This window comes from Mytilus californianus, unplaced genomic scaffold (assembly GCF_021869535.1).
Source record: "Mytilus californianus isolate M0D057914Y unplaced genomic scaffold, xbMytCali1.0.p SCAF_54, whole genome shotgun sequence".
Classification (NCBI taxonomy): Eukaryota; Metazoa; Mollusca; class Bivalvia; order Mytilida; family Mytilidae; genus Mytilus; species Mytilus californianus.
In genome coordinates, this window is record NW_026262706.1 from 388,414 (window position 1) to 460,502 (window position 72,089).

Consider the following 72,089-nt stretch of genomic DNA (forward strand, 5'->3'; position numbering starts at 1 on the left):
TTAAGTACCATTCTACTGGTGTGGGTACAGAACCAACAAGGAGACTGAGCTTAAAGCACACATAAACATTTACAAAACACATTATGACCAGAAGTCAAAGGCTATAGCAACACACCTTTGAGGATGATCAGTTATATTTTTGAAATATTGACAAGTCATACGAAATGGAACCGTACTGCATTTTCGTCTGGTGGACAAGAGAAAGCGGTGCGCTTTGGCAGACCCAATTTGTTTATCATCGGGACCAGCGTCACCTCATCATACCATCATCATCAAATTCGTAGTTGGTTTTCCCTTTAAAATTTGATGGACTGGCAACCATGTAATTTCTTATCTCGATTAGCACACAAAAAGCAATATAGATAGAGTTAAAGTATTAGTTCAATTTTAAGAATCGACACAAATCAAGAGATCTACAAACCTAATCAGTCAAATTAAAAATCTGGTCAAGCCTCTCTGGACAAGGTACAATACCTAGCTTTAATTAGCGAGTCCCTTTCAAGGAGGAGTTGTTGGTGTTCCAGCAGGTCTCGAATGTTTTAAGGGTTTTAGGATGGTCAGTCCTTTGTCTTCTCTTTTTTATAGGGATTCCTTTGAAGTGGACTATCCTAATGTGGCCAACCTTCTTTCCAACTGTCCTGTAGAAATAAGATGTAGTATGATTGCCAATGAGACAACTATCAACCTGAGACCAAATGACATAGAAGTAAACAGCTATAGGTAACGGTATGGCCTTCACATTGAGCAAAACCCATACAACATAGTAATATATAAAGGCAACAGTAGTATAGGGGGCACGGTAGTATTTCCTAGCCCATAAGGGATAATGATAGCCTTTTTAGAATTTTCACCACTTTCTAACACCGCCAAAAATTGTACTTAAACAGTTAACTGAAGTACTTTCATTATACTATTCATCCTGTATGTAAAATTATTTCATATTTTTCTTAACCTGATTCATCCCTCAGTTTGGGAAAGTATGTTCAGTTGGTACTTTATTTTTTGTCCATTCACACTGTTCAGATACATTGACCTAAGTAGGGTACACAAAAGAGCAACCTAAATTCTGGAATGCATATACTACCGTGCTACCTATACCGCTGTTCAAAGGTCATAAATTGATTGAGAGAAAACAAATCCGGGTTACAAAGTAAAACCGAGGGAAACACATTAACTATAAGAGATAAACAAAGGAACAACATGAACACTGACGTGCAACAAAAACAAATGCCAACATACATAGAAACGAACTATTTGATTACAACTGCCATATTCTGACTTGATACAGGACATTTTAAGAACAAATGGTGGGTTGAATCTGGTTTCATGGCAAGCCAAACCTCCCGCTTATATGGCAATGTTAAAAAATATCGCTACAATGACAACACTACGTGTCAGAAATACAGCACAAACACACACAAGAACACTCATCACAGAGAAACGCACACACAAATAATATAATAGTCGATAATACATGCAAACCGCAGAACAACAACGAACATCTTCCATCAACGACAGACAGCACAGGACATCACAAACAGTGACGCACTTATGTAACGAATATGTAATCTTGAACTTCATACAATTATTTTCACAATACCAGTCTTCGAAGGCCTCGAAATGACAAAATGTAAAAGCAATTCAAACGAAAAAATTTACGGCCTAATTCATATACAAATAATAAACGAAAAACAAATATAAAAAAGCAGCAAGAAACGACAACCACTGAATTGCATACTACGGACGACTTGGGACAGACACATTACAGGGAACAAACATGTAACCAAGCACTGTGCAAGCGGTAGCCGCCGTGACCTACAAGAGGTGAAGAAATTTGAAACAGCCAAAAACAATACTAGTAGGATCCGCAACTAATTAAGAAAAAAAGTCCACAATAAACTATTTGGACAATACTTTACTCTACACACTTAATATTTTGGAAGGCAAATAAGGACAGTTATGTAATCATCCTGAAGTACCAATATTGGATTTTAGAAAATAAAAAGTTTATTTTTATTTACATTTATGATATAATAGACTTTTCATCATTTTAATAGTTTCCTAATCTTTATTAATGAAATATGGATCAAATATGCCTAGTTTTTCTAAGCATTATTTCACAATGTAGCAAAAAGGGAAGGTGGGGAAGAAACAGACCCAGAACAAAAAATTAAAGACCCTAAAGTCCGTTTTATGTCGAGAAATGAATTATATACTTTTTGTAAATATACATATATATGTATATGTAAAACCCCTACTTGAAGCATGGTTGCAATAAAAAATGGATTTTCATAAAACTACTTCAAATGATATTACAAGAAGCTTTCATTCCTGCTTTTATTTTTATTTTTTAATGTTTATATGGTTATTCTGTAAAACTCTTTTTTATATGAACCCCGAAGGACTTCATGAATTCTCTGAAAATGTTCCTGATGGACATGGTGTAAATGAAAGTTATGAATAATATTTAGGGAAAAGGAAAGGTCGATGAGTCAGTGTACATTACCTAAGTCAGGAACCTGTTGTTCAGTGGTTGTCGTTTGTTGATGTGGTTCATAAGTGTTTCACGTTTCTCGTTTATTATATAGATTAGACCGTTGGTTTTCCTGTTTGAATGGTTTTATGCTAGTCATTTGGGGGGCCCTTTATAGCTTGCTATAAGGCTCCGTGTTGAAGGCCGTACTTTGACCTATAAGGGTTTATTTTTATACAAATTGTGCTTAGATGGAGAGTTGTCTCATTGGCACTGATACCACATCTTCTTATATCTACGAACAAAGAAAACTAGAAACATAATTATGATCATTATAGAAAAATAAAAAGTTTCCTACAAGCATTTAAGTTTCAGAATGGAAATGGGGAATGTGTCAAAGAGACAACAACCTGACCAAAGAGCAGAAAACAGCCGAGTCTTTAACACAGCGAGTAAATCCCGCACAGCTTCAGCTGGCCCCAAAGCAAAAATGTGTACTAGTTCAGTAAAAGTGGATGTCATACTAAACTCCAAAACATATAAATGAACTAAAATTAAAAATCATACAAGACTAACAAATGCCAGAGGCTCCTGACTTGGGACAGGCGCAAAAATGCGGCGGGGTTAAACATGTTTAGTGAGATCTCAACCCTCCACCTATACCTCGAGCCAATGTAGAAAAAACAAACACACATCAATACGCACAGTAAAACTCAGTTTAAAAAAAGACCAAGTCCGATGTCAGAATAGGTAACAAAAGAAACTAAGCAAAATGACAATGATACATAAATTAACAAAGGACTACTAGCAGTTACTGACATGCCAGCTCCAGACCTCAATTTAACTGATTGAAAGATTATTTCTTCATCGTATGTAAATCAAGCACAATCCCTCCCGTTAGGGGTTTGGTATCATTCCATCATAAAATATGTGAGAAGAACATAACCCGTATCAAGCCAACAACTGGTTTTAGTATGTGGGTAAATAGAAAATACTGTTAGTTTTTTCAATTTATATCAGTTTCAAAATTTAAGGAAAATGTGCGACCATTACTTACCGTATTGTTGGTGGAAAGACGGGGACATGTAAGTCATTTTTTGGCGTGACACTTATCGATAGAAGGGTAACCATAACATGTCATTTTTCATATCAGATGTATTATCAGCCCAAGGTTCAATATCAGCCGAAGGCTAGGCTCTTGGGCTGATATTGAACCTTAGGCTGATAATACATCTGATATGAAAAATGCCCTCGGCTCTTGGGCTGATATTGACCGAGGGCTGATAATACATCTGATATGAAAAATGCCATGTTATAATCTGATATTATCATTTTACCTTTAGTCAAAAGATCATATCATGAAAAAGGTGTAGGAGACATAGTAGAACAGTGATGTACCTACATGTCAAATTAATTTGTTCCCGTAGTTAAGACAACTTAGCCGTCCAAAAAAGGCCATTTAAAAGGTCGACATGGTAAATAAAATAAAGATATGACGGAAAATGGAAACAATAACCATCGAAGATCAGGTGATTTGGATTTAATGGTTTTTGTCAGTATACAACATTCCTAAGTTCAGCGTAAAATGTAACCATTATACTTGTAAACAATGTTGCTCTCTCAACCGTGGCCCAAGATGAACAGAGCATTGCTGCATATCTATATACATCCAATACAGATAATTGGACTACCCAATTGTCAAGGTCTGAGTTTTTGAGCAGTTGCGGTAGCTCTCTACCATGTTAACAGTTAAATAATCGAGTAGATCTATTCCCACAACCCTACCATTTTTTAGGTTACGACCGCAAAGACGAAGTCCTTAACTTTTCTTTTCATATGCTTCTTACTGCTTCACTACCACTTAAAAGCAAACCTGTCCTTAGGTCTGGTCAGGAGCTGACCTATTAAAAAGACTGTTCAAAGGCAGACCTGTCCTAAGGACTGGTCGAAAGCAGCCCTGTCCAAAGGTCTGGTATGTAGCGGACATTTTAATAGGACATAAGTAGTACTAAAATTGACATACGTCTGTTTTACTACTGATAAATCAAACTGGCTTTTCTGCACAAAGTTTCTTAACTTCAAAAGCAGTCAAACAGTTTATAGGTGGTTGCTGTCTCTTGACTAATAATCTATTTTTATGAATATCTTCTATATGACTCTCTGTAGATAAGAATTATGTATATAACATTATTAGAGCCTAAACTGCAGTCATGTACTATTTACGGGTAATGAAAATCGACCCAAACTATAAAAACAGCAACAAAAATACAGAATTACTCGTTTATATACATAACACCTGGAAAAAATTAAATCTGTAGCAATGGTGAAAGAATTATTTAAAACAATAAGTCAAGCACTGAAAATATGGAGCCATTGTCCCAATGGAAATGACACCTGTATTACTGAAAGAAAAGATAAAAAGTATTTAGCCAAAAGTACTGAATTTTGCCTATATAATCGATTTACCTCATTATTAATGCAGCTTTGATTTTGTGAAAAATACTATTATGACGTTGATGAATTGAACCAGACTATTTATAATACTTAACAAAAGATTTGTTAAATTTAGTGCCGAAGATATATGAAGATATGCTGTCACAAAATGATAAAACAAACACAAAATAATAGCAAAATAAACAAAAACTAAAAAATCACTTCTAAGTTAAACATGTTAAATATTAACATATGTTTTATTATAACTACACCTTACATAATTATCATTGATGCTGATTGATCAATAGCTAGTGTTGTTCCATGCATATTCTTTCATTAAATTAATTGTTTTCATTTAATTTCTTTTAACCCTGAGGTTTCTTTTCCCAAACATATATGATATTTTTTACCCTCATGGAGACGTTTAATAATTGTGCGCACTTACTCAAATGCGGCTGTTTTTTCCTAATATCTCAATAGCGAGAGCAACATGGAACTAAATTCCGTATTTAACTGAAAGTGAAAGTATTATCAAAATTGATTCAATCCATGAAAAATATAACAGTGTCTTAGGTACCAATAATGTGAATATATAAAAGTGAATACATAATAAAATAGACAAAATAATCCAAAATTTCAATGTTATTTATTTAAAATATATCTCGTATAGTGATTCAGTCATAATCGAGACTTTCATGTTGCCTTTTTTATTGAACACTTTTATATCCTTCATGTGAATCAGATGGTACTAGTATGTATTGACAGCCAAAAAAACGCGATGATTATGATTGAATATATGGTCGAATTAAATATTATTTTTCATAATTGCTTTAATGAAATACAAATCCACATTATTGTCATTTCTGACAAGCGAAATTTTGACACTTTGTCCCTTTCCGAGTTTCTCCTAAGCATTTCAAACTTAGAAAAAAGCTACTCTAAGTTCATTTTTCTTTCTTTATATAATTGATCCTGAAATGAATGTTTTCTAATAATCTATTTTTATGAATATCTTCTATATGACTCTCTGTAATTATAAGTTAGATGGGTAGATCGGTGGACCACTGTTTTTCCTTCACTTTACTGTTGTAGTAAACTAGTATTTTTGCAAAAGAAATATGGTAACCCTTATTGAAAAAAAAAGTAAAATCACAAAAATACTGAACTCCGAGGAAAATTCAATCGGAAAGTCCCTAATCACATGGCAAAATCAAATGACAAAACACATCAAACGAATGGACAACAACTGTCATATTCCTGACTTGGTACGGGCATTTTAAAATGTAGAAAATGGTGGATTGAACCTGGTTTTATATATCTTTTGTTAAGTATTATAAATAGTCTGGTTCAATTCATCAACGTCATAATAGTATTTTTCACAAATTCAAAGCTGCATTAATAATGAGGTAAATCGATTATATAGGCAAAATTTAGTACTTTTGGCTAAATACTTTTTATCTTTTCTTTCAGTAATACAGGTGTCATTTCCATTGGGACAATGGCTCCATATTTTCAATGCTTGACTTATTGTTTTAAATAATTCTTTCACCATTGCTACAGGTTTAATTTTTTCCAGGTGTTATGTATATAAACGAGTAATTCTGTATTTTTGTTGCTGTTTTTATAGTTTGGGTCGATTTTCATTACCCGTAAATAGTACATGACTGCAGTTTAGGCTCTAATAACGCAAAGGGAAACAATGAATGTGGTTTTTAATTTGATAGATGCTTTTGTTCTTTTTTGTAAATAATTGTTTGTTTTGATATTGTAACACAGTGATGACTGCTTTGACCATATTTAGACTATTTTATTTATAATGTCTGTTTTGTTCACGCATCGTTGTAAATATAACGGAATTTGATAAGACTGTCGTACAAGTGAGAGGTTTAGCGCTATAAAACCAAGTTCAATCCACCATTTTCTACATTTGAAAATGCCTGTACCAAGTCAGGAATATGACAGTTGTTGTCCATTCGTTTGATGTGTTTTGTCATTTGATTTTGCCATATGATTAGGGACTTTCCGATTGAATTTTCCTCGGAGTTCAGTATTTTTGTGATTTTACTTTTTTTTTCAATAAGGGTAACCATATTTCTTTTGCAAAAATACTAGTTTACTACAACAGTAAAGTGAAGGAAAAACAGTGGTTCACCGATCTACCCATCTAACTTATAATTATTCAGATACATAAAAAATTCAAGAGAAAACAACACAATCAACCCAACATATATGAGGAAAGAAGTACTAATTTTCTAAAAAAGCAACATAATAAAAAAAGTTTATATTACAACTATCTAACTTCATATACAATCAACATAATTACATAATATACTTCAATCTATGTCATTTATGAAATCACGTTACAAAATGGTCCATTATGGGCCTCTGATTAAGCGATTAACATACCAAGTAATTTAAATCAAATTGTCTTTGAAGAATATTAAATAATCATGTTTCACAATAGATTGATATATGTCCTTTATATATCACAGCTTGTCAATGCATTGCCAGTTCATTTCTTCATTTTACCTTTTGATCTTCTGCAAAATAAAACTTCTTCTATACATGTTTACCATAGTTATTCTCTTAAATAGTTGATTAATCAATTGAAATCTCAATCCAGTTATTGTTGTGCAAATATATCTGTTTCCTTATAAATGATAATATTCAAATTGTGTTTATGTTAAAACCGGTATTTATGATATCAAAAAAATACACATAATCTTATCAAACAGTTAGTTTCTTATTTAATAAACATGCGTTTCGACGACTTTAATGGCGATTACCAACTCCGGACCCTCATCAATAATACTATGTTTATTCATGTGAATGCCTTATGTGCGTTGGTGAAGTTGGTGATGTTGACATATATATGATAGACTCAGTCAAATTTATTCACAAATTTTCAAGACCCGAGGTGATTACAAGTTTGACATACTGTATACTACTAGACAATTGTATTTAAGATTAAACCACAATAACGGACCCTTAAACTTTAAGTAACAAATTTCCTTTTTAATTAATATCGTTGAAATAAGAACATCTCATATGTGGCAAAAGGAGTGGTAAAAAATTTAAGTTAAAATAAAATTCTTACAAACATGCCAATGTATTTCAATTTTCAAGATAATTACATGATCCAAAACTTTGTGAATATTTATCGGAATCTTTGCGTTTTACAACTTGGTATTTCGCAATAAATTATTTTTTGCCAGATTTTGAATGTATTCTTACTAGTTAAAACCGTGTATCGATAATTAAAATTTGTAGGGCATCTTGTTTACTCAAGTAAACTTAAATGTAAAATAAACTTATCATAGATACCAGGATTGAAATTTTGTACGTCAAACGTGCGTTTCGTCTACAAAAGACTCATCAGTGACGCTCTAATAAAGAACAGTTAAAAAGGCAATAAAGTACGAAGTTGAAGAGCACTGAGGACCCAAAATTCCTAAAAGTTTTTCCAAATACAGCTAGGGTAATCTATTCCTGAGGTAGAAAAGCCTTATTATTTCGAAAATGCTAAGTTTGGTAGACGATTTCAGACTCAATCAATACGACATTTACGTTTAAACACTATAATTGCTGTAATTGATGAATACTAAAAGTAAACAGAAAAAAATGTTTGAGATATCAATGTAAGACTTTTTGCCTTTTTCGAAAAAAAAAGTTGCTAAATACATGAGAATACAAAAACTACCTGTATATGCTACTTTTATGAGGTCACTACCATAAATATGAATAACTTCAATAACATGTAACTTTCTAATATTAAGTGTATGAAATAGATATCCAGCAACCATTATCAGTACATGGAAACTGCATAATAACTTTAAGATCAAAGTTCACAGACGAGCCCAAAGAACCCAGTTTTTTTTTCGTGGTTGAAGCTATGCCTAGTTTTTGATTCGCCAAATTGGACCATTGCAGTGTGTGTACAATGTTTCTACAGAAAAAAAAAATAATCTAGCAATTATATTGTTTTACTAACATATTGCGCTGTTCTTAACAACAAAGTGTCACTTGTATTTTGAATTTCATATGTTTTGGCATGCAGCATTACTGATGAAACATTTATTGTCGAAAAATGCATCTAGTGCAGTAAAATTGGTATCGTTAATGTTATTGTAGTTGAGACATTTGTAAACGTGATAAATTATCGCACTCTTTTATAACAGCTTTGGTAACATCGTTTCATTAACCTTTCCTTACTTGGCGAAGCCATTTAATTATATATTCCCCCTTCTTCTGACATTTCAACTGACTTCTGCTTAATGTTGGCTATATATAACTGAAAGTGCAACAAAACTTGAATGCATAATAATCTGAAAATATCATAACTCGGACAATAATATTTAACTTTCAGATAGTCAATATTTATACCTCAGAATTATTTTAATTATCCTGTGAGGATAACTGAAATTTTAGCCAAAATTTATTTAAATATGTAAATATTTCTTATTTTATTTACAAACTACTCTAAGGGTTGACTGGGTTATAGATAGTTGGAAACCTTTGGTCTTCTTAAGTCTCACAGGCACAGTCAAATCATTGCCAACATGGGTAGTTTGTTGTCTCTGCGGGGTGTATTAATTCACTACCACGTTCGGTGAGAATGGGACCGTTAAATCTGATTTATCATGAAGAGAGTGTCATGAAATATAGGTTACAGAACCTTTTCCTGTCTGAGAGGTCCGATTGAAGCATGTGACAAGGCATAAGTCTTGTCAATATTTAAAGCACATCAATTTTCAAATTTACCTCAATTCATCCAAGTCAACCCCTATTACCGGACCTACCTATTGTTTTGTTTGTTCTAGTCATGAACATTCATCAACAGTTTGGCACTGGACGTAAAGCTAACAACAATCAATCAATCTATTCATAAATAGTTATGTAACGATGGAAAATAGAAATATTGGTACCTGAACAAATATTGTTTTACATTAAATGTGAGCTGTACACATATACAATTAATAAAACTCTTAGAATTCGAGTTTCCCTACAGACGATCAGTGGTTGTTTCAGGTTGTTCCAGCTTCCTACATCCAAAACAATTGACCTCCATGACATAACCAAGGTCGATGAAAGTAGCGTTAAGCACCAAGTAAGAAATACAAACTAAAAATGTTGTTTGATGAGTCCAATATTAAATGAATATCATATTTTCGAAAAATGAAATCAGTACTCGTGATAGCTCAAGGTGGATTATTTTACGTTATACTTAAAGTTTAACGAAACCAGTTGCTTGAAATAACATCTCAAAAGAACAGCTATCGGCGAATTAGAAAGTGGGAAAACAATAATTCCATAGCAGTATATTTCTGAAGATTTTGATATGGTAAAGGATTTACGTTAACATGTACACGTGTTTAATAACAAAACTTAGCCATTCAAGTTAACATAACACAAATTCAACTTTTTTTTAAATTTGAATCCAACGGGATAAAAACAAACCAAACGTAAAATTAACACATATACTGCAACGGTCAAAAAGAAAAACCGTAAACTGACAAAAGTAACACGATACCCATCAAAAGTCTTTGGTGATGTCGGGTGCCCAGGAATGGTCTACAGATTTGCCTCACTAGGGACACCCTTATTTGCCGTCTTTCCTTTGGTATTAAGATTAAAGCATATTTCAAAACCCTCCAAGATAATAAGGGCTGTTGATTCTTTACAACAAAACCTAAAAAAAATTAATGTTGCATTATTTTGAATGTCTTACAAAAGATCTTGTTATTCACAGCAATTCTCATTCTTTTAGTATTAACATAAAAAGACGATACAAATCTCCCGTCATTTTACATGATACCTTGACTTGCCAAAACTCCTAATAAAAGCATTATTTAACTGTTTCTTAAAGATGTTCGACTTAACACATTTCCAGAGTTCTTACAATCATTCTTTCTTTTGTAAAACATGTCCTTCAGAAATAGTGTGATGATACATATTCAACCAGCGGTTTCTTAAAAAATCATTATTCTACACATTACACAACTATAACCCTTGCACATCGGAACGATCGACTACTCCGTCTCAATCTATAAAGCTTTCTTCTACAAAAAATGGAACAGCAGATAAAAAATCTTTGTTTTTATATCATGACAAATCTGACTTTGTGACAACCAAACTGATTGGAACAGCAAATACATCGAAAATGATATTGAAAAAAATGCTAGACTTTCTAATAAATCATTTATTTGTTGAGTTTAGTTGATTGATATTACAACAGATATTCGGTTTTCCTATTGTTACCAATGTACATCCTTACTTTCCGACTTCTTTTTCTAATCATATGAAGCAGAATTTGTTCAGAACCTTCTTAAAGACAAACAATAGTTCTTTGATGTCCATTTCAGATATATTGATGATGTCCTGTCCCTCAGTAACCCAGGTTTCAGTTACTGCTGACATCTCATGAGATCATATATCCCATTAAACATGATATTAAAGATACTACACAAATTATAACATCTCCTGCCTATGTTCATAACTTTCTCGGTATTGACCAAATGGACGACTTCAACCTTAAATCTATGACTACGCGATAATTTCAACTTTCGAATTGTCTACCTCTCCTTTTTCTTAGCAGTTTTATACGTCCCCCCACCCCCAAATCGTATTGTGTTTACATACTTTAATCATAATGTTACGCTCGTGCATGTTTACACTATACGAACGGACTAGATATACAGGAGGTTGTTATCTTCACATCAACTGCTTCAGGAGGAACGACTGAAATCGACACTTCGTAAGATTACGGTCGCCATTACAAATTGGTTGACTGATACTATGGGTCTGTGTTTGAACTCACTTGCGACATTTTTCGCGGTCTTAGAGATTTTAAGATAGGGTATAGTCGTCTGATCTGTAAATAACCGCTTGTGTAATATTCTCGGGTATAACATCCTGACAGAGTAAGGATCGATTGCGGGTGATGTACAACAGAAGATGCTTATCATGTCGATGGATTACTTTACACCCGTAAACGTATTTTGAACTGAAACGGTCATTTTGTTTAGAACAGCTCTAAAAATACTGAACAAGGAACTATTAAGTCATTTAGTGTTTCAGTCAATTTTTTCAGACTTATCCATTGCGGTAAATTCACTACTGTTTAGACTATTCTCTTAAAGTCAAATAAGATCTGTTTAGTCGATGTCCAGACTGTTCAGCAATAGTTGTTTACCTCTACACAAAAAAAAAACAACAAACTAAATTGTCTGAATAGCTACTGAACATTAGTGAAATGACTGCAAGGAAATTGTATGAACAGTAATGATTTTACAAAAACATTCGGGGTCTTTTATACCTTACTACATGTATGTAGTATAGGTTATGCTCATTGTTTAAGGCCGTACAGTGACAAACAGTTGTTTAATTCTACGTCATGTGGTCTCTGGTAGACAGTTGTATCATTGGCAATCATACCACATCTTTTTAGTGTTCTATTAAAACTTTAACAACATACCACATCTTTTTAGTGTTATATTAAAACTTAAACAAGACTTAAGGTTTTAGTGTCTCATTTTCGTTTACTACTGTTTCCCTCAGTTTTAGTTGTCAATGCCCTACAAGTTCGCATTTGATTTTGCCATTCCACTGCTTTGATATGAACCCTCTTGGTGAATTTATGAAGAAGAAACACAAGTCTGGCGTATCAATTTTTTTCAGTACCTCTGGATGACTTGTTTGTCATACTTGTATAATATGGATAATATAAGAGTATATATTTCTGAACTTTTATTTGTGTTGACTAAGAGTGCATTAAATCCTCGTTTAATAGAAAGCAAGAGCGTCATTTAAAATCATGTACTGGACCTAACTACTGTTAGTACCTGATAATGGGTTATTTTCGCATAAAATATGAAAGACTACTTGTTATGTGCAGTTACTTGTTGAAATACCATTGTAAATATATGTTTGATTTATTTTCTTCCAAATTATTAAATCAAAAGAGTGATTGGGGAAAAGAAAAGAAATATGGTCACTCTTGGTCTTCTTCCGACTGGCAGTTGAACCCTAGACCAAGTTAAGCGTCCGTTTGGTTGTGCGGGATTCATATATTTTCAGCCACCTCTGGTCAGAATGGAGACGTAAAATCCGACGCCTTGTGTATAGAGGGTTCACGTTATAAATCCTTGCAACAACTATTTGAGGGGTCCGTAGCTGGCCTGTTGCAAGTCTAAATGTTTGTTGCTATCTAGTTTACCCTCGTGCTCCAGTGGCAGTCTAAATTGTACGCCCATCATTTCACCTTTCTTACAGGACCTACCTATTGTATATATATTAATTTGTTTTCGTTCCGAACATGCATGAAAAGTTTGCCACTTGATTTTAAGCAACATACAATCAATCAATACGAATTGTTATTTTTATGTATGGCAAAACGTACATGTATCTTCCATTTTTATTAATTGATGCTAGAAAGTTGAATCGATAATTCAATCGATAAAATTTTTCTCTTATAGTCAGGGATTTTAACAATCGAAATTGAGTTAAATTAAAATAAATAGGAAAATTGGAGTCATTTTACAAGATTAAATATTTTATTATTTAATTGTGTTTAACATATCACGAACATATTTTGCCATTCTGTTCAAGAACTTCTGCGGTCAGCCATCTGAAATGAATGAAACGAAACTACGATTCCGTTTGAAACAATACCCGACATAACTTTATAGAATTCAATTCGTCAAGATAAAGCGATCCTTTCGATCAATCAATGATTATCATTATAAACTCTACAGAGTAGTGGCATATACTTGACTGATCGGTAACGTATTAATGACTGCTAACTCATTGCTAAAACAGTTGAAAGAACTGTCTCCTCACAAAAATCTTATTGTATAGCATGCAATTTTCTTTAATGTCAAAAAGTACAGATTGTTATATCATTAAACTACGAACCGTTTTCGTCATATCTTTGAATTCTTTGATACTATCCTCTATTTTTTCCAGTCTGTCAATTATCTGGAAAAAGATAACAAGTAATTTATCAAAAATGTTCGACTTGCATGTAATCTTTTTGTATCAAAATGTAAATAACGATTTCTAGTTCAAAGACTAATCCGATAGAAGACACAATTAAATTGTTTCTTGGTTAGACGGATATGTTCATCAAATTATAGTTTCTCTCTCTACTTCTATGATACACTTTTTACTTAATAAAATAAAAAACTAATAAATGTTATAAAATGAAACAAATAAATTAATAAATAGATATATATATATAGGTATAAAAAGATGCACGACAAATTGCATTAAAAACTGGATATAAAAAAAATCTGCATTGAAAGATGATACAACCTAACATGCTGACAAAATATTGTAAATTAATTACATTACATGATACTGTTCTACTGAAATATATTATTAAGGAAAGTAAATGGCAAAAAAGCTTTGCAATATATAAGTTTATTCTGATTTTTAACAGAATTCTTTCCAGTGAGGCCATATAAACTACCACGAATCTGATTGTTAAACCATATTAGGGATTTTCGTATATGTTGAAAAAAGAGCACGGCATCAGAATCGGACTTTGAATAAAATTTTTGCTTTTAATCCCAATGAGGTCCCATAAAACAACAGAATTTTGCATTCATTTCAAAGGAAATCGTAATTTTTATAAAACCACTAAATATCACGACCGCAGGTCTGATCAAGGAAAATATGAAACGAATGATCTTAATGTGCATTTTAAATACGTTTTATCCAGAGACAATCTTTAACATTGGGTTTTTTTAATTTTATTCATAATAGCATTACAGTGTCAGCACTTATGCAAACAAAACAGAATGGCAAAACAACATTTTTTTTCCGATTTGAAAAAACTTCTTGGTTTCTTTAATGAGTTTGTCTACAACCACTCGGCTAATGCCACTGATGGTGGTGGGTTTTCCCCCAAAGGTATAACCAACCCAGTAGTCAACACTTCTGTGTTGATATATAGTTATATTTGTATGGTCATTATTATATATCAACTGTTTACAACACTTTGAATTGTTCGAAATACTAAAGATTTTCTTCCCTAGGAATAGATAACCTTAGCTGTGTTTGGCAAACTTCTCCGAGCGCCTGTTATCTCTTTAGTATTGGGTTATGTATTTCGGCTTAACGCTTTCTCTGCAGACGAATTCCTTGAAAAGATCATTTGAGAAATCATATTAACTGATTTTTATAGACTATCCGTTGTCGCAAATTGCAACTTTCACTTATTATTTTATCTTATTTGTGCGGAAGAAAAAAAATGTTTAAATTTTAAGAAGTAGACATAACTGATACTAAATATCTTAAAATTGATCAATTATTTTAATTATGTTTGAAATTGAGTCTTAGCGTCATGTTTTTATTATAAGAAAATTATGTTAAAATCATATACACTTTGTCTTGTTTTACACCGATGTTACAGCTTTTAACACCTTTTTTGACAAAGTATATGTTTTCTTAATGCAAAAGATGATGTTCGAATTTTTTTCCGATCAAGAGAAACCATAGATGAAATTTATTAATTGTTATGAGTTAAAGATATGAAATCTTATTCAACATTATTCCAAACATGCATACAAATTGTCATAATTGTCCAGATCAATAAAGTCTGGAAACTTATTAATCCTTTTATATTTACTTTATTATACATTGATAGAAAATAATATGAGAAGGACATTGAGAAATTGTTTGTAAAACCGACATTTTATTCTATGTAAATTTATACATTTTTGCCGATTGCAAAACAGTAATAGTATACGTTTAGAATTTGTTTTTATCGAATCCAACTGTACAGACGTATAAAATTGTCTACCATATATCAATTAAAAGCCAAATGTCTCAAGATTCTGGCATTGAAATCCTTGCTTAATTTCGACTATGCCGTATTTATAAAATCTGATGCCTCGTGAAGATTTAGTGAAAAGTAAAATAACAAAAATACCGAACTACGAGGAAAATTCTAAACGGTAAGTCCCTAAGCAAATGGCAAAATCAAAAGATCAAACGAATGGATAACAACTGTCATATTCCTGACTTGGTACATGGTTGATTAAACCTGGTTTTATAGCTAGCTAAACCTCTCACTTGTATGACAGTCGCATAAAATTCCATCATATTGACAATGATTTGTGAACAAAACAAACAGACATAATAGGCGAAAATGTCAAAAATAGGGGTACAGCAGTCAACATCGTGTTACAATCTTAATCACTATAACAAAAAACAAATATGTCAACAAAGAAAAACAAAAAGGCATATAAACAAAGCATATTTGCAAAAACGAAAGACAAGAATACAAAAATTTACCATGATAGCACAATAACACAATGACAGGATTTGACATCTAAGTTGACTTTACCCTCGTATACAGTAGCACTGGTATCAACCATGTGCTTGTAAAAGATAATGATACTTTATATATTTCATGCATCTGTAGGAATCTTCTGAATTAAACCTTCATCAAGAACGTTCAAACTCAAAAACTAGGGATGCGTAAAAATCTAGAAATATTAGAAGTTTTACGACCGAATGGGACAAAAGAACAGCAAAGTTAATGAACAGGTAAACTTTGCCTAAGTTAGAAGTGAAAATAGTTTTTACTTAATTCTAAAGCACTGATTTCTTCTTGTTAGTCTTTTATTATTTCTCTATGGATTATACAATAAAAGGGACAAAAGAGAAACAATTATCCTACGAGCTAACGTTTTGATTGATTGATTGTTGTTTGCTTTACGCCGCATTAGCACAGAAAGGCTATATCGCGGCGAGAGCTAATTCGAATATTATAACAATTTAAGGTATATTTTTAAAATCAGACAAAAGGTCTTTCAATAAACTAAAATTCTAGACTAAAGCAAATTGATTATTTACAAATAAAAATCAACACTAAGATAACGTGATAAAAATTAAAATCGTTTTAAATATAACAACATTTTTATATTTTATAATATATTCCAATTTCTTTTAAGAATGAAACAATATTTGTAAATGGAATATTATTAAATAAATCATACATATTATTGACATTGAAATGCTTCTTCCGAATATCAGCAAAGTCAATACAATTGATTAAAACATGTTTAATAGTATACTTGCAGTTACAAGGTATACATTGTGGTTCTACTTCATTTTTTAAAAGATATTCGTGTGTTATTCTAGTATGACCAATACGACATCTAGAAATAACACACTGATCTTTTCTGCACATAAAATTATTGAAAGGTTTACATAAATTAGGTTTAATTTCATGTAATTTATTACCATCTTTTTTACTCCATTCATTTTTCAATATATTAAAAACATATTCTCTAATATTAGATTTAAAATCGGTATATGGTATATCACAGTTAGATAAAGGGTCACCCAGGGCATTCTTTGCCTCAAGGTCTACAGCTGTGTTTCCAAGGATTCCAACATGACTCGGCACCCATAGAAATAATATTTCTTTAAGAAGAATTTTTAAATTCCTCATTACATATAAAATTTTGAGAATTGTTGGGTTTTTAATTTTAGTATTTTGTATAGCTTGTAAGCATGAAAGTGAATCAGAACATATAATAAATTTGGATTTATCTGAAGAAGCAATAAATTTCAAAGCCAAAATTATTGCTTCTGCTTCAGCAGTAAAGATCGATGCATCAGATGGCAAACGGAGAGTTGCAGCTCTGTCCCTGAAGTTTTGATAATATTCGTTTTATGCGAAATATTGAAACAATTTTTCATCGTATTATGCTTATTATAAAACTCTTCATTCAACACGCGAGATTTGCAATTGATGTAGATAAAATAGCTGCAGAATCAGTTGGATTACAAACCATTTTCGTCATATTTTTTAACTCTGATAAACTACCTTCCGGATTGTTAGGTCTGCTAATTATCTGAAAAAGTAATAAATATTCCATGATGTTCGACGTTCATGTGTTGTATTTATTAAATTGAAATTAAAATCAAGATTTTACAGGACAAATATAAGGTCTATACTATTTAATTCTTTTAGAATAAGACTTTATTCTGACAATATAAACCATAAACGTGTATTTGGTTGGCTAAGCATGTGCGTTTTGTGTATTGTTGTTTGTCTTTATGTCATATTTCATGTTTTTGACATAGCGTTGTCAGTTTATTTTCGACTTATGAGTTGAGCTATTCCTTTTGTATCGTCCATCTCCAAGTTTCAACATAAAATAAAAACATTAAATGTTAAAATTGCATTGATACACATCTTTATACTTCACTTTAATCAAGTCGCTAAACACTTATCCGATTACCTCAATGTTTGTTCATTGCCTGGTGTTGTATCATTTACATCCATTTACTGTTGCCTAAATATAATACCACATTAACATAATACTCTTTAAGCGTTATAAATGAATATTGAAATATCCATGCGTTGATGGTTTGATATTTAACTGTTGACGCAAAGATACAGAAACAGGAAGGTTGTATTTGACAGGTGTTTGAACTTGATCGAATGCTTCTTCGTTTCTTGGTATATTTTCTGAAATAAACAATGATGTATCGAATTGATTATTACTACAATTAAAATTGAAAATGCAAACGGGAATGTGTCAAAGATACAACAACCTTACCAAAGAGCAGAAAACAACCAAAGGCCACCAATGGGTCTTCAACAGAGCTAGAAAATCCCGCATCCATTGGCGGGCTTCAACTGGGCCTCTAAAAAATGTATACTAGTTCAGCGAAAATGGACGTCACACTCAACTCCAAAACATATACATGACCCCAACAAAAAAAAAAAAAAAAACAATACGCACACACCAGACTAACAAAGGTCAGAGGTTACTGTTTTCGGACAGGCGCTTATAAATGACAATATTACATAAATTAACGAAGAACCACAACCTCAACTAAACTGTTGTCTTCATCATCGTCACTACTCTGAAAGAAGAGAACATGTGCTTGTTTTAAAAGTAAAATCCTTTATATGATAAGAATATACATAAATGTACCGATATTGAATTATTGACTTCCCAGACACTAATTCGCCGATATTTTCCCGTATGCAATGACCTTAGCCACGACACCTCTCGTTATCCCTTCTGCCACCGCACAACACAAGTGCGAGGGGAAAAGTATGATGAAGAATGTAAGCACACGTGCTCCTGGGGGTAAATAAAAATAACAGATATTTAAAGGATTTCAGAAAGAAAAAATCTTTTTTGGATTTCAATGGGCATTTTTTTTTAGTTCCTGCAGAAGGTGTACAAATGAACTAAGTTGGGATACAACTTTGAGATGCTCCCTCTCAGGTAACAACGGTTTTGTATTATATTGATTGTCCTTGATTGGCATGAACAATAGACATACAATAGATATCTACACAACTATAGGTGAGTTAAAGGGTGTAACTGAGTGGACAGTATCAAATGCAATTCAGGTGTTTGTTTATTTTACACCTTCTGCAGGAACGAAAAAAATGCCCATCAAAATCCAAAAATGATTTCATCTTTCTAAAACACAATATGCATCTAAATTTTATATATCTAGTGGATGTAAGGCCTTTAAACTTTCAAAACTGCACAGGTAAGTCTGTACACAGAGTAGTGTTTAAGGTGTAAATACAGTCATATTTGTCCATTTGTTATGATGAACCTTAACAAATAGGTACTCATGGAAATTATGAAAACAAATGTCATGGCTCTTTCAATTCATTTATCTGTCACGATGTCCACGTGCTCTGTTTTATTGTTTGTCAATGTCACGGTCCGGTAAACCTCGGCAACAAAATTGAAAGTTAATAAGCCTGCAATCAACAACCACTGAATGAAATATTATTTGTCGACGATACGTTATAGATGTGTACTTAATATGAAAAAAGTGCATGCAAGACTTAGTTTAGTATATATGCATGCATTGGTTCAAAAATTTCGACAACATTAAAATTTCGAGAAACTCGTTTCATATGATTTTAACAGGAATATTTGAATATAGCTCATTAAAATGTTGGAGGTTTTCTCTGAAGAAAAAAATAGAATAATGAGTTCAGATAATTTTAAATATGGACATTTATAATTTATAACAAGCGTTTAATTATCCGTTTGATTAGATAACCTCCCTAACTATAGAATATAAAACTTCCAATGGAGTACAACTTATAAAATATCGATTACGATTACCCAATCCCTGGCCGTAAGGTTAACCGGGGTATAATAATTTTGTGTCACTGGGCCTCTTCCAACCGACGATAACACTCTTACCAAAGGCTGTGTATGATATTTAACTAAGCAGCGTCCGGCACTGTTAATCTAATGTCTCGTCTTATGAGAGTGTTATGTTTTCTACACGTTGATCAGTCTAGGTTTCTATGTTAGATTTTGTTAAAGGTTCCTTTTTTTTTCTTCTTCCGTTCTTTACCATGGCGTTGAAGTCGACTTGTGAATGCGCATGTCCCTTTTGTATCTTTCGCCTCTCTTTTGCAACATCTCTTTTAGAGATCAGTAGTTGGCATATGGTCGCACTTCTGCCCCAACGTTACGTCACAGTATGTATTTAGTCACAGTAGTTTATTTCTTAGTATCTTGTATGTTCTTCCAACTTTAAACTCTGTTTTGCCATTTCTGTTTGAACACTAAGGCATGTTGCATGATTTCAGAATGTAAATCCACTATATGTAAGCAGAGTAGACTACATTAACAAGCAATTGAAGAAATATTTCAACTACTTCTTATTAAAAATATCCGCTAATTTGATAGATTGGTCCTGTAAGACAATATGCATTGGAATCAAAACGAAAGATTACAATGTAACCGTGGTTTTTTCATTATATAAAGGGGGAAAAAATGCAATGTACATAACAACCAAAATCAAATATTAAAACAAACGAAAATGTTCCTTGCAAAGTTTATATCTGTGTATTTTATTCCTTTCGCAATTTTGGAAATATCAATTTGGGTGTTTTCATTTAATATAAACTTAATCATAAATATGCAATGAAAACGGTTGTCGTTGGTTCGTGTGTCATATTTGTTTTTCGTAAATTAATTATCTTTTTTATATAAATCAGGCTGTTAGTTTTCGAATTGAAATGTTTCATATTTTTCATGTCGATATATGCAACAGTATGTGTTTTTTTTCCTCATTGTTGAAGGTCATACGATTTCCTAAAATTGCGTACATCCACTTCATTAGCACTTCAGTGGAATGTTGTCTAATTGCCATTTATTCCACATGTAATCATTTTACATTTATATTCATATTACATTTAACATGTTCTTGTCCTGACGTTCTAACTGTTTATACTGATTGAGACAGAATCAAAGTGCCATCTTCTGCAGTCTTTGCAAGAAGCGATTCTCCGCTTACCTTCTTCTGCGTCCATCTTACCTCCAGAAGCCACAAAAAAGTAAAAACTGAGATTTCAGTTATTATGATTTTAACAGGTTTAACTTTAAAAATTACAAATTGCGAATTTTCATTTAAAAAAAGATAGTATTCAATTGAAAAACAGGTTAGATGTGTCAACACTATCAATTGATTGAACAGGGTTGGAAATTACATGTGAGGATATAATATCGTAAATAACAGGATTAAGACAGTGATTGATTCATGAGTTTGATAATATAAAGGAAAGTCATGAAATGTTTGTTGCAGATTATGTCATTTGAGAACAAAATGAAAGTTGTGTATACATTTTCAGTCAAGGTTGCAAATAACACTAATGAGAGAGACAACTCTGTAAAAATCAGATGAACGCTTTAATCACGTTCTATTGTTAAGGAAATATTAAGAATCCCAATTATCAAAATTAATGTTTGTCAAACTGCTATTCATCCAAGGAATTTTTTCCGATAAAGTGAGTGGTTGAAGTTTGAGAAATTTTTAAATTTTTGTCAAAGGGTCAAAGTAAATATTTTGTCAAACCTTTATTAAAATTAAACGAGCCAAATTCATTTAAGTCAAGGTGTTTGGTACCACCTTACGATAACCTGCTTAATGTACTAACACTGGACACTTTTAATTTGCAAAACACTCATTTGCAAATCCGCCGCCGCCTCTCCTTAGAGCTACAGTGTCGTGTATATAACCATAATGTGCGGAATTACATGGGATTCAATAAATTCATTGCTTTTCTGCTGTCATTATTATATATATTTTTTTATTTGATTTAGAAAAACATGGGATTTTCAATATCCCATGGGATAAGGCAAATCCCATGGGATTGACCATTATCCCATGAGATTTTGGTTAAATCCCATAGGATTTTTTTGGGTCCCATGGGATAATTGTAGTCCCATGGGATATTTGTTGTCCCATGGGACAAAAAAAATCCCATGGGACTATAATTATCCCATGGGATTTTTAATATCCCATGGGACAAAATAAAATCCAATTAATCCTATGGGATTCAAATTATAAATATACAGTAGTGTGTATGTTGCAATAAATTCTGTTTGGTAGTAAATTGTTTTAAGATGAATCTTTTTAGTCGAATATCTTTTTTTCCTTGGAAATGTTAATGCAATCATATTGTTCTATAATTGTTCAAAACTAAACTTTTAAACAACAAAGCAGATAATGTAAGTATCAATATATGTTTATTTATGAATTCTAGAATACTTTTTTGAAACACAATTTTTTCCCATTTGGAATCAATGAAAACTCTATTATTAGGCTTAACATACTAGTAGCTTTTTACATAAATTAATTTTTTTTCAGGATATCCCTCCATCCAAAAAATTAATAGTTTCTTATCATCCAGCATTGTGTGATCTTAATGTATAGTCCACTTTTTGGCCATTCAGCACAGAACATTGTCATTATTGTGGTTTTAATATCTTTAGATATTTAATAGAACTTCGATTCATTGACTGAGTGATGAAAATAATAACTGGTCTGACATTTGTCTTTGAATTTATTCTGGTCTTGTTTCTGTGTTTTCTCCTTTTATTCTAAGTGATGAATTTCAATCCTTCTGAAAAAGAACCAATAAAATCCGAAGTTATGGATAATAAAAAATTGTTTGCATACATGTAGCAAGAACATATGATTTTCAATAAAAATAGCTATGCGGTATGGATTTTACTGATTGTTGAAGGTTGTCCAGTGTCATCAGTTGCTAACCTCCTACATCCTTTGGTCTCTGATGGAGAGTTGTCAAATTAGCAATATACAGCATCTTCCTATTCTAATAGTATATAACAATCAATTTATGTATTCTTCTTTATAACATTTGGGTATTTTCCCCAGTTATATATATATATATATAGATCAATGTTAAAACTTTAGGCAATTACAATAACATTCCATTTTTCACAATAATTTGCAATATATTATACAAAACGCCAACAATAGAAACAGCACTTCTTTAAGCTTCTGAAGTTCTGAAAGAGTTCCACTTCTGTTTTATTTCAATGAGAAAATACCTTGAACTCTTTTGACATGTTGGAAATTATAACATTGATACAAAAAATTATATTGTTTTTTTTTTCTTATTTTTGTGTTGTTCGGTTGCTGTCTCATTTTTATATATGGTTATACATATATCCTAAATCTTCTTTTTGTTAACACTTAATTATTAATAGTAAAAATGGGATATTTTTTATTTTGATAATCTCAATACATTATTATTCTATCAAATAACTTATTTCCAAGTTCACAAAACACCAATGTGTCAGATATTAATTTTAAGACGTGTATAAACATGATCAACAAGCAGTTGACAGGATGTCATGCAAAAATCTCACTAATATTAAACTTTCACAAAAACTCCATACTCAGCGAGTACTATTAAAGTTCTTAGTACAGGACAAATTCCTAGTACAGGACACCATGCCTGGCAAACACTAGCATGTGTCAATGTCTAGTCAATCATGTAATCAGGCTCAAAATCTTAGTTTGGCACTGAATTTAAAAGTTCACCACATAATGAACATGTGTATGAAATTCAACTTCATGGTAAGCTATGTACCTTAACCTAAAACTTTAACCTAAGAATGTACTATAATTTCACATTATGACATTTCTATGTTCAGTGATCCATAAAATCAGGGTAAAAACAGTAAATGTGGTGTATAATGTATAAACAAGAGTGCACACGCTGAAATGTTGCGCCTTCTTTACTAATCATTGATATCATGTTGATAGTCCTAAATATAAAGCTTTACTACAACTATCACATAAACTCAACATGATCCAAGAAAATGAATTCAAGGTCATATAAACCCGACAAGAAATACATGTACACCTTACAATCATTCAATATACTAAATACAGTTGACCTATTGCTTATAGTTTCTAAGAAGCAGACTTAAACAAGAAAACTAAACATTGACCAATGAACCATGGAAATGAGGTGAAAATCTGATGAACCATGCCAGGTAGACATGTACAGCTTTAAATACAATCCTTCCATACAACACATATAGTTGACCTATTGCTTATAGATTAAGAAAAACAGACCAAAACACAAAACCTTAACACTGAGCAATGAACCGTGAAAATGTCAAATAAAACCTGCGAGACTGACATGTACATCATAAAATGTGTCCATACACCAAATATAGTTGACCTATTGCATTTAGTAATAGAAAAAAAGACCAAAACTCAAATAATTAACTTTGACTACTGAACCATTAAAATGAGGTCAAGGTCAGATGACACTTGCCAGCTAGACATGTACACCTTACAATCATTCCATACACCAAATATAGTAGACCTATTGCATACAGTATAAGAAAAACAGACCAAAACACAAAAACTTAACTATAACCACTGAACCATGAAAATGAGGTCAAGGTCAGATGACACCTGCCAGTTGGTCATGTACATCTTACAGTCCTTCCATACACCGAATATACTAGACCTATTGCTTATATTATCTGAGATATGGACTTGACCACCAAAACTTAACCTTAAATATAAAAAAGAAGATGTGGTATGATTGCCAATGAGACAACTCTCCACAAGAGACCAAATGACACAGAAATTAACAACTATAGGTCACTGTATGGCCTTCAACAATGAGCAAAGCCCATACCCCACAGTCAGCTAAAAAAAGGCCCAGAAATGACAATGTAAAACAATTCAAACGAGAAAACTAACGGCCTAATTTATGTACAAAAAATGAACGAAAAACAAATATGTAACACATAAACAAACGACAACCACTGAATTACAGGCTCCTGACTTGGGACAGGCACATACATACAGAATGTGGCGGGGTTAAACATGTTAGCGGGATCCCAACCCTCCTCCTAACCTGGGACAGTGGTGTAACAGTACAACATAAGAACGAACTATAATAAAATGCTTTGCTGAGCGCATCCTGATACGACCGCAGAGGTCGATCCCTGAACAGTTGGGGCAATTTGGACACAATATTCAAGCTTGATACTGTCTGAATTTGGATTGTGATCAAATTTTTGACATAATATAGGTTTCTGACACAAAATAAATGTGGTCCAAGATCTTAAAAATCTATTGCGCAATACTTTCAATTGAAGATTTCTTCTTGAAACTTTTCAAAAAATTTGAAATTTCAAAAATATTGAAGAAAAAAAAAAATCCCTTCCCCCCCCCCCTTGGAGTAATTACCCCCAAACTCAATCCAAGCCTTTCCTTTGAGGTATTGAACCTTGTTGTACAATTTTAGAGAGATCCATACACTTAAACACAAGTTATTGTCTAGAAACTAGAAAAATGCTTGTTTTTGGCCCCTTTTTGCCCCTAATTCCTGCATGTTTGGGGCAATTACCCCCAAACTCAATCCCAGTCTTCCCTTTGTGATATGGAACCTTATGGTACAATTTCAGTGAGATCCATACACTTACACACAAGTTATTGTCCGGAAACTACAAAAATGCTTCTTTTTGGCCCCTAATTCCTAAACTGTTGGTACCATAACCCCCAAAACTAATCACAACTTTCCTTTTGTGGTATTGAATCTTCTTGTAAAATTTCATAGAGATCCATTCACTTAAACTAAAGTTATTGTCTGGAAACCAAATGTGTCTTCAGACGACGACGACGCAGACGATGACGACAACATCATAGCATTATACGAACCCAAAAAAAATTTTTGCGGTCGTATAAAAATCAGTTGAAAGAGGCTTAACTCATCAGATGGATAAAAATACTACAAATACAAGTGGACGTGGCCGGGTACTTGTACATCCAAACAACAAAAAGACACTAAGTACAGATCTGAGAGTACTCGCAGTTACTGACAGCTAGTTCAAAACCAATAACAACTAATAAAAAAAATCATGCATCTAAGACTGTTCTTGTTTACTGATCCATGAAATGAGGTCTAGGTCAAGTGAAAACTCTCTGACGAGCATGAGGACCTTGCAAGGTACGCACATACCAAATATAGTTATCCTATTACTCATAATAAGAGAAAAAATTAACATTACAAAAAATCTGAACTTTTTTTTCAAGTAGTCACTGAACCATGAAAATGAGGTCAAGGACAATGGACATGTGACAGACAGAATTCGTATCATGAGGCATCTATATACAAAGTATGAAGCATCCAGGTCTTCCACCTTCTAAAATATAAAGCTTTTAGGAAGTTAGCTAATGCCACCGCCGGATCACTATCCCTATGTCGAGCTTTCTGCGACAAAAGTCGCAGGCTCGACAAAAATACATGAACATTTTAAAGTACTAAATTTTGAGTATATACATGTAAAACCACAAGTTACTAACTGAAGTTCATGGTGAACTGTAACCACAAACTTTAAGTGAATACAATTTAGAGAAAGACAGATGAATGCACAAACACTATCAAAACAGAGCATAACACTTACCGAACAAGATGTTTTACATTTATTCTTCAGAAGCAGGAAAATTGAAGTGTTTCTTTTCTTTCTCTGCCCTCCATGATATAAACTTCAAATTCATTCATGCAAAATATGAAAATCTGCAAAAGTAGGACCTTGTATCTCAGCTTATCCACATTTTGACTTTTGAACTGCATTGTTCTTTTCATCTTGCTGGCAACCTAAACATAAAAAAAATGATAAACACATAATTCTGGATAAACTTCGTGTATTTATTTTTGTTGGTACAAACAATTTTTTCCAACTGCAAACGAAAACATCATCATTAGAAAGGACGTCATACTAACCTCCGAAATATTTAAACAAACCAAAATTAATACTTGATTAAGATCTTGTCATAAATGTATAGCATGGATACCTCTTATTTTTGAAGACCATATGTCTATTGCATACTAATATTCCTTTGTACAAGAGTATGCATATTAATATTAAAGATTGATTCTGAGGACTTTAAAATCAAAGACGTAGTGCCATTATCCCCTGAATTCATTACACTATACAATGCCATTAGGCTACTCCAAGTTGTATGCCAATCTTTAACATGTTTAATTAGCATGATTAATTTAAGTTTCATAACTCCATGTGTACACTTTGAGAATCTTACAATACTTTTTATTCTGATTTTCAGAACTTATTGTGAGGTTTTTATTAATGCGACTGAGAGCTGTATTGCATTCTTATATCTAATACATATTTATGAGCTGAAGACTACCTCCGGGTGCGCGACTTTCTCGCCGCGTTGAAGACCCGTAAGTGGCCTTCCGCTGTTGTCTGCTCTTTGGTTGGGTTGTTGTCTCTTTGACATATTCCCTATTTCCATTTTCAATTTTATGTATGCAGATTTTTCTTAAATCACAATAATCAATCTCACATTTTTGTCCATTATTCAAAATTAGCAAAAATTAATGCACACAAAAATTAACATTGTTAAAGCTTTTTTTTAAAATTCAAAACAGTTGCCCAAAACCATTAAATTCCTTGTTTGATTTATTTTATATTATTCAAAGCCTTTTATAGCTAGCTAGATGGTATAGCTTTTGCTCATTGTTGCATTTATATTGTTACCTATACCTAACTTGTGCATCATTTGGTCTCTGGTGGGGATAGGCCTACTGAAGAAGGTTCAACTTGGAATTTGCCGGATAATGAGTATTTATCCAAAAATGTAGAAGAAAGATATTAATAACCAAAACCAAAATTATGCTGAAATTAAAGATGTAAATTGTCTGTAACATGTTGTTTCATTTTTATTAGTGAGGTACTGGTGACCTGACGAAATTTATAAACATGAACTTTTGAACTATAGGAGTTACCCTTCTGGAGTTTGGATCTAGGTCCATTCGCCCTGATTCACATTCAACCTTAATTACTTGTTAGCCTGAATAAGTTAATATCTGTTTGCCCTGGGTCCATCCGCCCTGATTTTAAATTTTATTTTGTTATCTTGATGTATAATGTTTATTTTTGAATAGAGTATGGTAAAGTTTGTAGAAATTTTGCTCAATATTTATATTGTATTGCTACTACCAGATAATTTACATTATTTTCCTTTGATTTGTACTATAGAATACAGGTATAAAAATTTTAATATAATACAACTGAAGACGATTTTACAGTGGCGGATACAGAAATTTTCATAAGTGATTGCCTAAGAGGGGGCCGGCTCCTGTCATGCTTCAGTGATTCCCAATATAATCAACCAAATTTTTTCAAGAAAAGGGGGCCCCGAACTCCTGTCCCCCCCCCCCCCCCCCCACTTAATCCGCCTCTCCTTTAAAAAACAACTGAAAACCATTATAAACTGCATGTATTTATCTTAATTGAAATCAATTTCTTGAGTTTCTCATTTAGCGGATCCAGAACTTTTCATAAGGGAGGGCCGGCTCCAGTCATGCTTTAGTGATTCCCTAAATAATCCAAATTTTTCCAAAGAAAGGGGGGCCCGGGCCCCCAACCTCCCCCCTGGATCAGCCTATGATATATGTGTTTATATATCTCTCTGATATCCCATTTCAAATCAAATGTGTATTAATAAAACTTTACACTAGAAAAGTAAGGGATAGTTACTCATTTGGGAAACTTTCAAATTCACAGCAGGCCGGTGCCCGTGTTTTCATCACCCTCGTTGTATTGCGGAATAACGATTTAGGCAAATTGAGAAAAACATCATGTCTGTGGTTGATAGTAGTGTGTGTGCATTAATTTTCTATACCTTCTTATTTAATATTTTTCCAATTTTGAGTACTGACGGCAAGTGTTGTAACGTATAGTGTACCAATGTCTTGAGACCAATGTGCTATTTACAAGTGCGATCGAGGAATGCAGGGGAAAGAAACTTATCAATTATGTTTATTCTTAAGACAAAATGAGCCGCCGTAAAATGAACCGTGTCGAGGAGGTTACTGACACGTAATAGGGCAGAGACATATATACACATATGTGTATATATGTCTCTGTAATAGGGTCATCTCTCGAGAACATTAACTAGTACATTGATAATTTACTATGCAGTCAGTATCCCGAAAAAAAAACGTATGGATGCAAAACGCTTCAGTAGTGGTTTCGGCTGACTACTAATACGTGCACTTTGTCTCAAAATATCCCGGCAGCGTTAAAGTTGAAGTCAGGATCTTGGGAGGGGGGGGGGGTCTTCTTTTTCTGTGTTCTTTATTTTTTTTAGCTATATTTCTACAAACTTACACTTTTTGATCATTACTCTCTTTCCTCATATTTTAGCATTTCATTATTCTTTAATCTTTATTGTTTGCCCGTTATTCTCTATTCTGTTAACCCCCATCCATACCCTCTTATGTGGACTTAAGCTTTCGGTAGTTTATTTTATCCTATTTCTGTCTATGTGAATGTAAATACTTTATTTATCACAAAACAAAAACTTACTAAATATTTTTTTATGAAGTCCTCACCAGTTGCGGATCCAAAAAATGTCATAAGGAGGCACTAACTGTCATGCATAAAGAGGGGGCCCGCTTCAGTGATTCTCTAAATAATCAACCATTTTTTTCCAAAAAAGGGACGGGCCCCCCATGTCCTCACCTTAATCCACCTCTACCCCTTCCCACTTCGTATCATTGAATTCAGATTCAAGATCTCTCTGATTAAAGTAAGTAAGTAAGTCACATTTGCTTATATCAGGTTTTTGAATTGAACTGGCGGATAGTTGTTTCATTACCAATCATACCACATCTCCTTATTTTTTATATATACGAAAGCTTTATTCATATTTTTAGGTGTATTGATGAATGTGTAAAGATGCAGCAATTGTGTAGATACATTTTAACATACAGCACAAGAGATGCAAATTATATAAAACTTATAAGTCGAAGACATACTGACAACGCCATGGCAAAAACTTGAAAACGACCAAATGACGTACAACAGTCTATAAAACTTAACTATAGCATACAAAACGCAAACATTTAAAACACATAAGAAGCACCCAGACAGTCAAATAGAAATTTAAAGAATAAATAATTTGTAAAGATTTTCAACTAGGCCTACAGCTATATTTTCTTATCATCTAACAGTAAACATAGGTTCTGGTACTATGTGATAAGTCATTTTTTCATGCAGACCCAGTTTCATTGATACCTTGAACTTAAAGTGGTTTTATGCATATCAGCCCAGATTGTGTGTGTAATTTTATTAAACAATTCAACAATACACGTTCCAAACAGGTTAAATTCAATTTACAAATTTACAAATTCAGATCTACTGGCATTCAACACCTAATTACTTACTTGCTGTATATTGTCAATCCCTCAACATCGTGAATACGCCATGCGAGGTGTTGGCTATGTTTGATACAGGGTGGCGGCTTCGAAGCGTAGAAAAAAATCCAGGTAAATGAAAGTGTAAAATTTTGTTGTTGAAAATTTTAAGTACTAAATTCCTAAATTTGTACTTAACTCCGTTCTACGGGTAACATGGTTGTTTGATATGAAAATAGGATAAAAAGCATCCGGAAAAATTATCACATTATAAGTATTCGTAAATGGATATGAAAAAACTTAACAAGGAATAAGTATCGGTAAACGGACAGAAAGTCGCAGTACAAAAGTTTAAATTAATTATTTTACAATTGTTTAAATATATGAGAGAAAGTTCTTGACGAATTGACTTTATTTATAGATGGTATTTAGTTGAGGAAATGATTAATTCGCTTTCAAATAGTTTTTTTTTTATCATTAACTTATAAAATGGAGACATTTTTGACAGCATGAAGCCAGTTAATTACCAAACCACTTTGGCAGATTGTTTTCTTAACAATCATTGTTCAATATTAATATTCAAAAATAAATTTTGTTTACAAGTCCGTTTCCTTTTAAAAATGTTTCAGAAAAATACTGAAACGTTTTTAAAATTAAGTTTATTCAAAGAAAAAAATATCCCAAAACTAAATCGTGACTCAAAATTTCCTAATGAAATTGTTAGATTCCAAATATTTAGGAGAAGATTGTATTTGTACTTTATGTAATGGTGGTGATATTGGAGACGCGATTCATTATATTATAGCATTATAGAATGTTCGGCAATAGACGAAAGTAGACAAACCCTATTTAAACGGGGTTTTGATCTCCAAGGACCCCACATTTTACATCGAATAAGATCTATATTTTTTAACGTTTTCAAATGAAATAACTTGAATTGAAAATTTCCCGACTATGTGAAGATTTCTTATATTTCTAAATGGCTTCAATTATTACATACAAAACGAAAAAAATAACTTTTTTTTGTAAAAACAATATTCATGTATTATTATAATTTTTCCAAGGAAACGCTTTCTTTTTTTGTTTGTTTGCAAAGTTTACTTGTATGTGTTTATAACCATCACCAATCAGTCCTAATTATTAAAGATCAAACGACCTAATCAAAATGATGATTGGTATTGAATATGATCATCGGTTATGCATGACGTATACCAAATAACTTCTTTAATGTTGGTTTGATTTTATCAAAACCAAAATTATAAGACCAATAAACAGCATGCGCCATAAGTCGTCGTCTTGTGTGTGAATTTTTATGCAATAAGCATAAATAGTTTCTGACATACGGCGTGACAGGGTACGTCTAAACACCGCTCAGGACCTCCTGAGTGCACTCAGGACATACAATGTGCACTCAGGACCCTTTATAGTCATCGTATTTGCACACAGGATGGATGAATTTATTCGTTACACGCTGATTATTTAAGAGTTAAATTTTGGTAGAATTTGAAATCGAACTTAGATAGATTTGTTAATTCTTATGAAATAATGAGGGCACGTGTCACTGCATGATTACACAACTACTGAGCCGTGAATTATCCAATCAACAAAATTGATTCGATTATCTTTATTGTTGTTTATGAATTGTGTTGTTAGTACTGTGTTACGTTTAAAATGAATAACACGATGTTATTAAGTTTTGTGAAAGTTGCAGTGTAGAGACCGAAAAACATTTTCTTATGGAATGAACACTTTATGACGATATTCGATATAACCTTTTTCATGAATGTCAAGTTCAAAATTTATTCAAGATTTTCACAGCCTTGATATAGATAACAAATTTATTGAAATTATGAGTATATTTTCAATGACAATATTTTGAATTTAAACTTATTAAGACAGATCAGTATTTATTTATATGATTTGCTAAGTCTAATATCTTAACTGCGTACGTGCTGTCCTTGGTCTTTTCCTTTGGTTTGGCTTACGAGCAAGTTTCTGGGGTTTTGACACTTCAAACTCTGTGCACGAAGACTAAGTCGTGGTTTGAACGGATTTCGTTTACTTACAAATTATTTAGAAATAATACCCAAATATGATAATTTTCAGAAAACAGAGACAAATTAATTTTTCAGAATTTATTTTCACATTGGAATTCGTTTGGAACAACTTTAATGAGAAAGATAAATCTTACTAAATGCGGATTTGTTAAAACATTCGTATTACTCAAGAATGAAATTACTGGACAAGAACGATAAAAATGAGAAAGAACACAACTAAATGAGATTTGATTATTTGAAAAGCGTATTTTGGTAAGTACGGCTTCTACAGTTAAGAACGGGTTCCATTTACAAAACTAAATCTTAATTCATGAAAAGTATGACAAATTTATTTCCCTTTTCAAACTCGTTCAAGGAATTTATTACTGGACAAGAACGAGTTTCAATAGGGGAATAAATCTAACTAAATGAAATTTTGATTAAATCGTTATGTTATACATACACAGCCTCTCATTGGTCAAAAAGTGTTAATTATTTGAATGAATCTCAAAGACAAGAAAATAGAACAAAACACACACACACACACAATTATATAAATAAGAATTAGAACGCAATGATACCAATATTTTTTTTTTAATTCAACGCTATTTTTAGTGAGTGATCAGATTAACTGTTAGCTTGAAAGTAAATTATGAATTGTGTTTCACCGATTCTTTTTTTTTACTATGGAACAATGCAATTAAAGTCTATTGTAATATATCTAGAGATATGAAAATACGAAAGAATTATTCTTCTTCATTTTTGAAGTAAGAATAAAACTAAACTTTTTATTGCACGAAATTTTAATAAAATACGAAAATCTATACAAAGAAAATAATAATGATATTTTTTTTATCTATTAAGTTAATAAAATGAAATGAAACGAATTGAATGAAAATTTCCCAACTATATATGTAGATTTCTCATATTTCTCGACTGGCTTCAATTATTACTAACAAAAAGAAAAATGTTTATTTAACGTTTTTTTTCTAAAACAATATATCTTCATTGTTCTTTATTTTTCAAAAGACATCTTGATTTTGTTTGTTTGCCAAGCTTACTTGTATGAGGTTAGTACCATCACTAATCACTCCTAATTATTAAAGATCAAACGACCTAATCAACATGATAATTGGTATTCAATATAATCCTCGGTCATGCCTGACATATTTCACAAAAACGGCGCGTGCCGATGAAAACTTCAATAACTCCTTAAATGTTAAAATGATTTATCAAAACAAAAATTATTAGATGAAGAATTAAATTATCTATCGAATGCATACCGTCAGTCACCACTCACTAAAACATATATTTCATGTCCTGAGTGCACTTTGTATGTCCTGAGTGCACTCAGGAGGTCCTGAGCGGTGTTTAGACGTACCGGGCGTGACATGCGAAAACACCCTTTTTTGTTTTTTACAAAAAACTCAATATCTCTAAAATAAAACAACGCTCACTAAAACCAGAAGTCCTTTACTAGACGTAAAACATATATACATGTCCTGCGTGACTTTTGATGTCCTGTCTGCACTCAGGAGATCCTGAGCGGTTTTTAGACGTACCGTTAATTTATAGGCATATATTTGAAGCTGTTCTTAATTATGTACATTATCTATAGGTATACATGTATCAGACAAAAAACTTTCCAAAGAACTTAGTTCTAGTTATCTTAGGTCCTAGTCACAGGCACTTGTCTCAGAAAAAAAAATTTCTATATACTTTTAATGTCATATTAAGGTATATAGGAAACAAAATTCTGAGACAAGTGCCTGTGGTCCTAGTGTGAAATAAATCCACTGGGAATTGGCCTTTTTAAACACAACTATATACACGTTTTCTCAAGGGTTTGTACATGTAAAGTGAAATTATGTTTACTAAATACGTAGTTACATAAGTTTATTTGCTACTTTTTTCTTCTTTATTTTATATAAATGATTTTTTTTTTTTTTAATTTTAACATTTTTTTCTACGAAAAAATTGTAGTGTTGCAATAGGGAATGGACACAGATACTTAACTACATTTAACGAAAGAAATTTTGTGTAATGTCATCAATCTGTATTACACATAGACAGGATGTTCTCTAGATAACTATGGTATTTCTAATACGTTATACACACCCCAGGATACACGCACTGTCGTAATGGAAAATTACTGCATGCTTTAATTACCTGTAATCAGCCATGTAACAAATCAGTTGACTGACCATGTCATTACAGTTTAAAAAGTTTTTCCTCAGATCAAAACGGAATATTCATTTTAACTTTAAAATATTAAACTTTAAAAGTATACTTTGACATAATTATGAAGTAAAAGAATTTAACAATTGAATAATCGGATGTTTCCAAAGATTAAGATACAATTATATTTATTATTCTGGGACTGACAGATATATCACAGGCACTTGTCTCAGAATTTTATTTCCTATATACCTTTATTTTTTTTCTGAGACAAGTGCCTGTGAGACATATACATGCATAAGTCCCAGACATATATAATTGTAAATCAAAATGATTTACCTAATTACTGGGAAATAATATAATGTTTCAGTTATGTTGATGTCACAAATACCAGGAACGTATATATAGATATACTGTTCCCAGCAAATACACATGAATTATTTGATGATGCATGCTGGAATTTCTTATCTAAATGCATGACGGTGACCACAGACATATATATATATATATATACATTTACTGATTCTATAATTTCTTGAGAAAAAAAAATCAGGAGGGAAGTCAGAGGGAAGTGAAACAAACATTTTAAGCTTTTATTTAAAATTGTTGGGAAGACAATAAAATACGACACTGAGTTTTGAAAAGTTTATGATTGGTCTTGTTTTTTTTTTTAATAAAACGAATTATATTTTGCTGGACAGGTTGCAAAGTGGCAGGTCGGATTTGACTATGTTGACAACGGTCCTAAAAAATATCCGAAAAAAACGTTGAATCAAACGATATGAACCTACGCAGTTTTATATTATAAGACTGACATACACCAGTGTGCTAACTGTGCTGGGTGAGGTGCTGTAACTTGATATACATGTATCATTAAGTTACAGTACTGTTAGGATTTGCCTGCCTATTTGCCTGTTAGTATAGACTGTCCCTGGCTTGAAAGTATGGTTCTCTGCTCAGCAACGGGTGCGTGATTAGCAAATCAAATATCTTGTAGCAGTAAAATACCTCGGGGGGGGGGGGGGGGGGGGGGGGGTGCACTTCAATATTTAATTGATAGGGGGTGTCGCTGGGGTTCTGTTACCCCACCCTTTTCATATAATGTAGATCTTAAAAATGTATACCTTTTCATATATTGCGTGGGTAAAATTGTAACCTTTTCCCATATTGATTGGGTTTCGTGGGGTGTGTTGGAAAAGTGGAATATTTAAGGCTAAGATTCTGTGTGTAATGTTTACTTACGGCGAGATTTTCGGCTGTGAAAAAATGACAGGGCTTTTCATATACAAGTAATTGGAACTTTATCGACCTTTTCATATATTTCTGATAGTTTTCCCTTGCACCTATTCCCATATTTTCAAGCAGGAAAAAGTGACCTATTCCAGCGGCACGTCCTATCATCTTGTATATAGGAAGTGCCCCCCCCCCCCCCCCCCCCCGAGTAAAATACACAAATGTATAATACCTTAATTCAGGAGCACAGTCTCTCTCTACCGTAAATAACTTCGAGATTAATATGTAAGTTTACTTTGCTAATCGATGTTCCTGTAATTCAGATTTATATTTATTTGTGAGACCCCCGTCACTATTTATATTCACTCAAAGAAAGGGGTTCTCCGTTACTGGGAAAATATTATCTGATTCAGGATCAATTTATCGGTTACACTCCCCTATCACCAGTGATTCTTTGTTGTAAGCTGACATTCTGAAAAAAGGTATACTGTTGACTATCAATTTGCACGATTAGTTACAGATGTCGACTCGGACTACTGCAAAAGACAATAATTCAGTTCACTGATGTAGATTGAATAGTGGTTCGGTTAATCCCCTCTTCCCCAAACAAGTAAGAATTAGGTTACATCTTTTGGTAGTCCAAATAATTATGACGTCTTGCAAGGCTATTTTAATTTTTTTTTCTATCTATCTATCTTCATATTTCCGCACTCAGTCACAACTTTGACTATTACGTGCCCAGAAAAAAGTTAAAATAGCCTTGCAAGACGTCATAATTATTTGGACTAATCTTTTGGCAAATATGGTCGTACCACAGGGGTTTGTTACAATTTACCGGGTTTTCTATCCTTACGAATCCCGAAAAACTAACCAGGCCAGGTGATAAAAAAATCTGTCTCCCCTTTTTATCCCACCAGAATATCAAAAGGTTGTCTCCTTACACCTACATGACAAAAATATATACAAATATGGTATCATGACAATGTGACGGCTCTTCACCAGAAACTAAAGACGTAGAAGTTAACAACTATATAGGTCACTGTACAGATTTCAACAATGGGCTAAAAAGGCAAACTGCGTAATAAGCTACAAAAGGCCAAAATAGATAGACAATATCTGACAAGGGTAGAAATGTCCAGAATGTTGAAAAAAAAATCTACTGTCCATTTTAGATCTTGGGTAAACTCCTTATATTATACTGCCTGGTCTGGTGGTAGCGTGTTCACCTCAAGTGCAGAAGGTTGTTTATTTTGAACCCAACCGGGTAAAACCAAAGACTTTAAAGTTGGTATTTGCTGCTTCTCCCTTAAGCACGCTGTATTATTAAGGTGTAAGAGCAAATACTGGTTTGTTCAGAGTCAGAATAATGTGTCAAGGTAAGGTGACATGTCTCTCAGAGAACTAGCGTAAGAGATAAATTAGTCCTGGTAAAAATAATGAAAATTGGTCAGACAAATATAACTAGTATTAAAAGTCCATGGATACAGAATTTACTAGTATATTTAGTCCGATGTCAGTAATTTATGTCCCCAGACTAATTTTCCTAGTCCATGACATCACTATTCCGAGGTAAAAATGTCCAGTTTTTCTAATACTGTATGCATCATGTCAAGTATATTTGGTGTATGAAAATTTTTAAGGATGTATGTCTGTCTGGCATGTTTTATTCAACCTTGACCTCATTTTTATGGTTCATTGCTCAATGTTATTTTTTTTGTTCGTTTTTTGGTCACTTTTTCTATTTCCTTATTTTCAAATTAGCAATAGGTCAACTATATTTGGTGTATGGAATGGTTGTAAGGTGCATATGTCTGACTGAGAAGTTTCATCTTACCTTGACTTTATTTTCATAGTACATTGGACAATGTTTAGTTTTTGTGGTTTGATCTATTTTTCGGATACTGTTAGCAATAAGGCCCCTATATTTGGTGAATGGAATGATTGTAAGATGCACATGTCTGTCTGGCATGTTTTATATGACCTTGACCTCATTTTCATGGTTCATTGGTCAATGAAAAGTTTGCATTGTTTTGTCAGTTTATCATATGCTTTAAGCATCAGGTAAATTATATTTGGTGGATGTAATGATTGTAAGGTATGCATGTCTGTCTGGCAGATTCATATAACCATGACCGCATTTTATGGTTCTTTGGTCAATGCTAAGTTTTCTTGGTTTTTTCATTTTATCAGATATTATAAGCATATGTCTACTTGTTGGTGTATGGAATGACTGCAAGGTGTCATATAAAAATAACAAGATGTCTGTCTGCCAGGGTTAATATTGCTGTGACCTCATTTTCATAGAATATTGATAATATTAAACAGCAAAAATGATGAGCAAGACAAGATGTACAAATGATCCAAAATTGTCAGTTGCCTACTAGTACTAATTATGTGATAGTAGTTATTGTCATTAAATGATAATGTTTACCCTTTTATGTGTAGGGCAAGGACATTAAAGATAAAGGGAAACTATAAACAAAAGAAATTATCAACAAAAATAGATTTACAGACGTCAACAAAGCCTAAATGGTAAGTCCACTTCTATAAAAGTTATTGCCCTTGAATAATGATTATTATGAAAATAAGATGTGGTATGATAAATAAGAAAACTATCCACCAGAGTTCAATTAAGTGGATGTAAGCAATGCAATTACTTATTAGAGGCCAATGATGACCTGTAAATAATGAGAAAACCCATACCCTATACATGATATAGTCATCTATAAAAGACACAACAAACAAAATTTGGAACAAAACATCAATTAAAACTTCAAATATACCAGACTAATTTGAACCAACATCAACCACTGAACTATGTACAGGCTCCTGATTTTGGACAGGCAAAATATGGCAGGGTTGATATAAAGATAAGAAGCGGTATGATTGCCAATGAGACATTTCTCCAATAGAGATCAAATGACATTAAATTTAACAAAATTAGTTCACTGTACAGCCTTCGACAATGAGCAAACCCTATACTGCATAGTAATCTATAAAAGGCCATGAAATAACAAATGTAAAACAATTTAAAAAGGGCATGGTGTCTATCCATGCTAAACATGCTTGGGGGAAACACCACAAAGGCGAAAGCTAAGTGCCTGATTTTTGCACAAAACAAAAAATAAAAAACAAATATGATATATAGCAACAATTGACAACCACTGAATAACAGGCCCCTGACTTTGGACAGCCATTTACAAAATGTGGCATGGTTTAACATGTTTGCTGGCGCCAAATCCTCCTCTAATTAAGGACAGTGGTGTAAGTGTCAGTTCATTTAAATATAAAACTATAAAATCAGTTGAAAAGGGCTATTTTCTGCTCTTTGGTCAGGTTATTTTGATACATTCCCGTTTTCGTTTTCAATTTTATTAACTCATTAGAATGCAATAAAGCAGAAAAACAGCTACCAAAAACACAGACCGGATGTGGCTGGAAATTTATTCTTTCCCTTTAACAAAAAAGACTCAACATACAGATCTATTAGTACTGACAGTTACTGACAGCTAATTCAAAGCAAATATCAACTAATAAAATAAACATTTTGTGAGCACCCAACCCACCCCTAACCTGGGACAGTGGTTTTAATAACAGCACAACATTTGAACAAACTGTAAACATTTGTTGCAATTGGCTTAACTCAAAAGACTGCAACAAGGCACAAAAAACAACTAATATGAAAACCATAGACACAAAGCACTGAAATAAGAGTTCTTACTATTTTAAATATTCAAATGAAAGTTATATCAAAATGTACATAAATATGATAAAATAGCCATTTTATTGCTGTATTTCTCTTCATTTATAATTTTTGAGTTTTGTGTATTTGTAGGTCAGACATCTTGGTTTTCATGATCATCATTCAACAAGTCAATACTGAACAGAAAACTTAAAGTTGATATTTTTTAACATAGTGTGACTTTTTTATTAATTTGAAATGGAATGTGTTTTTTTCCTACATAAGAAAGAGGAAATTTCATCATAATGACTATAAACAAAAAGGCGTCATATCATCATGATCATAGATGCACAAGAACTTAATCATGTAAATGCAACAACGTAATTATCAATTGAAAGAAGGGAGGAATGAAAAAATATATTAGTATTTTGTTGTACAAATGAACTTGCTTTGTCCACTCATTTAAATGGCTCCATCCAATAAAGATGTACGGTGGAAGATTTTTGAAGAACAGATTGCAAAAAAGATTTTGTCTTAGAATTGTAGGAATATTCTAGTGGATGAAATAATTTATTTACTTGACTCTTATATAGAGGACTGAATAATTGTACACAGCAAGCTGAAACAAGAAAAACTAAAACTTAACAGGAAAAGTGTTTATTTTATAAATTTGCAAATATAAACGTAATATTATGAACACCACAAAGGTATAAGATTCAAATCGTTTGCATATTCATGTATTGCAATGGAACTATAACAAAGAAAACTTTAACTCATGAAAAGAGTAAACTATTAACTGTGCTTTGTCAATTTATTCAGTCAGAATATGAAATATTTTTTTCAGTTCTATTTTTCATAATAAAACAAACAAGACAAAGATTTCAAATCAATATTTTTTTCTTTTATTAAGACATGTCATCATTTTATTTCAGTTAAAGGATTTTATTTTTTGACTTTAAATAGTGTTATACTTTCCAAAATAATAATAATCTTTATTGTCATATAAACAAATTAAAAACATGTTTGTGACAAAATGAAAAAAACCAAAATACACTCATACATGTCATATATATATTATAAAATTTTTACTACCAAACAGAATTCATTGTAACATACACATTACTGTATATTTATAATTTGAATTCCATAGGATTTTATTTTGTCCCATGGGATATTAAAAATCCCATGGGATAATTATAGTCCCATGGGATTTTTTTTGTCCCATGTAACAACAAATATCCCATGGGACTACAATTATCCCATGGGACCCAAAAAAATCCTATGGGATTTAACCAAAATCCCATGGGATAATGGTCAATCCCATGGGATTTGCCTTATCCCATGGGATATTGAAAATCCCATGTTTTTCTAAATCAAATTACAGAATATATATAATAATAAAAGTAGAAAAGCAATGAAATTATTGAATCCCATGTAATTCCGCACATTTTGGTTATATACACTACATTGTAGGTCTAAGGAGAGGCGGCGGCGGATTTGCAAATGAGTGTTTTGCAAATTAAACGTGTCCAGTGTTTACTAGTCAATAAAAATTTAAATTCACATTGAAGGTTTAATATTCATTACATTAAAGCTTCACACCATTGTATTCCTATATGTCAATGGTTTTGACACTTGATATAATACAAATTATACATATCAATATTCAATTACTATAACATGGGTTTCAACTTCCGTAGATCATGCTTTTTGAAGGACTAATTAAAGTTAAAAAAGACGATGTCCTGTGGTATTTATAGGAGTGCGGATGCAAACTATTTTGTGAGCAGATGCCGACTTTTGTCTAACCGTTTCTATATTTCCACATATATGTACATTTTCAGATGCTCATATTTAAATTGTATATTTTACCATCTTGTTATATATGATCTTCCATATTGAAATCTATTTAATGTACTGTAACTGTCACTGCTGGTGATCCGATGGATAAAATCTGTTGTAGAGTCGTCACTGGTTCAGACGTACTTATAATATAATTATTTCTGTAACTGCATCTTACATTAATTTGTCGGATCCTTTACAATAGATAATTCAGCTGATCTGTAACAATTCCATCTTCATGCCTTATATATCATGAACTGTGTTACGACGCTAGACTAGGAAAGTAACATCTGGCCACCGAAAGCTTTATTTGTATAGAGCCTAGGTGGTCGAGTGGTCTAGCGCGTCGGGCATAGTGTTAGGCGATTTGGTGCCACGATATCTCAGTAGCATGAGTTCAAATCCCGGCGAGGGAAGAACAAAAAATTTGCGAAAGCAAATTTACAGATCTAACATTGTTGGGCTGATGTTTAGACGAATTATATATATATATATAAATGTCTAAGAATATAACTTAAACACGCTAATTAATACATTAAAAAGTTCTATTAGATTTTAAATAGAAATACGCAATATTTCGCTAAACACAATTATCTTCATCAGGTGTGTGCAACAATGTTAGATCTGTAAATTTGCTTTCACAATATTTTATTTGTGTTTTATAGGTGGAATGAAGGAGATGACAGTTTCACTTTTTTTTACACCATAAATGAATGGAATGTATGCCTCACTGCTTGTTAGGTGTAATTGGTGTCCCGTTATCAACTTACGATGCTTTAAGAAGGAAGCTGGAGCAACTCTTTGAAACTGCAGGTGTTAATGTTTACAATCGACATGTTGTATATATAAACTACAACAAATGCTTACCCACAAAGTTTATTTATTTTAATAAATAACAAACAACAAACAATCAACACAATATTTTATATAATTTATTTATGAAGTAGCACAAATGCTTCTGGTAATCCGTCCTTCTGGTCTGCGGTTACCGGAAGTAAACAAAACAAATATGAAGTCGACTGGTAACCTGTCCCTTCTGGGTCAAGTGTACCAGGTCACCTATCGTTTGAACAAACTATAAAAAACACAAATGATCTGCAAACAACCGGGGTTTTACCGCGCTGCAAAACCACTGAAGTGTTGTGAAATAGTATCTTCTGAAAAAAATTCCACATCAGATCCCCATTGCTGAATTTCCCCAAATCCCTTTCCGCGGGAAACCTTGTCCAAGCGGACGTCGCCTCAAGTCTCAAATAAATATCTGTATTGCTTATATCCCCGCAATCTAGAGCTCGCAGCGCCAATATTGTAATGGCCTACGTTTAATAAACTTACAATTGACTTCTGTGATCTGTATTATCTGCGCGTCTTCCAAGGGTATTTCGTTCGGTAATTGTTGAATATTGTATGCTGTAGGAAATATTACCATATTTCTTACTCCTATTTTTCCAGTTGTGATAATCAATTACAGTACAACTAAAACAATGCAGGTGAATATCGGTATTATCCTGTGATGGAGTTAGATATTTCTTTGCAATGTGAACTGCGTCCATGCAACTGTCACGCTAATGAAGAATAATTGGTATGTCTAGTCTATTAGCAACTTCGAAATGTTATTTGAATGTTTTTACTTAATTCGTACGGCAGATTTTGTAGTAAAATCGAATCCACATTCTGCAATTGCAACACAATTTTTGTTTGTTGTCATATTTTCAATTTTGAGTCTTGTATTGATATCTAATAAGTGGGCACATTTATGATGGATTGTTATGGTAAAATGTGTTTTGATTGATTGATTGATTGTTGGTTGCTTAACGTCCAGTGGCAAATATTTCATGCATATTCAGGACGAGAACAAGTTCACAATAAAAACAATAGGTAGGTTCTGTAATAGATTAAGGGGTTAAGGTCGGAGAAATTTAGACTGCCACGGGAAATGATGGTATATTGGATAGGGACAGAAATTTAGCCTAGCAACAGGTCACCTACGGACCCTAAAATGTGTTTTGAATTTTACAGATTGCAAATTTTGTCATTGATTTTAGGTGCCTCACGCTCCTCAATTCTTAAAATTTTCAGCATAGCATGTTTTTTATAATCCAATGTACGGGCAAAGCTTCTTGTGACATATTGAACAATTCTGTGATAATCTTCTGTGATTTTTGGAATAAGTCCGGGAAAATGTGAAATATTTCCAGGAAAGTGGTCCGTGAATGTTTTGTGCATTAAACTGACCTTAAAAATTTACTGCAGTACTACACTTCCGGTTTACACAGCATGGATTCTGTCACATGGCTCTAGAGGGTAAAACGCACGAAAACTGCTACAAAAGCCGGGCTAGGTACATTAAGACATGATATTCATTAAGTTAAAACCCAAGAGTAGAATTCAATCTTTCCATTCATGCTGATTTACGTTTAAATATAGATTTAGGTCAATCCCCCAAAAGTGCGTTGCATTCCTGTCGCTTCTCTAAGAGAAGCTCTACTGTGATAGTCGACTTTATTTTATACAGACTTTAATTGATAGAATTTCATTGATAGAATTTCCGATTCCAGTAGTCATATCTTAGATAAAAAAAAAAGCGCTCAGGTAACCACCGCTTTTCCGGATGAAAGGTCAAGACATTAGTCACGTGACAAAACGTCAGAGTTTACGGTTTTTTGGTAAACGTGCATGACTCGTGGTTTTTTGACTCGTATAGTCTTATTTTCACTCGTATATTAATAAAACTTAAAGTGGTCAAATCTTGAGTGAATAAGCTTCATTATTCTTTTTATTTATTACTAAAAAATGTTGTTAAAGTATTCTTAATTGACGAGTGAAGTGAAACTTTTTTATGAAAATTTGCGTGGGTCCACGGAAAATCCCTAATTATTCCTTAAATAGGTACGGTAACGTATGGAGGGGTATAAAATATGAAGTAAAACCATTTTTAGGTAAGATTTTAGTTGAAATCGACCCAAAATTTACCGGACGCGCAATTGTGTCAGCTTATTCGTGGCGAAGTGGAGATCAAAGGAAGATAACTCCGTACACGCGTCGTAGGAAATTGCAAGTTCACAACAGTAAATTCGAGTAAAAGTAATGATTGTAGCAATATTTCGACACTTTCTTAAATAACTATTTCCATACTTCATGTTCCTTCACTTTTGTAACATAAAAAAAGACATGGAATGGTTGAATATGGCATTTTTTCAAGTAATTACAGGTTTTTGAAAACTTCCAAAGAAGAAAATTATAGATAACTTACTTGATCTTACTTTCCTCTGAAACTTGGAACTTATAAATTGCTAAATTTCTATTCTCAAACACCCTTTTGGTAGATGGAAGGATACAAGTCTTTGTTTCACTTTCTTTGAATCAATATTCTTAGAAAGCATATGAAAATAAACTGAGTGTTTGTACATGTAGCTTGTTTGAACAGTTTTTTTTTAATATTAATTTCACATTAAGATTTAGACTTCAATTAAATTAATTTATCTTTAAAAAAAAATATCTACAATAAAGAATTTTTACTATAGTGCACTGAAAACATTGCATCAGTAATGAGATTTAACAAAGATATATAGACTGAAGAACTTATGGATTCTTTGTCACTTTGTATTGCTGTTCATATGAAAACGTATGATATTATACATTCTAACAGCATCAATTGTGAAACAATAGTTCTCTCCTCTGGACATTTTAATTTTCATGATGCGAGGCTTGCCGATCAATATACATATTTAAGATTTCACTGTTAAGAGTGGAGAAATAACTTATTGACAGAGATTCTGTATGAGAATGTTTCTCTTGATATTTTTAATCAATACATGTATGTAACCAAACTTTCTTTGTTTTTCTATGATCTGTCATGGTTATTGGTAGCCTTTTTTTCCTGATGTAACAATAGCAAATTCAGAGAAAAGCAAGAACTTTTCAGCGGATCCAGGACTTTTGAAAAAGGGGGGGGGGGGGGGAATTATTCCATATAACAAAAAAAATATATCGTCGATTTCATGCAAAACATTATATATGTTTCAATCTAGAGGGGTTCATCAGCAGAACTTGTGTTACAATAGAATTTAACGTTGCATCACATTGAAATACAATATGGGAAAAAAAGAAAATGTAGATAATACATGCTTCAAAATTGTGAACATATTGAATGGAAAAAAGATAATTTGCAGTGGACAGAAATGAAACATTTTATACCTGCTTTAAGATTAGAAACTATATAAGATGTACAAGTTCTGCTGCTAGCTCTAAATTAAGAGAAAAAAATCTGAAAATCCAAAAAAGCCAGAAAGGGATTTAAAACATTATAATCAACGCAAAGAAAACTGAACAAAAAGCTGATATGCAATATGATATCATGCAATTCACATTACTTCTGTCATTACAAGTTTTTTTGAAATGTTTTCTTAAATTTGAATTCAAAAGTACTACAAATCACTGTTGAGTCCTAAAATAAATTATTGATTGAATGATGAATGATTAGTTAAGGTGATCAGTAAATATAGTTTGAATATGCTTTTCATTATTCTGATTTCGGAAAAAAATTTCATAGATTCAAATCAGAATGCGAATTAATCACTAAATCGCATTATTAACATTAATAAAAACCTCACGATAATTTCTGAATTTACAGTATTTAGCTTATCAAACTCTGCCTACTACATTTCCTATGCCTAAATGTGGTTGTGACAATTTTGCTAACTTTTACCAAAAATCTTTTTTATGATATAACTAGATTATTACCATTTCAGAAAAAGTTGTATACAGTTATAGTTATATATGTTTCACATATCAATATCCTAGTTTGTATTATTGCAATAAGTTATTATTCAATTGATAAAAAACATTATTTATTTTTGAATTTATAGTCTATTTTCGATAGCCGGAACTATTAATCTGGAATCAGTACATACATGTATATATTTTAAATTAGGGAACTTATTAAAATGAAGTGTTTGCACAAGACAGTCATGACAGTTGACAATTACAAACATAGTGACACCATTTATACACCAAATTTTATTGTTGATATATATAAACTGAAATCTTAAAATGACAATGTAAATCATTGCAAAATTTATTTTTTTGAAATATATGTTAGTCATTTACTTCAAATAATTAACCTGTACTAAAATAAGGAGATGTGGTATGATTACTAATGAGATAACAGTGATAACTATCCACCAGAGTTCAAATAGTGTGGCTGTTAGCAGTTATAAATCACTTTACAGACATCAACAATGAACGAAACCGGTTCATTGTTTTCAGGCAGCATAGGAAAAAGAAGAGTTGTGGCTTGGTGGCTTACAAGAAAATATAAGAAGAAATATAATAATAATAATATGAACAGGAAAATAAGAGAGACAAAAAAGACAGGACTAAGCCACTGAACTATATATAAAGTGCTCCCTTCCTAATCCTTAGAGAAACTGCTCTAGTCTATACTAAGAAAAGAAAGTGTTGGGGACTTAGCCAGAGCAAGCAGAATTTTGGGACTTAGGAACAACAGAGTAGATGTGAGGACACCACATATAGGCCAATCTGCCCTATTTGCTCCCACCTATTAAAATTAATGCCTAAAGTGGGAACTAAACCCATGTACATTTACTCTATTGTTCTATTTGTACATATATGAAATAAATGCAGCTGTAATGTAAATATGGTAATTTACATCATATTTATAACCTCATTTTTTTATAAGGACCTAGCTAGACCTATTTCTTAGGTAAGGTGTATTATATAACTCTTGAAAGCAATACAATCCATTTGTAAATACTAATTATATGCTGTTAAACAATAATAACAAAACAGTGGTTATTTCTAAGTATGCAGTAACAACAACGTGCATTTTAAGTAAACAAACATCAATGGACGACCACGTGTTTGTCTGCTGTTCTTGAATTATAAAACGACCCATCAGCTTTATTTTCACGAAATTTTGCTAAGACAGACGGTTAAACATGTCTTTTAACATTATAAGTTTTATAAAAAATTCATTTGTTGTTATGACTTGTGTATGCATGGAATTATAATGAAGATAACATTGATTTTTACCGTAAAAAATTGAATACACGACATTCCAGAGAAGTACACACCAAATACATTCTACTTTTGTAACGATGGATGGTAACGTATAGCCACTTATATAACAGTAAATGTCATTGGATAAGCTACTGGAAACAATAAATAATTTGCATATTCATGGCCGGACATGCAATTGTGTCACCTTTTGATTTGATGGAAAAATGTAAACATTGGAATCCGCCTTTTTGACGTGGGAAACAAACTAATTTTCAATATTGGATTAAAAGACATTGCACACATTGCCAGTATATCATGCATAACCAGTCATGTGAAAATATATCTTTTAATTTGTTTTCTACACTTACTATTCTATGTTTTATTTAATTTAATGTTTTAATTTCCTACAGAACGGAACATCGTTCTCAAAGACGACGAAGAAAAAAATATAAGTGGTGCTGTTTATGGACGGGAACATTTTACATATTGGTACTTTTTGTGTCAAGAGATTGACCTTTATCTGTCAGATTCAGGCGTTTGCCGTTCAACTGTTAGGATTAAAACGTTGCATTAATAAGTTTCTAAAAACAATCGTAACTTTGCAACTGAATAGGAATAAGAACACGTAAAAGTGTTTGTGTTTCTCCTTTTAAAATTATTACTAACTGACAAGCCATTTCAATTGAATTCCAGCTATTCCATAAACTAACTGCTTATTGACTGGGGCACAGGTGCTACAACTTGAATGTCATTTTCACGGTTATGCTAACCAGGATTTGGCATATTCATATCTTGTAGAACTTCAACATTGTGGTTGCAAGCAATAATATCAATGTATCCAGTCAGTTCCAGTGATTTTCCAGAATATATATTAAAATACATTCAGAAATGAAGTATTTTCATTCCTTAGTCTGGTGGAGTAACGGTTGATATGAATTACATAAGGATGTTGGAATATGTGGATGTTGGGTTCAATTTTAATTTCCATTGTAAAGTATGGACCTTGTCCCCCTGGAACCTTCCAGTGCATCATCATGCAATTGATGATCCGTATTCTTAGTCTTTGTTTAATTACATGCCAAACGAATTAAATAATTATTTGAAGAAAAAAACGGAGAAGGATTGACCATTAAAATGATTGCAAAGAATCAGGTCATTGTTTGCCCAACCAAACCCAATAATTTATGTTTCGGCAACAGGAATTACATAATTAAAAACGCATCAGGTTTGCTATCAAAAATTCAGGTGACCTCTGTCAGAAATTTCTCGCCTCGTAAAATCTATGAGGAACAAAAAGGAAATGAAACACTCCCAGCATTCCACGCCCAAAAATTATTCGTGGCATGATAAGCAGTCATTCGAAATGTTGATACACTGTCATTCGAAATGTTGATACCGAATGAACAACATCACTTTTTTAGACAAAATGAATAAGCATTCTCTAAATAAGACTAATAAGGAAGAAATTCTTCCTACACAAGAACAATTTGCTGCTGAGCCCTTTGAGGAGGATGAAATAGACCTGACCCTGGCAGTGACAGATATAAGGAACCCCAAGAGAAAGGAAGAGGAAAAGACTGTTCGTGACTTTGCTGAAACAATTCCAACAGCAATTGTGGATTTGAGAAATAAAATGGATACATGGTTGGCCAAAGCCAGAGAGGGTTTTGCATATGCACTGCAAACGAAGGGCAACATTCTGCAGGATTAATCTCTTCTGCAGACCTGATGTTAGTATTAAAGCAATTTACAGGGAGTTACAGGAGATGTGGATGAACAAAGAATCCACAATAAGTGCAAACCTGCTGACTGAAACAATTCTTTGACGCCAAATTGGCTAGTGTTACATGAGAAATCAAACTAACTTTAGACATGCTAAAGAAATTATAGGTATCGCGAGCAAAAGTGCGTGTGAAGCGCGTAAGGAGCTAAATAGAAGATTTCTGGAAATGAAGGAAAACCAATAAAAACATTCCAGTTCAAAACTAACATATCTCGAAATAGTACAGAGTCAAAAGGAAAAAGTGTGCCAGCAGGAAGAATGTTAGAAGCAGACCTTATTAGAGAATAAAAACATTTTAGCATACCGAATGACAAGATAAAACTGTTCATCTTTTTGCATCAATGTTTAAATAACAGATACATAGTTTATTGTTTTCCTAAATAATGTATTGAATATCAATTTCAGTCACAATTAAAGGTATGTTAATTTGTATATTATTATGTTTATGCTTGTCTTATTGACATATCATTCGGAAATTAACACCAATCAGCAATCTGAAGCTACTAGACTGCTTGCTTCACATAATTGCAAAAGTGTTGACCATTTTGATATAAGGGTCTTAAAAACAATCTAATAGGTATGTTCAACAGGGGAATACTTGACAGTGAAACTTTTAATTACCTTATTAATGGTAATAGAATGAATTATGGATCAGGACATATGCACATACTACCAAAAATCCATATACTGAATCAATCTGCCATATCTGATATAAAATGCAATGGGTTTAATATTCACAACATAGTTCCACCTGGTCGACCAATTATCTATCAAATCGGCACGATTACTGAATATATAAGCCGTTATGTTGATTATTTTCTTGTGCCTATTGTGCAAAAACAACAAACATACAATAAATCAATACACATAACAGAATAGAGTTCAAATATCCCACGCGTTGCACATATTTTATATTTCCAAGGGACATAACTCTTTTTAAAAAAGTTGATCGTCCACCATTTTAGAGCTTGTCCGAAATATTGCTGATATTAACCTATAGTATAAGTTTTATAAAAACTTGGCAAGAATTGTACCCGTGAGAGCGCTAACGAGTCCATTTTCCATAAATTTAATATTTCCAAGAGACATAACTCTTTCAAAAAAAGTTGATCGGCCACCATAAAGGAACTGGCAAGAATTGTACCCGTGAGAGCGCTAACGAGGCCGTTTTCCATAAATTTAATATTTTAGAGGAGCATAACTCTTTAAAAAAAAGTCGATCGGCACCATTATAGAACTTGTCCGAGATATTGGTGATACTAACCTATAGTATAAGTTTTATAATAATCTGGCAAGAATTGTACCCGTGAGAGCGTCAACGAGGCCATTTCCCATAAATTTAATATTTTCGAGAGGCATAACTCTTTAAAAAAAAAAAGTCGATCGGCACCATTATAGAACTTCTCCGAGATATTGCTGATATTTACCTATAGTAAGTTCTTTAAAAATCTAGCATTCCTTAAACCTAATATAGTTCACCTAATTAATTACTGTGACTTGCAGAAATACGCCAACTTTCAATTAAACGTCCTTATAAAGACTTTATAAACATCCCTAAAACTTGATGCCACCAAATAAATTGGGGAAATTAGTACAATGTCAATTGGATTACTTTGGAACAATTAGAAGTCATGATGCATATTTACCTACCTTTATTTCGAAAGGTTCTTTAAGTAAGCTAGATGGTGGACCTATTCAGATTGATCTGGGATCTGAAACAGTTATACACTATCGCAAATCACTGATCAGAATAGAAGAAAAAACCCTCCAGGAGAAACTGAGAGAATGCCAAGTCGGATAAGAGGAGTAGACAACAAATTGGAGTTACTAGACATTTGCATTTGGCCCTTTTAACTTTCTTTTTTTCGAGCGTCACTATTGAGTACTTTGGAGACGAAACGCGTCTGGCGTACATAATTTCAATCCTGGTATCTGGTTTATTGCCGAATTTAACTCCTTACTCGCAATGGATCTCAGTTACATCCGGAATTTAAATAAATTAATCGCATTTATTTCCCCTTAAACAATATCCGGTTAAATATAACAATTGTGTCGTCAAATTAAATTTCTAGAATCTAAACACTACATTTCTTGAATAAGAACTTTCCAAATCAAACAGGACAACAAACAGTATTGATAATATTAAAAGCTTCGTTTCAGATCATTGTTAACTTTTCATTGTTATTCTTTTTTTTTGAAGAGGAACAATAAATATACCATCGTCTTTCAAAACAGCTAAAGTGTGTCATTAGAAAAGTGAAAAAGTCAATAGATGGATACAACAAAATATGAAAACCTTGTTTCAACATAGCTTTGATTATTTGCTCTGATGATGAAAATACTGTTTAGAGCGAGATTTTCAATTGCCTTTTCAGTACGTATTTTCATGAAAAGCATGGTGTGTATGATCATGGTAAAGTTTGATCCTTTTTTTTTTATATTACTGATCTGTGTTTCGATACACATATATCCTTCCCAAAGGGTGACTTGGGAATAGAAATATGGTCAATACAGGTCTTCTTCCGACCGGCAGTAAAACCCTTGCCAAAATCGGGCGTCGGTTTGGCTGTGCGGGATGTATCAAGTACGCAGCCACGTCAGGTCAGAATGGGAACTTAAATCCGATGTCTCGTGTAAAAGTGTGTCATGCTCTCTGCACGTTAAGAACCCTTGCAGCTACTCTTTGAGGGGTCCGTAGGTGGTCTGTTGCAAGGCTTAGTTACTGTCCCTATCCAATATACCCTCAATTTTCCCGTGGCAGTCCACATGTTCCCGACCTGCAACCTTTATTGTTGACCTCTATTACCAGACCTACCTATTGTATTAATTGTTAACCTGTTCTCGTCCTGAACATGCATGAAATACTTGCCACTGGACGTTAATCAATCAATGAATCCCATGTCATCCACGGCAGGCTGTTGCATAAATAAAAATAATAAAAGAATATGGAATAACACGTTGCAAGAATAAGATCTTAGGCATTTTTTTGCAGGACAAGATTTGTATGTTGTTAATTGCGTACAATCACACAGCATATTATTTTATGCGACTGTGCGACTGTCATACAAGTGAGAGGTTTAGCTAGCTATAAAACCAGGTTTAATCCACAATTTTCTACATAAGAAAATGCCTGTGCCAAGTTAGGAATATGACAGTTGTTATCCATTCGTTTGATGTGTTTGAGATTTTGATTTTGCCATTTGATTACGGACTTTCCATTTTGAATTTTCCTCGAAGTTCGGCATTTTTGATTGATTGATTGATGGTTGCTTAACGTCCAGTGGCAAATATTTCATGCATATTCAGGACGAGAACAAATTAACAATAAATACAATAGGAAGGTTCTGTAAGAGGGGCGTCCGGGATTAAGGTCGGAGAAATTTAGACTGCCACCGGAAATGAGGGAATATTGGATGACAGAAATTGAGCCTTGCAAAAGGTAACCTACGGACCCCTCAAAGAGTTGTTGCAAGGGTTCTTAACATGCAAAGAGCGTGGCACTCTCTTTACACGAGGCATCAGATTTAACGTCCCCATTCTGACCGGACGTGGTCGAAATTTGTACATCCCGCACAGCCAAACGGACGCCCCACTTTGGCGAGGGTTTTACCGCCGGTCGGAGGAAGACCAATGGTGACCATACTTCTATTCCCCAGTCACCCTTGGGGATCGGCATTTTTGTTATTTTACATTATACATGATACTCGAAGACCTCTATCCCATTATTATAACAACATTTTTGTAAATGCCTTACAACTATTCAATTTGTATTCAAGTTGACCGCCAGATTCTAAAAGAACAGACTGAAGGATTGAAATGGGTAACATCTGTCAGCCTAAAAGGTCACCTAAGGAGGACGTATGCCAGAAAGTACTGCAACAATTGGCTCTGAAAGTCCATAGTGAAGAGTAAAGAAACTTTAAATGCATCACACAAGCCAATGAATCGCTGAATTACATTATCGCATCGAAGGCACAAAAGGGAACATTTTTTCATTGTCACCTTAAGTTTACCACATAGGGTAACAGCTGATGTATCTAGAACGAATGTTGGTCAGTATTAAATCTAAGATAGATACACCTTTTGACATTCTGTCATATTTATACTCACTTATTATCAGGTTCAAACATTTATTTTATAAGCTATAAGCCATTCCAAAGTGATTGATTTGCATCTTCGTTGCCAGCTTGATTTTTAGGTCTGTTTTCACGTCTACAGTTTACATTTCTCGTGGTCCAGAAAAAACTCGGTTCAAACTTCTATATGATTTCTTTTTTAGCCGAATTCGTCACAGCTGTCGGTCTACCCAGAATACGTGTTGCTTTGGTAAACATGTTTCTTCAAGATGGCCTGTAACACGTGGGAAGATTTCAGATTTCTTTTCTATGGTGTAAAGGACTTCTCCATTGTTGCATTAATCAATTTCCTTTGAGCTTCTGTGAGTTTTTTTCCTGCTGAAATGTGAAGTAGGCAAATAAATATAGACGCTTTCATGATTCGTCCTTATTTTTCAATTTTTTTTTTGTAAATAGTCTACAGTTTTATTTGAATTATTATTCCTATTTATTTTAAGAATTGTAAGGTGCAGGAGATTTGTCAAGAGATTTATTGATCTTTCCCATTTTGAACTAAAAAAACAAATAATTAACAACCATCTCTTTCCAATTTACCCGATAAAAGTCAGTTGTTGAGGTTTCCTTCCCATTTCCTTACTTTTTTGTTACACAAATAAGCAAACAACAATTAGTCTTCCAACAAAGTACGGTGACTTAATTGTTTTAGTTTATTAATTTATACAAATTTCTTTAGTTTTGTTTGTATATTTTCTCTTCGGCATTAACACCAGTTCCTATTCAGACAGTCTCAAATGAGGTATTGTTATGAACAGCAATAAAACAGAAGCTTTGCCTAGGGTCCATATCTACTCGTATGATCGATTGGTTGTTTTAGTAACTTGGAGAGGCAATTATTTCAAATTTATTTAAGACGATGCAGTTTTTACATTAGGTAAGTTTTAAGTAGGTCGTGACTTTCTCTAAATAAGGAATCGGAAATAAAAATTATAATTCTTATCGGACGTAGCTATGACTGTATACTCCAGCGTAGCCAAACGGACGCCCACTTTGTCAATGGTTTTATTGATTGTTGGTTGCTTAACTTAATTTAGACTGCCACTGGAAAATGAGGGAAAATTGGATAAGGACAGAAATTTTGCCTTGCAACAGGCCACCTACGGACCCCCCAAGAGTTGTTGCGAGGGTTCTTAACGTGCAGAGAGCGTCTCTCTACACGAGGCATCGGATTTAACGTCCCCATTCTGACCGGACGTGGCTGCGTACTTGATACATCCAGCACAGCCAAATGGACGCCCCACTTTTGCAAGGGTTATACTGCCGGTCGGAAAGAGACCTGTAGTGACCATATTTCTATTCCCCAGTCACCCTTGGAGGTGTCAATGGTTTTATGCTTAAAATATTCCAATAACTGGCTATATAATATGATACTTAAACAACATGATATATGAATTAATATATATTTTTATTGTAGGTATGTAATGGATAACTTGATGGATATGCTTTAATAATAAATTATTATGATATACTGTTTGACGGAATATCAATGATCTCTTCTAAATGAATGATCATCCACTTCTACACTAATGTTTCATAAGCATGTGAATATTGGTGAATACAAGTTTGTTAGTACAGTTTTGATGTTATGCTCCTTCTTTTGATTTTATTATATCCAGTAAACATCTAATGGTTATAATGATTGCCGCCGGACGTAATACAAACCGCAATCAATCTGTTATATTAAATTTGATGTCTTTTTTTCATATTTGATCATATCTTTTGTAAGATTACGGGTTAGGAAAAGAGTTCAACATTTGGCTGCCAAGTTGCAAAGCTTCGAGATAACAAAATGGCTAACAGATCAAGGAAGCAGTCTTTGAGCTTAATATTATATCTTGCATTAGACTTAGACACGGAATCAACGAATAATGTATTAAGTCAGTTATTCAAATTAGCATCAGTTCTCCCTAAGGATCAAACTCACAAGGACATAAATGTTCACAGATTTTCAATTTTTTTTAGGCGACACTTCATTTGGCATTAGTAATTCGAAAATGTGTTCAGATCTGATATAGTTGCTATGGAAACAGCATGTCATATTTCTGATAATGTAATGCAGACTAAAAAAAATAATGTAATTCAGACTAAAAAATCAGATTCTTGGTAGAAGATACAAATTGCAAAGACATTGTTTAATCAAATGAATATGCACTAAATTAATAATATTGAAATGGTCATATGAAAATATTTATTTGTCTTCATTTACCTTGCATGTCCGATTAACAGTATGAGAGCTCATCGTATAAGACCCTTGCATTGATTTTCTTGGAAAACTTGGTAATTTTCACAGGAAAAATATATTAATTGCATCGAAGATCATTAACTGAAGTATAGATATTTTAAAATAAGCTACCAAAGACAATCAATTAAGAAAAAAAAATTGGTGGGGTAAACATTTTTTTTACAATGACCATTGAAATCTTTCAAATAAGCTTCATTTAAGTCAGAGAGTTGCTTCTCTTCTGTTGCCTCTTCTATTTAGAAACAAAAATAATCCATATCCATAACAACATAACAGACGACACACGATGGTAATATGTGTACACCTAGTTTAGAAATAATTAGATACAAGTGAGATGTATTGTAGTTTCAATTTTTTCGACACATCTGTTGTAGAAGTTCTTTTGAAAGCATGTGTGACATAGATAGGGAAACAGCAGACATATGATTGTCAGAAGTTGGTCTCCTTTTCTGTCAAACAACAAAAAAACTTTCAGTTTGCAATGTTCTTTTGAAGAAAACTTTGGTTAAAACCCGGTATATGAATAAATATGTTCGATGTGCTATTCCTACACTGCGTTCACACCATAAGAAGACAATTCCCAGGACGGAGAGAAATACAATAAAGGATGCAATGATGAAGATCTACAGCAGTACTGTAGTGATTTGTAAATATTGATACGTTAACATCAAGAATTCCATTATTATGGAATTGTTCACTTTTGTACACTTCAGTATCTAAATAGAGGGTGGTAAAAGGGAGGGTCTGAACACGGAAACACGTGAAATAACAAATCGCAAAAACGTTGCACGGGAAAATAAAAACACTCTGAAAAAACGAAGCCAAGGAATAAAATCGTAAATATTAAGGAAAAACGTACCAAAAGTTATTACTCAGCCGTTCTTGGAGATTATACAGTCATTATAAATGGACATGGCGACCCTGCATGTGGTCACCTTTTAGAGTCCGTTAGTTGCATCCGATTTATCATAGTAATACAATAGGCAATTAATAGATATCTTAGGACCAGTTAATTAGTTTATGATTTAAAACAGTATTTGGGTTGACTTTGAATTAGTCCTGGTTTACTTTTTAATCAAATGCGGGACAAGCACTAGAAAATAAGAGTAGTGACACGAAGCACGGAAAATAATTAAGGGAAAACACGAAGCACGCACATCGAACCAAACACGAGAAAACGAGAAATAAAACGTCGAAACACGGAAACACGTGAAATAAAAAGGCCGAAAACGTAGATGTCGACACCTCATATTAGAACTTAAGTAGATGGTCAATTTTGTTTGAAAGGTGAAAGAAATCTTCAACTTGCTCTAATTTGCCTGTGAAGACCATAAAAACCGTCATCCCTATTGACAGTGTAATTTGATGTTTTCTCTCCATTGGAACTTATCTAAAATTTTAATGAATAGGGCAGACAGATGCAGATCTGTGCATGTTGGTGACAATATACCACCCATGGGCGCTCCTATATTGTGTTTGTATAAGAGTCCATTAAACTCAAATTCATTGTTTTAAGAATTAATTTAACAAATGCAGTTAAATCTGTTTTGTTGAGAATCTTTAAAGTATATTCTCCTATGTGTCAATAAATTCTAAAACAGTTTCTTCTAAATTATCAATTAACACAATGATGATATTTGTGTACATTGATGTACATCAAAGACAATAAGAATGCATAGTTTTTTACCTCGTGTGACTCCATTTTATTAATGAAATTTGTTGTATCTTGAATGTATAAGTTATGCCTCTTCAATAATTGGATGTTGGATGTGTACGGATTGATAATTTAGTCTTAGATGCATGATTTTTTTAATTAGTTGTTAGTGGCTTTGAAGTAGCTGCGAGTAATCTCAGATCTGTACTTAGTGTCTATTTGTTGTTGGGATATACAAGTATCCGGCCACGTCCACTCTGTGTAGTATTTCTGTTTGTATCTATCTGATGAGTTGAGCCTTTTTCAACTGATTTTTTTAGTTCGTTCTTATGTTGTACTGTAACACTGTCCCAGGTTAGGGGGTGGTTGGGATCCCGCTAACATGTTTAACCCCGCCACATTCTGTATGTATGTGCCTGTCCCAAGTCAGGAGCCTCAATTAAGTGGTTGTCGTTTGTTGATGTGTTACATATTTGTTTTTCGTTCATTTTTTGTACATAAATTAGGCCGCTAGTTTTCTCGTTTGAATTGTTTTACATTTGTCATTTTGGGGCTTTTTATAGCTGACTGCGGTATGGGCTTTGCTCATTGTTGAAGGCCGTACGGTGACCTATAGTTGTTAATTTCTGTGTCATTTGGTCTTTTGTGGAGAGTTGTCTCAATGGCAATCATACCACATCTTCTTTTTTATATCTATAATTAGATCAAGTAAGTATATCTCGCGGGAGAGTTACACTTATTGATGATTGGTCGGTAACGAACATTAATGTGTCCTGCTAGCTGACCAGTTCGCAATGCCTCATTACTTAGTTCTTGATTAATTTTATGAATTTTTGGAAGAATGTACATGTGTCCTCCATGTTTTGAATTATTACTATTTTTTAAGAAATTATACACCTGGGAATCTTTTTTTTTCTCCTTGCTTTCTATTTAACACTTCTCTCAACATGCCAAAATTGTAATGATTTACAATAAAAAGAAAATATTATCCTCCACACACATGGCCAAGATAACACTGACATATAATTTCTTATTCAGTTGATTTAATAATTAAAATAAAAAAGTTCTAAGGTTCACGTATTGTCTTTTTTTTTTAAAGCAACTTGTTTGCCCAGTATAAAAGTAGTTAGCTAATAATGCATCACTAAACAGATGAATAAGACATGCTTTGTCAAATTAATTTTTTTCCTTTATGGAGTAGAAAAGAATGTAAACGCTGACATTGTAATTTTTGGTATAATTGCTTACGAACAAATGGAAAACATCAAACGATATAGACGATGACATAATGTAACTTTGAGGGGATATATAAGTACCGTGCCACATCTGATCTCTGTTTAAGTTACATTTCTTCATGCTTTTTTATTGAAGTAAAACCTGTCCCAGGTTAACGAGGGTTGGCGCTTCTATCTAGTTTAACCCCGCTGCATTCTGTGTGTGCTGGTCTATGTTTAAAAAAAACTAGTTGTATTATAAACGACAAATTTATTTTACAAAACCTGTGTGACGCGTTTGTCTTTTTTTAGTCAGTAAATATATATGAGATGATTCACCACAATAAAATACGGAAATATTTTTTTTAAAAAAGCTCAAATATGAACAAAAGTCAATATAACTATCTCAATATAATTTATATTGCAGTTGGCAATCATTTTGTATAATTCAAGACACTGCCTTGAGTGTCATTTTGTCGTTTTTATCCACAGCATTTTAATATCTTTATGCTGAAATAGTTGCACTTACAGAGATTAAATCAATATTTCCCTGCTCAGTTGATATGTTGCACAAGAATCTCGGCCTTCGAAAGGAACAATTTTTCGAAATAGGTTATCAGTCCAAATAATTATGACGTTTTGAAAGGCGCCTTCCTACGACGGATAAGATGGCTTCTGTGTTATGACGTCGTAGGAAGGCGTCACAGAAAAAAAATAAATTAACCTTTAAAGACTTCATAACTATTTGGACTAACGTTATATGTTGGATAATTTTACCTCTGTCAGAATTTCTTTGTGGGGTTTTTGAAATATTCAAAATTTATGATGTGAAATCTTCTATCTCAAGAGTATCCCTCCCCAAGGGTGACTGGGGAATAGAAATATGGTCACTTGGTCTTCTTCCGACCTGCAGTAAAACGCTTGCCGAAGTGGGGCGTCCGTTTGGCTGTGCAGAACGTATCAAGTTTGCAGCCACGTCCGGTCAGAATGGGGACCTTAAATCCGATGCGTCGTGTAAAGAGAGTGCCACGCTCTTTGCACGTTGAGAACCCTTGCAACAACTCTGTGAGGGGCCCGTAGGTGGCCTGTTGCAAGGCAAAATTTCTGTCTCTATCCGATATACCCTCATTTTCCAGTGGCAGTCTAAAATTCCCCGACCATCATCCCGGATGGCCTCTATAACAAGACCTACCTATTGTATTTAGTGTTAACTGGTTCTCGTCCTGAACATGCATGAAATATTTGCCACTGTACGTTAAGCAACAATCAATCAAGAGTGTCCCAACATTTTGTGCATTATTCAATTATATCTTTATCCTATATTATTCTCATATTTTGCAAACCCTTTACATTTTTTACCGTGACACCTTTCAGAGAGATCAATTGCAAGTTAGTTTTGAATTTGAGTTCTTAACATAGCAGTAGGGGACTAATAAATAATTTTACTTTCATTTACCTTAAATAACCTCTACCTGAAATTTTATTATTCACCAAGTCTCATAGTCCTCAAAGAATCCTCCAGTCATAATATGGTTAGCAACATAGTGCTTTGCAAATTTAAGTCTGTCGTCTCTTGAATTGCTTTCTGGTTCTGCAAAAATATCATACTTCGAATTAAACCATGGTTTTTTTCTTCAAAAACGTCTTCTTGAAAAGACTGTGGTGGACCATGGCGCTGTATATCCTTAACCTAAAATCAAATTATATCTTAAAAATGGTATAGTTTTAGATAAGTCCGGCAGGATTCATGAAAAATTTCTGAAGCCACCGACCATATATGCTCTTTCTTTAGAAAATTATTATTCACTATAGCCATTCTTGCTATGACTGATCCCCCAAGGGTGACTGGGGAATAGTAGTATGATCACTATTGGTCTTCCTCCGACCGGCAGTAAAACCCTTGCTAAAGTGGGGCGTCCGCTTGGCTGTGCGGGATGTTCAAATTTGCTGCCACGTCTGGTCAGAATGGGGACGTTCAATCCGATGCCTCGTGTAAAGAGAATGTCACGCTCATAGCGCGTTAAGAACCCTGGCAACAACTCTTTGAGGGGTCCGTAGGTGACCTGTTGCAAGGCAAAATTTCTTTCCCTATCAAGTATACCCTTATTTCCTGTGGCAGTCTAAATTTTCCCGACCTGTAACCCAGTTGACCTCAATTATCGGACCTACCTATTGTATTTATTGTTATTTTGTTCTCGTCCTGAATATGCATGAAATATTTGCCACTGGACGTTAAGCAACCAACAATCAATGGTATGACTGATTCTATAGTTAACACATACACAGGTTATTCAGATCAGTTGATTTGATGTCTTGTATTAATTTGTTGACTTTGCTTTTTGAATGTGGACACAAATTTCAGGAAAAACGCTAGCTGTATCGCAAGTGCTAGTCGATTAAATATCGGGCTGCTGTTTCAATATTTGATGATAATAAATCTACCTGGACAGCTTCTTTATCTTTATCTTTCATGTATTTCGTGAGATTAAGTATTCCTGCAGATATGTATCCAGAGAACAAATTAGTGATTTTAAACTTATTTTAATGGAGAACTTGGAACTCTGGTAAGAATTGCCGAAATACTTTATTCAACAGTCATTAGGGTCTTTGCAATTTTGTGTCAGATTCAAAAAGTACTCTTTCTTTGAAGAAAGTTCACCCCAGTTTAACCAAAATATCAAGAAGGATTTCTTTGAGGCTATATCGTCATTTCGTCCTTGTGCTGGTGTAGTATGCTTTCAGAGGAGAGGTGGGACCATGCATTTTCATTTTCAAGTTTATTTAATCATGTTCAGTACGTTTCAAGTTTGTTTCATCTGAAAGTGCTGAAATGTTATTTTGATCTGTTGGTTTCTTTTCAACTGAGGGTGACTGGGCAGTTTCCATTTCTGTTACATTCAGTGGTGTTTTGAGATTGTGGAAATATCAGGTTCCTCAAATGAAATGTCTCAACGACTTGATACCATCCATTAATTCATCTTCTGGTAAAAGTTCACCCAAATATTCATCTTCTGGTAAAAGTTCATCCAAATATTCATCTTCTGGTAAAAGTTCTGCTAAATATTCATCTTTTTTGTTGTCAGACTCATAGTTATCTGACACTTTTGGCATAAATCCTCCACCTGCTCTTAATGGTCTTGTATATCTAAATCATGCATCATTTTTTCCATAGCATTATCTTAATCTTCACTTTCATCAGCAAATTGCCTGCAAGGATTTGTTTAAATCATCAATAGTTGTGTCACTGGATTCTCTGTCTGCACTGTGTAAACTGATGTCCAAATATTGTGAGAAGTCTTCTGTTAGTTTCTTTAAGTTTGAAATTTGCATGGCAGGACCAAACTTTTCATCTATACAAAGCAATCTGCTCATCTTTGGTGCAGTTGATAAGAAGGTTGTGGTCGTCTTTGTCTAGTTGTTTTCTTTCAAAACATTGACAGTCATTACCTCCTGTGCAGTCTTGTGCCATGTATCTACAACCCAGGAATCCTTAGGTAACCCTTTTATAGTGATCAGCAAATTTGACTTGTTCGATTCTTGTCAGGGTCTGGATCAGCATGTACACTTAATCTAACTAGGTTGTCCAAGTATAAAATGGCATGACAATCTCTCATGAAAACTTTTCTTCTTGAAAATTCATCATTTATGGTGGTATACTGTAAAGGGTATTTCTAAAGGAATGATTCATATTATCCTTTATCTACATCTGCCAAAGATTGAAGCCACCCTGATGCCGACTTTAAACTTTTAGTTGTACCAATTTGTCCAGTTACAGAGAAAACAGTTGATAGAGAATGATAATTTCTGCAGTGTTAAGCTGCTGCACAATGCCATTGTTATTTATGTTTAGACAGTTCAGTCCAGATTCAAGGAGAGCATACAAACGTCTATAATATTATATATGATGGCAAAAAAAACAGTTAAAAATTCAAGAAACGTCATTTTGTTTGCTAATATAATCCTGAACATTTTGTTCAATGTTTTTTCTATGGTCATCTGTAAGAATAATTTTGGTTTTTTTTACACAAGATACGAACTTCGCTATAATGTACCTGGTATCAATCGTTTAATAATATAGCTGGAATTTTTCATCTTAAAACTCTTCTTAACTTTTCCAACAATTGTCGTTGTGAATATCAGCTTTTTATCTTCTTATTTTCCCAAATATATGTTTCCGTTATTCCATTCAACCAAAGCTTTCTGAAAGATGAAATAATACAAAGAATTAGAGGTTCTATCAAAACAACAATCATTCATAACATATTTGAGTCAATTCCAGTAGTTATTTTCCAAGTATATAAGTATTCCTCTTTTCAAAGGAAACTTGAACGTGATATCATGTCACATACATCTGTCTCTTTTTTTTCGCGATGTTGCCTAAACGTAAAAAATATGTGTAAAATGTCATGCTAGGCATTCCCACTTGAAACTCAAGTGAGGAAAATTAGAAGTAGATTTCCATAAAAATTCATCACAGGCAAGATCCTGACTGATTAGGAAGTAATTCTGTTTCTGAGACAATTGCAGGATGGAGTGACTGATCTGAGAAGTTCTTTTGCATTCTTGTGATGGCCAAACTTGAAATACATCATTCATCAATACCATGAAATCAAATATTTATAAATCTCACAATGTACATGACTTACATCTGTATACCAACTGAACTCCATGTTTTCACTCCGTGACTCCATTCCAACACTCCAGCACTCCAACACGTACTAGTGCTACACTCCACTCCACTCAACCTTTTAGTACATGCTGTTACACTTTAAATTGATGTGTAATATAGGTATGGTTTCCGAATGAATGCTTAGTTGTTCACATTTTTCTGCCGTCAAATTGATACAAAATCACTGCTTTGTAAAGGGGGAAGGGGAGGGTGTATGAATGGCCCTTCTAACTTGTCTTTTTAATTCAAATGTCAAAACTGAAGAAGAAGAAAAAACACATTGGAGGACATCGCCAACCAAATAAAATTAAAAAATAATTAATTAATCAAAGCCCAGGTTTATAAGTTTGTACGCCAGATGCCAGTTTTGTAAACAAAAGACTAGTCATTGACACTAAAATAAAAAAAAATTAAAAGGCCAAATTAAGTACCAGGTTGAAAAACATTGCGGATTCAGAACGGTTTTGCCAAATACAGATATTTTATACCAGAGGAAAATATAGTGCTTTGCTTTCACTATATTTTGGGTTTTGGTTGTCCGCAAAATTTTTCTTTTTCGTTTTGAAACATGATGCAGGAAATAAAAGCAAGCCTCTGAAACTGGTAGTCATTCTTCTGATAGCAAATGATTTGTAATATACATTACACATTGTCTTCATGGCACATTTATTTGCTTTTAAACCAGTACTAACTAAACTTCAAATATTGTAGCGTTATCAAAGATTGTATCGTATGTTTTCATTCTGCATGTCATCAAAATATAAACTTGTGTCTAGTCCACAATCCAGTCGAAGAGTCCAGTCCAGATGATACACTTTGCCCAACAAAATTCCTTCACAACATCTATCATGATCTATACAGTATAACATTTTGTTATCAACACCTGCGCACTACTAAAAATAGTTCAATCATTGAACTCTCGTTTCGACCTCCGTAAACATTTTCTCTATAGGAAAAACAGTAAATTGACATAGAGCTTTTTTATTATCAGAAATATGTGTTAAGAAATACAATTATGATAAAAATAAAACTGAAGAATACATGCTATATAGAATGATACAAACAAGAAAAAAATGTAAAATTTACGGAATTTAGCGTCTAACAGATAGAATCTTATTGTGCATGTCTGTAACGTACTTTTGACATTCTAAATTCGAATCTTCAAAATCTATCCACGAACTGTCCTTTGAATCAAAACCAACCCAATTCACCCTTGATTCATCTTTTGCAATATTTTTTTCGACGGAAAATACAGTATTGTCGCTTTTGTCATTTTGTGTAGCATTGTCCTGTGATTGGAAAAGATTCGGTTGGACTTCATCAGATATAAAGTCTGTTGGTGTTTATATAAATAAACAGTATAATCAACTCTAAAGTTTCAATTTCCACGGTTTCTATTAGCTTTTTTCAACATCTCGGTTTTGTGTTCTGGAAGATTTTCACGTGCTACAGCTCTGGCTTTTATTCAATGTTTTCTAAAGAAACTTTAACATCGATGTTTGACAAAATGCGTATCCAAAAACGCGGAATGAAATTGACTGACACAAAAGTTCTCAAATATTTACATCATGTCACTTATATAATGGCATATACAAAATTATCCTAATTCGTTTCCTCGCCTACATTTCCTACATCAGATATCCTATAGTAAGACTTGAATGAAAACGCAAATTGTTTCTAAAAGTTTTTAAAACTTATAAATGGGGGTTCCAGTTAAGAGCATGGTTCTATTAAATATCATGGATTTTGTCATTTTAATATTTTATTCTATCTTCCATTTATCACAGTGTATGGCTAAATTTTTGAGACCATTCTGTAGTCCTGTTTTTGTTTCTGATAATATTAATAAGTCATCTGCCAAAAGCAGGTAACTTAGTTTTGAGTCTATGATTTTTACAGGATTACATTAGTCATTTTAAAAAGACCTGTTATATATTTTTTAAAAGACCTCTGTTATATCATGAATGAAAATATTAAATAAAGTAGGACTCAGTGAACCACCTTGTTTTACCCTCTTGTAATATTAAACATCTCAGTTACCCTGTTTTTGTATTTAATTGAAGTCCCAGTGTCATCATATTGATGTTTTATAATGTTAAAAAGTTTCTTTCCTACTCCCATATTGTAAAATTTGTACAAAAGGGCATCTCTCCATACAGAGTCTAATGCCTTTCTTAAATCTACGAAACAAGCATAGGGCATCTCTCCATACAGAGTCTAATGCCTTTCTTAAATCTACGAAACAAGCATAATATTTCTTTTTGTTTTTATGTAAATACTTATTTTATTAGATATTTTACCCCCAAGGGTGACTGGGGAATAGATTGATTGATTGATGGTCACCATTGGTCTTTCTCCGACCGGCAGTAAAACCCTTGCTAAAGTGGGGCGTCCGTTTGGCTGTGCGGAATGTACAAATTTGCAGCCACGTCCGGTCAGAATGGGGACGTTAAATCCGATGCCTCGTGTAAAGAAAGTGCCACGTTCTTTGCACGTTAAGATCCCTTGCAACAACTCTTTGAGGGGTCCGTAGGTGACCTGTTGCAAGGCTAAATTTCTGTCCCTATCCAATAAACCCTCATTTCCCGTGGCAGTCTAAATTTCTCCGACCTTAATCTATTACAGAACCTACTTATTGTGAACTTGTTCTCGTCCTGAATATGCATGAAATATTTGCCACTGGACGTTAAGCAACCAACAATCAATCAATCAATCAATATTAGATATTTTAATATAAAAATGCTCTCTGCAGTTCTGTGGTTCTCTCTAAAACCGCATGAGGATACATCATCTGAAGGAGGTTTGATTATTTTAAAATTCATTACACTTATGTTAAGCCCCCCGGTGGATCGCTATCCTTGCCGTGGTCGGGGGGCTTGCGTGTCTCAGTGACCCCAAAAGCTATGCCAGCTGGAGCTTCGTCTCCTGGTAGGGTTACCCATGCTGGACAGGTCGAAGGGTAGAGACCAGACTAAAGTGATCCGAACATCGTACGAGTTGCCCGATGTTTTGAATAAAATAGGCTCTCCAACCCGTTGGCCGTGGGTTGCTACCCGTGTCGGTGGTTGACGAGATCCTTGCGGATGAGGGCTGTAGTCAGACTCCTTACGGTCAGAAAATACCCGGACGGACGAGACTATAGTTCAATAAGCTGCTTTGGCTCTGATATCATATAAACGGTCGGCTGGACCCGGTCCAATCAATCGGCTGGTCATGTCGAGCCCTTCAGTTAATCCTCAACAATAAGCTTTCTTGTAACAATTTTCACTATATACACATGTATTAAAATTAAGCTATTTATATTTCGGATAACTGAAGAAGGCGATGGCTCATGGGTCAATCAAGTGGTACGCTTTCTATTTCGCTTGATGGATACGCTCTGCTTGAGTATACTATTCTTGGAACATCTGGTGCTTTCCGCAGTGGATCTTGGGTGCTAATTTTGGGGACAGGCTGCATTATACTTGCAGCTTGCTTTCAGCATTAGCGCTTGACCCCGCCTCGCCACGGAAACACAGCATCGCCCTTGTAGGCACTCCGAGGTGGGAGGATGACAAGGATAGTGAATCTTTCTCCTTTCATATGGCAAACAAAAACCAAACTTCTCAATTAGCTTCAACAAAAAAAAGAAAATGTGATGACTCTGCACCCTGTCAGGAAGATGATAGTTGGCCCCGATTTATTGTAATAAAAGGAACAGATGAAAAACCAGTTTCAAAAATGTCTCCTTTTGTAATTCATAAACAAATTCAAAGCATTGCTGGTACAGTTAAAAAAGTTTCAAAAATGAGATCAGGGAATTTGTTGGTTGAATGTTCCAACAAAAGTCAATCAACAAATTTGCTGACTATGACAAAAATTACAGACTTTTCTGTTTCTGTCTCTCCTCACAATAGTTTGAACAGTTGCAAAGGAATCATTCGAGACAAGTCAATATCTGGGTGATCTTACCGTGGAAGAAATTAGTGATGAATTAACAAACCAAGGTGTATCTGATGTCGTTAGATTTCTTCAAATAAAAAAGAATGGAAATATAACCAAATTAAATACATATCTTTTGACCTTTAAAACTCCAACTCCTCCCTCATCTATTACTTTAGGTTGCTTCGGAATCAGAGTTGACAGATTCATCCCTAACCCAATTCGATGCTTCACCTGTCAAAAGTTTGGTCATGGAACCAAACAATGTCATGGTACGCAGAGATGTTTCAAGTGTTCTGGCGAAGGACACGAGGGAACAACCTGTAGCTCTGAATCTTCAAAATGCGTAAACTGTGGTGAATCCCATTTTTCATCATCTAGGGACTGCCCTGTTTACCCGAAAGAAAAAAATATTATTAAAATAAAAACAGAAAGAAACATCAGTTACCCAGAAGCTAAACAGATAGCTTCTGTTTCGAGTGATCCTCTAGTTTCGAACAAACCATCGTACGCCAGCAATGTTGGCCGCTCATTCAGTCATGAGAATACACAAACTCGCATGACGTGGCCAATTGATGCTGAAACTTTTACAATGTTGCCTGTTCAATTAGAAACTTCCGATAAATTAATTATTCCAAGAAAATCAAAGCCTTCTAAAACCAGTACTCAGTCAACTCAATCTTCCTTACAGAGCTCAATGTCATCATCTAAAAAAAGGAAAAAAAGAAATCAGATAAAAAAGATGCAGTTAAATCAGACAGTTGGGGCGGTGAATCTGTCTGGGATCTTCCCAGTGACATAGATGATTCTTCCATCTCCAATAGTCTTCCTTCATCTGCATCTAAAAAGTTATCTTCTACATCCAGTACAAAGTCTACTAGAGCCCCGTCTCCTCTTCGTTCTCCAGAAAAGAAGGATGTCCAAAAGAAGCCAGTAAATACATCCTCTCAGAAGTCTTCTGATTCGAGGTCGCGGGGTAGGGGTCGAGGCGGAGTAAAAGCAGCCGCGTGTGGTCCTGGAGATCGACGACTCTCCTCACACAACAGATTTTCAACACTTATCGACGAAACTGAAATGAAGTGTTCCGCCACCCGAAAGATCACAATCTCAGGGTTAGCGAAATAAGAATGCTGGCAAACTCGACAGCATTCGCCTTTCTATTATCAAATCATGACTAATATCATCCAATGGAATTGCCGAGGTCTTAAAATAAATCTTCTCGAGTTAACGCTTCTAGTTCAGTCATTTTTACCTACTGCATTTTGTCTTCAAGAAACTCATTTAAAAGAAAGTGACAATGTATCTTTAAAAGGATACAACATGTATAGCACATTTTCTAAGGTAGATGAACGTGCTGCAGGCGGATCATCCATTTTTGTGAAGGACAACGTCATTCATAGCACAGTCCAACTCACCACGGATCTGCAGGCTGTTGCAATTCGTTTATCATTAGATAAAACAATTACATTATGTTCTATATATATTCCACCCAATTCAATTATAGATAAAGCTAAACTCAAAAACCTCACTGATCAATTACCCTCACCATTTATACTTATGGGCGACTTCAATGCCCACAACCCTTTGTGGGGAAGCAAGTCTCATAATATCAAAGGTAAGATCATTGAGGACTTTGTCTTTCAAGAAGGATTATGCATTTTTAATGATGGATCTATACTTATCCTGGAAACGGGTCTTATTCTGCTATTGATATCACTATTTGCGATCCCTCTCTTCTTCTGGATTATTCATGGCGTGTTCATGATGATCTATGTGGAAGTGATCACTTTCCAATAGTACTTGAACATCTTTTTACTTCTGCCCAACAGAGAGTACCACGTTGGAAACTTGACAAGGCGGACTGGTCCTTGTTTGAGAATCTCTGTCAATCGGAACTTCAGTCAAAGATGTTTGAGACTGTACAAGTTCCAATTTTAACTTTTAATACAGTTTTAACGTCAATTGCTGACAGAACTATTCCTAAGACCTCGGCAAATCCGAAACATCCCAGCAAACCATGGTTTGATGATGCTTGTGATCAAGCAATAGGTGACCGTAAAAAATCTGAAAGACGGTTCAATCAACAACCAACGACGGAAAACTTGAGTAATTTCCGTGTTTTTCGCGCTAAGGCACGGCGGACTTGCAGGCAAGCACGACGAACGTCTTGGAAGAAATTTGTCTCGGAGATAACATCTCGCACTCCGATGACAAAAGTATGGAACATGATACAAAAGATAAAAGGTAAAAATTCTAAAGCCACAGTTAAACATTTAAAAAATGGCAATGATTTATTAACATCTGAAAAGGATATTGCCAACAAGCTTGGTGAAACTTTTGCGAAATCTTCTTCTAACAACTACAGGGAAGATTTTAAAAAAGTTAAAAAAAACATAAAGAAAAAATTAAATTAAACTTTAAATAAAAAAATGGTGAAAATTATAATAAACTCTTTTCTCTTGAAGAACTTAAAACATCTCTGTCAAAAGCCCATGATACAGCTTGTGGGCCTGATAATATTCACTACCAACTGTTAAAACACTTGCCAGATTCCTCGCTGGAAGCTCTTTTGCAGCTTATGAATAACATCTGGGAATCTGGTGATTTACCATCAATCTGGAAGCTTGCAACCGTTGTGCCTATTCCAAAACCAAGTAAAGATCACACGGATCCTATTAATTATCGGCCAATTGCTCTTACCAGTTGTGTCTGTAAAACACTAGAACGGATGGTCAATGATCGCCTTGTTTGGTTCCTGGAATCCAATGGGCTTTTAGCCAATATCCAGTGTGGATTCCGCCAAGGTCGCAGTACTCTTGACCATCTTGTTCGATTCGAATCATTTGTCCGTAATGGTTTTGCGAAAAATGAACATGTAGTGTCGGTCTTTTTCGATCTAGAAAAAGCCTATGATACTGCATGGAAGTATGGTATTTTAAAAGATCTCTTTGATATGGGGTTAAAAGGCAATATGCCAAATTTTATTTCGAATTTTCTATTTAACAGACAATTTAATGTTAGAGTAAATTCAACCATGTCTGATCTGTATGATCAAGAGATGGGTGTCCCTCAGGGCAGTATTTTATCTGTTACATTATTTAGTCTTAAAATCAACAGCCTTGTTGAAGTTTTCAAAAGTAATATTGAAGGTTCATTGTATGTTGATGACTTTTTAATATGTTATAGAGGCAAAAATATGAATAACATAGAAAGACAATTACAGTTATGTCTTGGAAGAATTGAATAAAATGCTTCGCTGGGCGCAGCTTGATACGACCGCAGAGGTCGAACCCTGAACAGTTGGGGCAAGTATGGACACAACATTCAAGCTTGATACAGCTCTGAATTTGGATTGTGATTAAATATTTGACACAGCATAGGTTTCTGACACAGAAAGAATGTGGTCTAAGAACTTCAATTTTTTTAATTTACCTATTATGGTCCAATGTCCAAAATCAAAATACATGGTTAGATTCAGCATATCAAAGAACCCCATATATTCAATTTTTGTTGAAATCAAACAAAGTTTAATTTTGGACCCCAACTTGGACAAACTTGAAAACTGGTCCCATAATCAAAAATCTAAACACATGTTTAGATTCAGCATATCAAAGTACCCCAAGAATTCAATTTTTGTTAAAATCAAACTTAGTTTAATTTTGGACCCTTTGGACCTTAATGTAGACCAATTTAAAAAACGGGACCCAAAATTAAAAATCTAAAAACACGGTTAGATTTGGCATATCAAAGAACCCCAATAATTCAATTTTTGATGAAATCAAACAAAGTTTAATTTTGGACCCTTTTGACCTCAATATGAACCAATTTGATAGCAGGCCCACAAAATAAAAAATCTAAATACATGGTAAGATTCAGCATATCAAAGAACCCCATATATTCAATTTTTGTTGAAATCAAACAAAGTTTAATTTTGGACCCCAATTTGGACCAACTTGAAAACTGTGCCAAATATCTAAAATCTAAATACATGTTTAGATTCAGCATATCAAAGAACCCCATATATTCAATTTTTGTTGAAATCAAACAAAGTTTAATTTTGAACCCCAACTTGGACCAACTTGAAAACTGGTCCCATAATCAAAAATCTAAACACATGTTTAGATTCAGCATATCAAAGAACCCCAAAAATTCAATTTTTGTTAAAATCAAACTAAGTTTAATTTTGGACCCTTTGGACCTTAATGTAGACCAATTTAAAAAACGGGACCCAAAATTAAAAATCTAAATACACGGTTAGATTTGGCATATCAAAGAACCCCAATAATTAATTTTTTGATGAAATCAAACAAAGTTTAATTTTGGACCCTTTTGACCCCAATATGAACCAATTTGATAGCGGGCCCACAAATAAAAAATCTAAATACATGGTAAGATTCAGCATATCAAAGAACCCCATATATTCAATTTTTGTTGAAATCAAACAAAGTTTAATTTTGGACCCCAATTTGGACCAACTTGAAAACTGGGCCAAAAATCTAAAATCTACATACATGTTTAGATTCAGCATATCAAAGAACCCCATATATTCAATTTTTGTTGAAATCAAACAAAGTTTAATTTTGAACCCCAACTTGGACCAACTTGAAAACTGGGCCCATAATCAAAAATCTAAACACATGTTTAGATTCAGCATATCAAAGAACCCCAAGAATTCAATTTTTGTTAAAATCAAACTAAGTTTAATTTTGGACCCTTTGGACCTTAATGTAGACCAATTTAAAAACGGGACCCAAAATTAAAAATCTAAATACACGGTTAGATTTGGCATATCAAAGAACCCCAATAATTCAATTTTTGATGAAATCAAACAAAGTTTAATTTTGGACCCTTTTGACCTCAATATGAACCAATTTGATAGCGGGTCCACAAATAAAAAATCTAAATACATGGTTAGATTCAGCATATCAAAGAACCCCAAGAATTCAATTTTTGATGAAATCAAACAAAGTTTAATTTTGGACCCTTTTGACCTCAATGTGGACAAAGTTGATAACGGGGCCCAAAAATCAAAAATCTAAATACATGGTTAGAT

At 33.4% G+C, this 72,089-nt stretch overlaps 3 long non-coding RNA genes across 7 annotated transcripts; 1 reads left to right on the top strand and 2 right to left on the bottom strand.

Annotated features, from left to right (window-relative positions):
* Positions 1-9,118: 9,118 nt before the first annotated feature.
* LOC127703906 (uncharacterized) lies at positions 9,119-17,984 on the bottom strand. Its single transcript, XR_007983120.1, has 3 exons — positions 17,713-17,984; positions 13,820-13,882; positions 9,119-9,197 (listed from the first exon to the last, which is right to left on the bottom strand). It is a non-coding gene; the product is annotated as an uncharacterized LOC127703906 (long non-coding RNA).
* A 4,449-nt stretch (positions 17,985-22,433) lies between these two features.
* LOC127703888 (uncharacterized) lies at positions 22,434-30,560 on the bottom strand. 4 transcript variants are annotated; one of them, XR_007983105.1, is made up of 3 exons: positions 30,459-30,560; positions 26,668-26,861; positions 22,434-22,829 (listed from the first exon to the last, which is right to left on the bottom strand). It is a non-coding gene; the product is annotated as an uncharacterized LOC127703888 (long non-coding RNA). The 4 variants fall into 4 exon arrangements; XR_007983103.1 differs by lacking the exon at positions 30,459-30,560 and adding an exon at positions 28,913-29,737; XR_007983106.1 differs by lacking the exon at positions 30,459-30,560 and adding an exon at positions 27,772-28,268.
* A 5,565-nt stretch (positions 30,561-36,125) lies between these two features.
* Positions 36,126-40,353, top strand: LOC127703889 (uncharacterized). Of its 2 annotated transcripts, none has more exons than XR_007983109.1 (3): positions 36,126-36,485; positions 38,321-38,407; positions 39,711-40,353. It is a non-coding gene; the product is annotated as an uncharacterized LOC127703889 (long non-coding RNA). The 2 variants fall into 2 exon arrangements; XR_007983108.1 differs by having other exon boundaries at positions 36,126-36,357.
* Positions 40,354-72,089: the final 31,736 nt, after the last annotated feature.